The sequence below is a fragment of the Pseudophryne corroboree genome, chromosome 10 (assembly GCF_028390025.1).
Source record: "Pseudophryne corroboree isolate aPseCor3 chromosome 10, aPseCor3.hap2, whole genome shotgun sequence".
NCBI classification, from domain to species: Eukaryota; Metazoa; Chordata; class Amphibia; order Anura; family Myobatrachidae; genus Pseudophryne; species Pseudophryne corroboree.
Window position 1 is genome coordinate 30,523,383 of NC_086453.1, and position 61,127 is coordinate 30,584,509.

Below are 61,127 nucleotides of genomic sequence, written 5' to 3' on the forward strand. Positions count from 1 at the left end.
TTACATCCGGCCCTAAGTTTGAGGAATTATGTTGTAAATTATATATTGGTGTAATATAGCAGACATGCAAGGAGAGACAGTTGTTACTAGAGTGCTTTAGACTGGAGCAAGGGATCTGGATTGCACACAGGTAACAGAGTTACAGGAACTATGATTTGCACACTGGCACAAGATCCAAGGATTACTAACTGAGAGGCAAAGAGTTCTGAAAACCGGGAATTGCACACTGGAAGAATAGAAGGGGTAATTGAGACCTGATCGCTGCTATGTGTTTTCATAAAGAAGGCGATCAGGCACAAACTGCGCATGCGTATGCAGCGCAATGCACAGGCGTGTCGCACGGGTACAAAGCGGATCGCCGTTCAGCAATGGGCATGTGCGACGGATCCGTTTGCACGGGTGATCGCAAGGAGATTGACAGGAAGAGGGCGTATGTGGGTGGCAACTGACCGTTTTCAGGGAGTGTCTGGAAAAACGCAGGTGTGTCCAAGCGTTTGCAGGGCGGGTGTCTGACGTCAATTCCGGTCCTGGACAGGCTGATGTGATCTCAGCGGCTGAGTAAGTCCTGGGCTGTGCAGATACTGCACAAAATCTGTTTGTACGGCTCTGCTACACATGCGATCGCACACTTGCAAAGCAAAAATACACTCCCCCTGTAGCCGTCGACTATCTGATCGCAGCAGTGCAAAAATCGTTTGCTAGCGATCTGGTCTGAATTAGGCCCAAAGTCCCATGAGCTAAGGATTTCGTACGGATGGATGAGGGTCCCTGGAGCGGGATAGTGCACACTGGTGGGCAAAGAGTCCCAGTACATGAAGATTGCACACATGTAGCAAAATCAAGGTAGCTGAAGGATGGATAAATGTAGCAGTGTTACAAAAGCTGTGTGCACACGTAGCAAAGTGATGGTAGCTATTTAATATTGCATATACAGTAGGTACAGTACCAGTATTTATTAGCTAAAGATTGCACGCAATTAGCAAGTGAGGAGCTAAGTTATAGGTGAGGAGAATTGAAGAGTTGGCAATGAGAACTCATTTTACATATCTGAGAGCTGTTTTGTGCAATTTCATAGTCTTACTTATATGTCGCCTATCCTTTCTGTTTGCTGTGAATTTTTATTTAGGGTCTGTCAGAGTTTCTGTTTGTGTGTGTTGAAGTGTTCTTTTTTTCTCTGAGATGTAGGTGCTTCATCATAACTAAAATGGCCCATTACACATGCAGACACGCCACTTTCCACATATTTTATGTAGAGATGAGCGCCGGAAATTTTTCGGGTTTTGTGTTTTGGTTTTGGGTTCGGTTCCGCGGCCGTGTTTTGGGTTCGACCGCGTTTTGGCAAAACCTCACCGAATTTTTTTTGTCGGATTCGGGTGTGTTTTGGATTCGGGTGTTTTTTTTTAAAAACACTAAAAAACAGCTTAAATCATAGAATTTGGGGGTCATTTTGATCCCAAAGTATTATTAACCTCAAAAACCATAATTTACACTCATTTTCAGTCTATTCTGAATACCTCACACCTCACAATATTATTTTTAGTCCTAAAATTTGCACCTAGGTCGCTGGATGACTAAGCTAAGCGACCCTAGTGGCCGACACAAACACCGGGCCCATCTAGGAGTGGCACTGCAGTGTCACGCAGGATGTCCCTTCCAAAAAACCCTCCCCAAACAGCACATGACGCAAAGAAAAAAAGAGGCGCAATGAGGTAGCTGTGTGAGTAAGATAAGCGACCCTAGTGGCCGACACAAACACCGGGCCCATCTAGGAGTGTCACTGCAGTGTCACGCAGGATGTCCCTTCCAAAAAACCCTCCCCAAACAGCACATGACGCAAAGAAAAAAAGAGGCACAATGAGGTAGCTGTGTGAGTAAGATAAGCGACCCTAGTGGCCGACACAAACACCGGGCCCATCTAGGAGTGGCACTGCAGTGTCACGCAGGATGTCCCTTCCAAAAAACCCTCCCCAAACAGCACATGACGCAAAGAAAAATTAAAGAAAAAAGAGGTGCAAGATGGAATTGTCCTTGGGCCCTCCCACCCACCCTTATGTTGTATAAACAGGACATGCACACTTTAACCAACCCATCATTTCAGTGACAGGTTCTGCCACACGACTGTGACTGAAATGACGGGTTGGTTTGGACCCCCACCAAAAAAGAAGCAATTAATCTCTCCTTGCACAAACTGGCTCTACAGAGGCAAGATGTCCACCTCATCATCATCCTCCGATATATCACCGTGTACATCCCCCTCCTCACAGATTATCAATTCGTCCCCACTGGAATCCACCATCTCAGCTCCCTGTGTACTTTGTGGAGGCAATTGCTGCTGGTCAATGTCTCCACGGAGGAATTGATTATAATTCATTTTAATGAACATCATCTTCTCCACATTTTCTGGATGTAACCTCGTACGCCGATTGCTGACAAGGTGAGCGGCGGCACTAAACACTCTTTCGGAGTACACACTTGTGGGAGGGCAACTTAGGTAGAATAAAGCCAGTTTGTGCAAGGGCCTCCAAATTGCCTCTTTTTCCTGCCAGTATAAGTACGGACTGTGTGACGTGCCTACTTGGATGCGGTCACTCATATAATCCTCCACCATTCTTTCAATGGTGAGAGAATCATATGCAGTGATAGTAGACGACATGTCCGTAATCGTTGTCAGGTCCTTCAGTCCGGACCAGATGTCAGCATCAGCAGTCGCTCCAGACTGCCCTGCATCACCGCCAGCGGGTGGGCTCGGAATTCTGAGCCTTTTCCTCGCACCCCCAGTTGCGGGAGAATGTGAAGGAGGAGATGTTGACAGGTCGCGTTCCGCTTGACTTGACAATTTTCTCACCAGCAGGTCTTTCAACCCCAGCAGACTTGTGTCTGCCGGAAAGAGAGATCCAAGGTAGGGTTTAAATCTAGGATCGAGCACGGTGGCCAAAATGTAGTGCTCTGATTTCAACAGATTGACCACCCGTGAATCCTTGTTAAGCGAATTAAGGGCTCCATCCACAAGTCCCACATGCCTAGCGGAATCGCTCCGTGTTAGCTCCTCCTTCAATGTCTCCAGCTTCTTCTGCAAAAGCCTGATGAGGGGAATGACCTGATTCAGGCTGGCAGTGTCTGAACTGACTTCACGTGTGGCAAGTTCAAAGGGCATCAGAACCTTGCACAACGTTGAAATCATTCTCCACTGCACTTGAGACAGGTGCATTCCACCTCCTATATCGTGCTCAATTGTATAGGCTTGAATGGCCTTTTGCTGCTCCTCCAACCTCTGAAGCATATAGAGGGTTGAATTCCACCTCGTTACCACTTCTTGCTTCAGATGATGGCAGGGCAGGTTCAGTAGTTTTTGGTGGTGCTCCAGTCTTCTGTACGTGGTGCCTGTACGCCGAAAGTGTCCCGCAATTCTTCTGGCCACCGACAGCATCTCTTGCACGCCCCTGTCGTTTTTTAAAAAATTCTGCACCACCAAATTCAAGGTATGTGCAAAACATGGGACGTGCTGGAATTTGCCCATATTTAATGCACACACAATATTGCTGGCGTTGTCCGATGCCACAAATCCACAGGAGAGTCCAATTGGGGTAAGCCATTCCGCGATGATCTTCCTCAGTTGCCGTAAGAGGTTTTCAGCTGTGTGCGTATTCTGGAAAGCGGTGATACAAAGCGTAGCCTGCCTAGGAAAGAGTTGGCGTTTGCGAGATGCTGCTACTGGTGCCGCCGCTGCTGTTCTTGCGGCGGGAGTCCATACATCTACCCAGTGGGCTGTCACAGTCATATAGTCCTGACCCTGCCCTGCTCCACTTGTCCACATGTCCGTGGTTAAGTGGACATTGGGTACAACTTCATTTTTTAGGACACTGGTGAGTCTTTTTCTGACGTCCGTGTACATTCTCGGTATCGCCTGCCTAGAGAAGTGGAACCTAGATGGTATTTGGTAACGGGGGCACACTGCCTCAATAAATTGTCTAGTTCCCTGTGAACTAACGGCGGATACCGGACGCACGTCTAACACCAACATAGTTGTCAAGGCCTCAGTTATCCGCTTTGCAGCAGGATGACTGCTGTGATATTTCATCTTCCTCGCAAAGGACTGTTGGACAGTCAATTGCTTACTGGAAGTAGTACAAGTGGGCTTACGACTTCCCCTCTGGGATGACCATCGACTCCCAGCAGCAACAACAGCAGCGCCAGCAGCAGTAGGCGTTACACGCAAGGATGCATCGGAGGAATCCCAGGCAGGAGAGGACTCATCAGAATTGCCAGTGACATGGCCTGCAGGACTATTGGCATTCCTGGGGAAGGAGGAAATTGACACTGAGGGAGTTGGTGGGGTGGTTTGCGTGAGCTTGGTTACAAGAGGAAGGGATTTACTGGTCAGTGGACTGCTTCCGCTGTCGCCCAAAGTTTTTGAACTTGTCACTGACTTATTATGAATGCGCTGCAGGTGACGTATAAGGGAGGATGTTCCGAGGTGGTTAACGTCCTTACCCCTACTTATTACAGCTTGACAAAGGCAACACACGGCTTGACACCTGTTGTCCGCTTTTCTGTTGAAATACCTCCACACTGAAGAGCTGATTTTTTTGGTATTTTCACCAGGCATGTCAACGGCCATATTCCTCCCACGGACAACAGGTGTCTCCCCGGGTGCCTGACTTAAACAAACCACCTCACCATCAGAATCCTCCTGGTCAATTTCCTCCCCAGCGCCAGCAACACCCATATCCTCCTCATCCTGGTGTACTTCAACACTGACATCTTCAATCTGACTATCAGGAACTGGACTGCGGGTGCTCCTTCCAGCACTTGCAGGGGGCGTGCAAATGGTGGAAGGCGCATGCTCTTCACGTCCAGTGTTGGGAAGGTCAGGCATCGCAACCGACACAATTGGACTCTCCTTGTGGATTTGGGATTTCGAAGAACGCACAGTTCTTTGCGGTGCTTTTGCCAGCTTGAGTCTTTTCAGTTTTCTAGCGAGAGGCTGAGTGCTTCCATCCTCATGTGAAGCTGAACCACTAGCCATGAACATAGGCCAGGGCCTCAGCCGTTCCTTGCCACTCCGTGTGGTAAATGGCATATTGGCAAGTTTACGCTTCTCCTCCGACAATTTTATTTTAGGTTTTGGAGTCCTTTTTTTACTGATATTTGGTGTTTTGGATTTGACATGCTCTGTACTATGACATTGGGCATCGGCCTTGGCAGACGACGTTGCTGGCATTTCATCGTCTCGGCCATGACTAGTGGCAGCAGCTTCAGCACGAGGTGGAAGTGGATCTTGATCTTTCCCTAATTTTGGAACCTCAACATTTTTGTTCTCCATATTTTAATAGGCACAACTAAAAGGCACCTCAGGTAAACAATGGAGATGGATGGATACTAGTATACTTATGGATGGACTGCCGAGTGCCGACACAGAGGTAGCTACAGCCGTGGACTACCGTACTGTACTGTGTCTGCTGCTAATATAGACTGGATGATAATGAGATGTAGTATGTATAAAGAAGAAAGAAAAAAAAACCACGGGTAGGTGGTATACAATTATGGATGGACTGCCGAGTGCCGACACAGAGGTAGCTACAGCCGTGGACTACCGTACTGTACTGTGTCTGCTGCTAATATAGACTGGATGATAATGAGATGTAGTATGTATGTATAAAGAAGAAAGAAGAAAAAACCACGGGTAGGTGGTATACAATTATGGATGGACTGCCGAGTGCCGACACAGAGGTAGCTACAGCCGTGAACTACCGTACTGTGTCTGCTGCTAATATAGACTGGTTGATAATGAGATGTAGTATGTATAAAGAAGAAAGAAAAAAAAAAACACGGGTAGGTGGTATACAATTATGGATGGACTGCCGAGTGCCGACACAGAGGTAGCTACAGCCGTGGACTACCGTACTGTACTGTGTCTGCTGCTAATATAGACTGGATGATAATGAGATGTAGTATGTATAAAGAAGAAAGAAAAAAAAAACCACTGGTAGGTGGTATACAATTATGGATGGACTGCCGAGTGCCGACACAGAGGTAGCTACAGCCGTGGACTACCGTACTGTACTGTGTCTGCTGCTAATATAGACTGGATGATAATGAGATGTAGTATGTATAAAGAAGAAAGAAAAAAAAAACCACGGGTAGGTGGTATACAATTATGGATGGACTGCCGAGTGCCGACACAGAGGTAGCTACAGCCGTGGACTACCGTACTGTACTGTGTCTGCTGCTAATATAGACTGGTTGATAATGAGATGTAGTATGTATAAAGAAGAAAGAAAAAGAAAAACACGGGTAGGTGGTATACAATTATGGATGGACTGCCGAGTGCCGAGTGCCGACACAGAGGTAGCTACAGCCGTGGACTACCGTACTGTACTGTGTCTGCTGCTAATATAGACTGGATGATAATGAGATGTAGTATGTATAAAGAAGAAAGAAAAAAAAACCACGGGTAGGTGGTATACAATTATGGATGGACTGCCGAGTGCCGACACAGAGGTAGCTACAGCCGTGGACTACCGTACTGTACTGTGTCTGCTGCTAATATAGACTGGATGATAATGAGATGTAGTATGTATGTATAAAGAAGAAAGAAAAAAAAAACCACGGGTAGGTGGTATACAATTATGGATGGACTGCCGAGTGCCGACACAGAGGTAGCTACAGCCGTGAACTACCGTACTGTGTCTGCTGCTAATATAGACTGGTTGATAATGAGATGTAGTATGTATAAAGAAGAAAGAAAAAAAAAACACGGGTAGGTGGTATACAATTATGGATGGACTGCCGAGTGCCGACACAGAGGTAGCTACAGCCGTGGACTACCGTACTGTACTGTGTCTGCTGCTAATATAGACTGGATGATAATGAGATGTAGTATGTATAAAGAAGAAAGAAAAAAAAAACCACGGGTAGGTGGTATACAATTATGGATGGACTGCCGAGTGCCGACACAGAGGTAGCTACAGCCGTGAACTACCGTACTGTGTCTGCTGCTAGTAGACTGGATGATAAATAATGATATAAAAAATATATATATATCACTACTGCAGCCGGACAGGTATATATTATATAATGACGGACCTGCTGGAGTGGACACTGTCTGTCAGCAGAATGAGTTTTTTAATTTTTATAGAATAAAAAAACACCACACAAGTCACACGACGAGTGTACTTTTTCAGGCAGACATTCAATCACAATATACTATACTGGTGGTCAGTGTGGTCAAGTCACTGGTCACAGTGGTCAGTGGTCAGTCACACTGGCAGTGGCACTCTGGCAGCAAAAGTGTGCACTGTTTAATATGTACTCCTGGCTCCTGCTATAACCTATAACTGCTCCCCAGTCTCCCCCACAATTAAGCTGTGTGAGCACAGTCAGATATTATACATAGATGATGCAGCACACTGGGCTGAGCACAGATATGGTATGTGAGTGTGACTGAGTCACTGTGTATCGTTTTTTTCAGGCAGAGAACAAGAACAGAACGGATTATTAAATAATAATAAATTATAAAACTGCACTGGTGGTCAGGTCACTGGTCATCAATCACTAGTATAACTCCTCCTAAGCTCCAGTAAGTAAATGAAGTGTCTCACTCTCACTCTCCTATCTATTTTAATTTCTAAACGGAGAGGACGCCAGCCACGTCCTCTCCCTATCAATCTCAATGCACGTGTGAAAATGGCCGCGACGCGCGGCTCCTTATATAGAATCCGAGTCTCGCGATAGAATCCGAGCCTCGCGAGAATCCGACAGCGTGATGATGACGTTCGGGCGCGCTCGGGTTAACCGAGCAAGGCGGGAAGATCCGAGTCGCTCGGACCCGTGTAAAAAAACATGAAGTTCGGGCGGGTTCGGATTCAGAGAAACCGAACCCGCTCATCTCTAATTTTATGTAACAGGCCATTCATCATTAGAGGTCCAATAGGGCAACCTGATATTCAGCAAACTCGAAAAAATATATTTCCCCGGATTCCCTATGGAAAGCAGTTCCAGGAATGTGAAGTCCGCTGATTTAAAGAATTACACTACCTAGTCTAAACTGCCTAAAGAAGTTAACTAATTTAAGGGATGGGAGCTAATCACTGCTGAAACTAACCTAGTTTAACTTATAACTACTGCCTAAACTGCGTAACACCCAGGCAGGTATGTATGTATCACGCAATACCACCAGGGAGATATCTGATTGGCTCCAAACTTATTCTGCAGCAGGAGAATGACCCCAAACATACAACCAATGTCATTAAGAACTATGAGCCTAATTCAAACCGCATCGCTGCTGTGCGTTTTTGCACAGCGGGGCGATCAGGTCTGAACTGCGCATGCCCAGGCGCTGTAGTGTGCCAGCGCATGCCAGAGATGCTATGTGTATCTCTGCCCAGCGATCACCTCTGCTTGATTGACAGGCAGAGGTGTTCATGGGCGGGAGAGGCGGGCCGGCCGCGTTGGGCCGCCGTTTTGGGGGTGCGGTACGGGCAACGCAGGAGTGCCCAGACCGTGTGGGGCGTGGGCCATGGTGGCTGCATGACATCACACGCAGCTGCTGCGACCCAGAGAGCGACGAGTAGCCCTATGCCAGTGCGCAGGAGCTGCCCAGGTAGGGTGCTACTCGTCAAGTACAAAAGCATCACTGCTGTGCAATGCTTTTGTACCTGTGCGGCGGGGTGAGGGGCAGACTAGCCCTGTGCTGGGCGGTCCCCTGCATGTCAGGGTGGCTGATAGTAGCCGGGCAAAATTTGGCACGGCTACGATCAGGTCTGAATTAGGCCCAATGGACCTTATTCAGTAAGGATTGCAGTTTCTACTAAGTAGCAGTTTCTGCGTTCAAAAAGTTGCCGGCCAGAAATTGAGTAAAAAACGCCCATTGCAGAAATTGGGAATGCATCGCATTATGCAGGCTGATCGCAGAACCATACGCAATTACCGGAACATCGAAGACTTTTCCTATCAGCACCAGGTAAGGTCATGTACAATTATTATTGCACAAGAGGCTGGAAGTGGTCACCGCTGATGTCAGAGGCCCTCCTTAAAAACGCCTGGGCACGCCTTCGTTTTTTCACACACACCCAGAAAACGGCATGTTTCCACCCAGAAAAGCCCGCTTCCTGTCAGTCAAATAGTGGCTGAATTGTCTTCACAATCTGTACACAATTTCTGTCTCAATTTTTGCTCATGCATGCGCAATGGTACCAAATGATGCCAACTATATTTTGTTTGTGTACAATGGTGGTCATTCCGAGTTGTTCGCTCGGTAATTTTCTTCGCATCGCAGCGATTTTCCGCTAATTGCGCATGCGCAATGTTCGCACTGCGACAAGTAAATTTGCTATGAAGTTTGGTATTTTACTCACGGCATTACGAGGTTTATTCTTCGTTCTGGAGATCGGAGTGTGATTGACAGGAAGTGGGTGTTTCTGGGCGGAAACTGTCCGTTTTATGGGAGTGTGTGAAAAAACGCTACCGTTTCTGGGAAAAACGCGGGAGTGGCTGGAGAAACGGTGGAGTGTCTGGGCGAACGCTGGGTGTGTTTGTGACGTCAAACCAGGAACGACAAGCACTGAACTGATCGCACTGGAAGAGTAAGTCTCGAGCTACTCAGAAACTGCACAGAGAAGTATTTTCGCAATATTGCGAATCTTTTGTTCGCAATTTTGATAAGCTAAGATTCACTCCCAGTAGGCGGCGGCTTAGCGTGTGCAAAGCTGCTAAAAGCAGCTTGCGAGCGAACAACTCGGAATGAGGGCCAATGTGTATGTGATGTAGTGTGTGTGTATGCAATCATGTGCATGGTGAGCATATATGTGTATGCTGTGCTAAGTATATGTGTGTGCATTGTCTATGAGTGTGTCGTGTGCAATGTATGTATGGTGTGCAATGTATGTGGTGTCCAATGTGTATTTGTGTATGGGGTGTTATGTACTGTATGTGTGTGTTGTATGGTGTGTGTGTGTGTGTGTGTGTGTGTGTGTGTGTGTGTGTGTGTGTGTGTGTGTGTGTGTGTGTGTGTGTGTGTGTGTGTGTGTGTGTGTGGTGTACTATGTAAATGCATAGTGTGCTACGTATATGTGTGTGCAATGTGTATGTTGTATGTGTGTGTGGTGTGGTGTACTGTGTATTTGTATAGTGTGCTATGTAATTGTGTGTGTGCAGTGTGTATGGTGTACTAGGTATGTGTAAGTGTGGGGAAAGCTAGAAAGTTTGTAAGAATGCTGTGCAGTGTGTGTGTGTGTGTGTGTGTGTGTGTGTGTGTGTGTGTGTGTGTGTGTGTGTGTGTGTGTGCAATGCACAATATGTGTCTGCAATGTGCATATGAGTGCAATATGGAAACCCCTCCCAGTAAATCCTGTGTTTGCCCCTGGGCCTGTCTGGGATTACATGAAGAGACAGAAGGATTTGAGTAAGCATACATCCACAGAAAATCTGTGGTTAGTTCTCCAAGATGTTTGGAACAAACTCCCTGCCGAGTTCCTTCAAAAACTGTGTGCAAGTGTACCTAGAAGAATTGATGCTATTTTGAAGGCAAAGGTTTGTCACACCAAATACTGATTTGACTTAGATTTCTCTTCAGTTCATTCACTTTGCATTTTGTTAATTGATAAAAATAAAGTGTCAACACATCTGGATTTGAAAGCATTCTTACTGTGCAGCATTTGTTCCATTCCTGCCAAAAACTGTGGAACAAAACTGTATATGTATACAGTGGTGTCGAGAGAGGAGAGGGGGGTACAGATTACCCCGGCCTGGGCATGCCAGGGGGCCCAGGCCAGAGCACACCATCAGCCACTTTTGTTGGTGGGAAATGTTTTTTTCATTATTATAATCATTGGGCAAGCGTGCGAGCGGCGCGTTGGGCCGCCGGGAGGGGGGATGTATGTGTGTGTCACCTGGCTGTTTGTCCTTTGTCGTGGACGTCCCTCACAGCCACTTCCAGCTGCTGCACCACTGCCAGGATCTAGCGAGATGATATCATCATCTCGCGAGTCATTCTCTGCAGCCGGCTCTGGATGGCCTCTTCAGAATCAGCAAGCTCCGGGAGGTGGGAAGGGACTGGGAGGGGCAGGCCTGCACCTGGCTGGGTGTGGCCCATGGCTTTAAGAAGTGGCGCAGCTCAGCTCAGTTGTAAGACTCAGAAGCAGGGCTGTCATCTCGTCGGGAGCTAGTCTGTTCGGCTGCGACACTGTGAGCTGAGAACTGTGAGTGAAATATTCTATAATACATTGTTAGATTCAGATTAATTTCTAATAAATATCTAAAATGCCAGCGCTAATATATGTTGCGGACGCAAGTAGCATCTTATTACCATATACGATAAAAGTGCGTTGTACGTCGCAAACAATACATCCCTTAAGAGTAAACAAGTACACGCACACATTTATGAGTTCCAAAGCTCATTGATGTATATATTTGATATTAAAAGGATATGCATACAATATAACACATGTACAGTATATATATATATGGTTACAGAGTACAATTACATAGGAAGCAGTTGTTACAAAAGAATCCATACAGTTACAGCCACAGCCAGCATACGGTACCATTTCCCTGTCCCTCAATGCACACTTCGCTCCATTTCCTCCATCTCTGGATCTGCCTCAACACCAACAAACAGCAACTAACAGCAGCAGAATAACAGCAAAACAGAGCTTCTTGTGAGTCTGCAATCAGCTATACCCTGTGTATGTTGGGGGAGTACATGTCTTCTGTTATTGGTCCAGGGGAGGGAACTTTCTCATTCATAATGAGTCATTGGTCAGTTCATATGCAAGCCTTGAAGAAGACATCAAAAGGGTTGGCCTCTGGTTTCCGCCCACACATGTTTCAGATGGAATGTTCTTTGTTCCAATAAGAGTGACTTCATATTCCTACATTTAATCATAACTACTCATTGCAATGTGCTACAATCCAACCACAGGCACCAAACCAATCCACACATTCCTCCGATCATTTTGACACCAAGCACGACATGTCCATCTTGCTCCGCTCCAACAATACACATACATGATGTTATACTCCATTATATAATTTAAAACCTTATAAGGTCTGGAGTTTGACATGTTTCATTTATGTGTGGTATTATATATGTGTTGAATATATCTTTGTGGCGTGTCTGTGTGAGTGCGTATGTTACCATATATCACTGTGCATGCTGCGTATATTCGCACGCACAGCGACTCATCAGTGTGGAGTTTACATGTGCTGTGTATGTAATATTTTTGACTTCGACAACATGCATACATACATTACCATTAGTGTTATATATAGATATATAGATTTATATATATTTCTATATGGATATATATGTAGATATTTACCTATATATAGAAATAGATAAATATACATACTGTGGCCACACCCATTCCAGGGGGGTTCCGGGAAGTTGTTGTACCGGTGCCCAGGATTTCTCTTGGCAGCCCTGTATGTATCACTGAATACAAAAGCACAGAGAACGATATACAGAGCAGAATACTGCACCAAGTAATGTGACTGAATCACACAGAGAGCAGCAGCTCAGTAAGGACTGGTCCTATGACTAGGTCACACTGACCAGCGGCCCAGTCATACAGTAGAGACAAGGGGGCACCCAGGACACAGCATGTCCCAAGTACGATACCAGTTCAGTAAGTAGTGGCAACCATGTGGTTGGACAAAGGGAGGAAACGGATCCACACTGTAACTTGCGGCACCACCAGGAACCATGAGGATCACACAGTAATGGAGTCAGGAACATGAAGTGTCTGCAAGTGAAGATCAGCGGGATATATATGCGGAGCAATGCAGCAGCGTAGTCAGTTAGCAGCAGGAGTCACACACAGGTGCCAAACAGGGAATACCAGCAATGCAAACTGACAGGGTCAGTGCCAGGATCGTCTTTTGATATGGGCACAATGGGCACTTGCCCAAGGGCCCCAGGAGTATAAGGGCCCTAGGCTGATAACTGAGGGTCCCCTCTTTAAAGGGTACATCAGGACCCAAGCTTGGATATTGTTGGAAGACCGAACCACCCCCATCTCAATCCAGATTACCATCTGTTTACGGAGGATTTCAATAGCAAGTTGAACCGATGATTTCTTTTCCACCGCATCGCATGAGGAGCTCACCATCCATAACTCTGGAGCATCACAACCTCTAGCGGTAACCTACTACTAAATCGGACATTGCTTATCTCCACAAATTGCTTGAACTGGGGGACTATATAGGAACGGACTTTCCACTCTCCAATCATTTCCAATTCCTGTCAACTTGGGTAACCTAACTAATACATACAGTTTAAAATTGCATGTTTTTTATTTCTCATTGCATTTTATGTTGCATGCCTATGGTGTATTCACCACGTTATTTTAGATATTTTAATATTAAAAAGTATTATTGATACATTTATACAATTGTTGGTACATCTTTGGAATAGCGCAGCCTCTATATTTGTTTTTTGTTTACCTTTGTGGGGGTGACTTCCCCGTTTTCGAGGCCGCAGCTTGTTGGAGCATCCCATACTTAATGCCCCCGAGTATCCTGGGTAACCGAACTTTACATATTCGCAGAGAGAGTTGTGTCTAGAAGCAATGGGATGGGGCACCCTTCAAAATTTTGCAGTGGTGCCCACAAGGTTCTGTCTAAGCCTATGGCCCATGGTTCATTCATTCATTAGGTTCCCCACAAAGGCTGTCACCATCACCACAGCTGCTATTGCGCTTTCCTGATTTGCTAATTTGAAAATCTACATGTGACCAATCAAAAATGCTGACACATACTGCGCCTCATTCAGAGTCCCATATGTCACTGCATTGTGTTCCTGAATATAGCTGTGTATACTTGCCCATATCCCTGTAGCTTCACTAGACCTTTACATACACTTATGGGAGAAGTTGTCTTCATTATCAGCACGCAGTCGCACCATATCGGGATCTAAACATCCATCTGAAATAGCTGGATTTCTGCATACACTCACCTCTGAATAGCCTGAATAGCCTGCAATTGCGTATTGACCCCTACAACACGGCCACAGCAAATGTCCTACCTGTGAATGCCCAATTGCCATCCACTGACACCTGCATAGCCAGGTGTGGAGATCCAGCTTGCTTCCATATTTGCTTGTTAATGCCAGAATTAAGCAAGACTATCAGTTTGTGTTCTAGCCATTTATGTTTGGTTAAATTCATCCACTTATTCTCATTCAACAGCCTGCTCCAGAGTCAGAGCTAACATCTAATAATAATAAAAAAAATTCTAAGGTTCACAAAACTATAACCTTCATTAATGAAAGATTTAGACCTTTAAGTGGTACACATCTCAACCTAAGCTGGCTCTCGATTTAGATATATTATTGTATGTGCTATTATCATGTAGCCTTACAGTAGATGATTATATGGCCCAGAGTGGGTAGTGTTATCATGCAGTGTAGGGACCTCCAGTATCAGAGAAGCTTTGACATTGGCCTGGAGGCTTACCATATTTTTGCAAATATATGTAACTAAGATCTCTGAATTATTTACTACCATGTGGTTTTTCAAATCTTATTGCAAATGCCCTTTGGTGTGCTAGGGAAAATCTGCTTTGTGTACACATCCCAACCTATCAAAAGGAGAAGGACTCACAATCTCTACCTGTATTGTACCAGTTCTAAGCATTATTTACACCATGCTAATACCAAAAAAACCCTATGAGTACCTGTTCTGGAATAATAAAAACATTTCATCTCAACACAGTTAACTGTCCTTGGCTGACATCTGTTTCTGAAACAGTAATATCTCGAATTTTGTTAACAAAATTGTTCAGGGCTTCCAATCTGCCATCTATTCTGAGAATCCAGTCCTCATGTACTTCATTTAGATAGTACCTCCAGTTCTGAGGTCCATGCAGTGTTCTCCAATCCTGAGGTCCAATCCATGTCCTACAGTATTGAGGTCCAAGCCATGTTCACTAGTCCTGAGATCTAAGACATGGCCTCCAATCCTATTATTACATTTACATATGTTTGCCTTTACATAAGTATTCCTGTGGTGCTCAAAAGGTTTCCATGATATCCAAGATATTATACTGTACATGTTTACTCTGTTGTAGTAAGGTGACTTAGGTACATCAACAACTCAGGCAAACAATACTTGTACATGTAGCTAAAATTAAAACCTTGATGTACTGAGTCCGTCCAGGACAGTGAGTGATCATTTCCACAACTACAGATTACAGATACCATTTTCTTTCATGTTGTGGAGAATATTTTATTTTTAAAGGATTCTTCATTCTTTGCCAAATCCAGAATATTTTATAAAACGACTCTGATGTACATTTTAGGATTCATGAATTCCAACCTCAAAGTTTGTCCTTGAGTAAAAAGTTTCTACAATTTTAATTTAGTTTCGCCAAGTCCCTCAAGCAGTTATTTGCTGACCTGCTATGTCCACAATCCCACTATGTAGAGAGACATACCATAGTTTCTACCGAGTACAGTGATACAGCTTTGATTATGGAGTTAAATATATTGTTCTATATCACAACTGGCCAAACCAGTCCTCGAGATCTATCAACAGTTCACATTTTCCAGACCACCTAGCTGGTGCACAGGTGTAGTCATTACTAATTAAGATGTGCTGCATTCATTCCTAACTGACAATTCTACAGATCTCCAGGAGGCCTGGAAAACATGAACTGTTGGTAGATCTCGAGGACCATTTTGGCCAGCCCTGTTCTATATGATCTAATATATAAGTTAGTAGATCAACAACAAAATGATGACTGGGGACGGGGGTCCTACAATGATGGGAATGTGACATTGCAGGATGATGAACAAAATGTTGACTATGTAACATGTCAAGTCTACAACTAAGCAATATTAATGGGAATGTGGTCTTGGTGGGTCCTCAACAAAATGTTGGTGGGGTCATAAGATCTGGCAGGTCTACACAAAATAGTTAGGGGACCATGGGCATTACCATGCCTGTAAGCAAAAGCTTGGTGTTCTACTGATCATTTAAATGTGTTTTACAACTCTTTTTTACTAAACCAGTTTTCTGATCGGCCACCAACTGAAGTAACCGACACTCTGTCATTTCGGGCATGGTTCATAGGGTCGACCACACTTAGGTCGACAGTGTCTAGGTCAACCACTATTGGTCGACAGTAACTAGGTAGATACGAAAAATAGGTCGACACAAGTATTAGGTCAACATGAGCAAGCTCGACACGACAAAGGGTCGACATGAGGTTTTCTAACTTTTTAAGTGTTGTTTTCTTTGTGGAGTGACCGGGAACCCCAATTAGTGCACCGTGTCCACTACCGCTGCGATCATAGAGAATGAAAAAGTAAAAAAAAAATTGTGAAAAACTCATGTCGACCTTTTGTCATGTCAATCTAAAACATGTCGACCTAGAGACCATGTCGTCCTAGAAACCCTGTCAACCTAATGCATGTCAACCTAGAACATACTGACCCAGAGACCATGTCGACCTAGAAACCCTGTTGACCTAATGCATGTCGACCAATAGTGGTCCATCTAGTGACTGTCGACCTAAGTGTGGCCAACCTAGCGACCGGATACCGTCATTGCTAACATGCTGGTTTCTGGCTATGATACTCTTATAAACCTTCACATGCAGGGTTGGACTGGCCCACAGGGGTACAGGGGAAACCACTGGTGGGCCCCACTGTCTGGGGACCCACCTCCTGCTCTAGGGATCAGGTTTCAGACTGTGCACTTGAATTATACATTATAAATGTTACCTTATACTACACTTTCTAATGGTTAGCCAAGTCTCTGTGGCGGCTGGCCACACCTCCTCTGGAGACTGACCACACCCCAAAATATGGGCCCCTACCATTGCATCATACTTGCCTACCTGACCCTCTCCATGAGGGAGAAAATGCTCTGTTCCTGGACTTTCCTGGTAATGTATGATTGCCATCACCTGTGGTGAGCTAGTTAATTGATAAGAAAGGTGTTTCACCACAGGTGATGGCAACCATACATTACCAGGAAAGTCCAGGAACAGAGCATTTTCTCCCTCATGGAGAGGGTCAGGTAGGCAAGTATGCATTGCATCCCCCCACGGTGGGCCCTTCATGCCCAAGTCCGATACTGCTCACATGTCATTGCTTACAACACCAAAAACCCTCTTACAGCGATCAGTTTACAAAAGTACAAGGTAATATGATCCATAGATTATATTGGCTCATTATTAGAGATACGACAACAGTGTATTTGATCATGCAGATAAATCATTTACAGACAGATTGCATGCAGTAAGCTCTTGTGTGTTTATGTGACTCGGAGATTACTGCCATAAAGTGACATAATTCTCACCCACTCAAGAGGAAAATCAAATAAAGTGGAATTAAGAGATAAATAAATATTAAGAAATGGATATGGCCTCACCCCAACAAAGAACAGAGTGTAAGTCACAGATAAAGCAAATATTACGCTTGCATACCTCTCAACATGACCCTCTCCAGGAGGGACACAATGCTCTGCTTCTGGACTTTTCTCTTAATTTATGATTGCCGGCACCTGCTTTGAACAGGTGAATGGATAAGAAAGGTGTTTCAGCACAGGTGATGGTAATCATAAAATAAGAGGGAAGTCCAGAAGCAGAGCATTCTGTCCCTCCTGGAGAGGGTCATGTTGGGAGGTATGAGCTTGTTAATGTTTTTAAATATTGTTTAGTCTCATATACACAGTATGTACTGATAGGGTGGTCTTGTGTATCAATAGCTTAGTACAAATTTGATTTTACCCTTCTGAGGCGACGTCTTTAGTTCTACAATACAGTAAGTCATTTGCAAGAGGGCAGAACTTGCAGCTTAATAAGGTTTATTCAGATATATGTAAATGCACCTTATAGCAGCCTATTCATACTATAGGTACAAACCTACCTCTCTGTTTTGAGAACTGTCCTTAAGAAACCAACTAGTGCCCGTGGCCCAGCGTAAAGAACAAGGGGGTCTATTCATGAAGCGGTGAAAAGTGTGGAGAAGTGAGCCAGTGGAGAAGTTGCCCATGGTAACCAATCAGCATTGAAGTAACGTTTATAATTTGCATACTAAACATTTGTACGGAGCAGTTGATTAGTTGCCATGGGCAACTTCTCTTCAGGCTCTCCACTCTTTTCACTGCTTCATAAATAGATTCCATGGTTCCCTAAGACCCTTGGGAGCCAAGTATTCTATTTTATTAAGGTTTACTTTGAAATTGAGGGGGTCCACATAGTTTTCTAGATTGGAGTATCAGGGGATCGCAGCTACTCTTTTACTGAGACATCTCCTGCATGTTCCTCCCTAAAACCGGACAGAAATTCAAGGCTGCTTACAAGCAGCCTTGAATTTACGTCCATGTCTGGATCAGGCCAAAAGTACCAACCAATCAGCTCCCAATTGACTGGCCAGTACTTTATCTCTCTGCACTGTACCTCTCTCCAGAGTTTGATACGTCTCTCCCAGAGTATTGTGTGCACTAATCAGAGAGGTCGGGCACCATTCTTTAGTTGCCTCCTAAGAAGCTCCAGAGGCAACAGCCGGGTTGGAGATGCCTCCTAGCCTAGCCAGCCCTACTCAGGGTCCCCTGGTCAAGGCCTGGACAGCTGTCCAGTGGGCCTGTACATTACAATGGTCCTTCCTTTGCTGATTGGGAATAGCTAAATACAACCCTGTCAGTGTGATGTCTATGCAACCCATTATCTTATTACGATAATCTCACTCCACAATATGAAACCAAGTCATTGTAAAATAGGCCCCGTTCCAGGAATAAATCTGCAAAACGTGGGACATTAATTGGAAATACAGTAAGTTACAATTGGCAGCCAGAATTCAGTGCAAACAATTCTTCATTATTTAAATAAACAAAGAACAAACTTCATTAAAAAAAATATCTTGAATCATTGTTTGAAAAGGGCGATTCAGTAAGGAGAGGTGTCAAAAAATCAACAACATTGTATAGCTATAGACATGCTTAAATATTGTTGTAAGTGGTAAGTGTACACACAACGTCCTGGTACTTACTGGTGGAATAACGCTGTAATAGGGCTTGAGGTTTGTTTAAGCATTACTGGCTCCGCCCTTTTAGTTCAGTCCGGACTGTATAAGATGGTATCCCGTCTCAGTGCCCGCACGCTGCAGGGTATCAGAAGGCACAGAGGTAAGTCGCAATAACTGTCTTTACTAAGATGTCATGCAAAGATTGTTTTAATTACCTGGTTTCCCTGCGATTACAAGACCAAGAAGTGGAAATCTGGTCCTAATTGTGTGACTGGGTAACTTTATAGAAAAAGTTCAGTTTTGCCAGACTTTTTTTCTTTTTTAAGGGTTAAAATTTGAAAATCTGCATCGGTCCCGTAGACCATAAAATAAAAAGTTCACTTTTACGCAGTGGATTTGCCTATTAACCCCTTGGCTGCTGAGGATAAGAAGCACTGGCTCTCTTGGTCGCACACAGTCCTGATGCTTACTGAGCTGAGCGATATTTTGCTGCTGCGCGTGTGCGAAAATCCCTAAAAACTCGCACAGTGTAAGGCGCAGTTGTAGTCGCGATGCACAGTATCAGAAAGGGGGTGCAGTCAATTTGCCAGGGGGCGGGATACCGATGTTCAGGATACCTATGCCGAAATCCTGACGGCTGACAATGCCGCCAGCCGGAGTCCCGGCGCACCAGGGCTATTCCCACTCGTGGGTGTCAACAACACCCATAGAGTGGAAATAGATCCTGTGGCGATCGCAGCAAGCCACCGAGCCTGCAATGTGGAGAGCCTGCAAGGTGACTCTTAGCGCTCGCCCCGCTGCCGGCATTCTGGCGGGCGGGATGCTGTTGTCGGTTATGAACAGCCGGTATCCCGTCCGCTGGTAATACATACAGAACCCTCAGAAAGGTATTGCAAATTTGCAGGGCAGTCCAGAGAAGGGACTGGGAAGTAGGTAAAAAGAGCCACAATTATTTTATTTTTTATTTTTTTTGAACAAGACGGGTGCTAAATCTATTTGCGCTCACCCAGCTGTCGGAATGCCGGCGGTCGGGATTCTGGCGCCGGTATGCTGGTCGCCTACACCCTAAACATACAAGTGCCCAAGTGAAATCATATATTGGGCTGATTCTGAGCCGGAGCAAAGCCAGAAAGAGAAAGGAACTTTGGTGGTCATTCCGAGTTGACCGCTAGTTGCTTTCGTTCGCAGCGCAGCAATCAGGCGAAAAATGGCAGTTTTGCTCATGCGTATGCGGAGCAATGCGCATGCGCGATGTACTATTACAACGAACAATGTAGTTTCACACAAGGTCTAGCGCAGCTTTTCGGTAGCACTGCTGACCGCAGAGTGATTGACAGGAAGAGGGCATTTCTGGGTGTCAACTGACCGTTTTCAGGGAGTGAATGAAAAAACGCAGGCGTGCCAGATAAAAACGCAGGCGTGACTGGTGAAACATAGGCGTGGCTGGCCGAACGCAGGTAGTGTTCGTGACATCAAAACAAGAACTAAACAGTCTGCAGTGATCGCAAGCTAGGAGTAGGTCTGGAGCTACTCTGAAACTGCACAAAATTATTTTGTTGCCGCTCTGCGATCCTTTCGTTCGCACTTCTGCTAAGCTAAGATACACTCCCAGAGGGCGGCGGCATAGCGTTTGCACGGCTGCTAAAAGCAGCTAGCGAGCGAACAACTCGGAATGAGGGCCTTTGTACCTTGGCAAAACCATATTGGGGAAGGGGGGGGGGATGTCAATTGCAGAGAGATTTAAGTGGGATGTGTCCAAACTTAAGGGGGAGATGTATTAAGCAGTGATAAAAGTGGAGAAGTGAGCCAGTGGAGAAGTTGCCCATGGCAATCAATCAGCTGCTCTGTATACTTTCACGGTATGCAAATAATAAATGTTATGTCAATGCTGATTGGTTGCCATGGGCAACTTCTTCACTGGCTCACTTCCCCACTTTTATCACTGCTTAGTACATCTTCCCCTTAAACTCTATTTGCAGTGCATGAATAAAGCTGTCCAGAATCTGCGGGGCTACATGAAAAAGCAGCCCGTATTTACCCTGCATGCAAAAGTATACATTAATTTGTACCCCTTGCATGGTAACACGGTTTGTTCCAGGAGCAAAGTTACTTGCTTAGTTTTTCTCTGTTCCCTACTTACAGTATATCAGCCCCATAATGCTCCCATTCTACATGTGTACTGATGGTGGTCAGAGAGCATGAAATGTAGAAGATTTTGCAAAAAAAAAAAAAAAACAACTATACTGCACATGTTACATCTACCCCACCTGCAGTGCAACATGGTTTTGCCCATAAGAGAACAAATTTGCTGCTATGATCAGGTCTGAATTAGGCCCTCTGTTAGATATGAGTTTGGAGACACCTCTCTGAAATGTAAATCTATCTCTGCACATTTGATATCTGCCCCACCAGCAGTGCACCATGGTTTTGCCCAAGGGCACAGTTACTCCTTTATTTTGCAGAGACTCTCATGTTCTTATTTCATGGGGCAATAGAGAAAAGAGCGCACACACTCCCTACTTTTCACTTTGATCACTTGCTATATGCAACACCTCTGGTAAGGTTATCCAGAGGTCTGAACAAATCCACCTGCACTGTACAGCGCCTATGAGACGCGGCCGGCCGGCCTCTGGCATCGCAAATTGGAATTTATCTAACAAGCCGCACACGAGGTTATAGCCTTGCCTTGGCTCCCCCTCACTGCAGGACCAGTCTCCGAGCAAGAGCACCACGAGGGAAACACCTCAGCCAGCGCTGTCTGGCGTCAGATGACAATACGTCTGGTGGACTTCTAACCGGGATCCGGTCTGAAGATCGACAGTGTCTAGGTCGACAATGTTTAGGTCGACCACTATAGGTCGACAGGCACTAGGTCGACATGGATGGAAGGTCGACAGGGTTTCTAGGTCGACATGTGCTAGGTCGACAGGTCTAAAGGTCGACATGAGTTTTTCACATTTTTTATTTTTATTTTTTCATACTTAACGATCCACGTGGACTACGACTGGAACGGTAAAGTGTGCCGTGCGAAGCGGCAGCGGAGCGAAGGCACCATGCCCGAAGCATGGCGAGCGAAGCGAGCCATGCGAGGGGACGCGGTGCACTAATTTGGGATCCCGGTCACTTTACGAAGAAAACGACACCAAAAAAAAAAAAACTCATGTCGACCTTTAGACCTGTTGACCTAGGACATGTCGACCTAGAAACCCTGTCGACCTTCCATCCATGTCGACCTAGTGACTGTCGACCTATAGTGGTCGACCTAAACATTGTCGACCTAGATACTGTCGATAAAACAAACCACACCCTTCTAACCAGCAGTCTCAAAATTGCAAGTGATCCAGCAGCCTGTATGAGGTGAGCACAACCTGACTCTGGCTCTCCCTCATAACTGAACCAGGTAACCAGTACGGTGGGACGCCACACGTACTCGTTCTGCAAACCAGCATTCTTACAGGCACTTATATAGGAACATTTACGAACTGCTCAACAACATTAAAGTGCATTTGCTACAAGTTTGACCTAAAAAGGGATTGTCTCGAAAATTTTATACATATCCTTGCAAATTTCAGGGACTGGTTAGCTACTCAGCTATTCAAATTACTCACCATGCAACAGTAAATTAAATGGATACGTTTATATGAGTGTTATGCATAGTCAAACCGCATATGATACAGTGTTATGTTCTGAATTGGATACAATTTTATATGTTTAATTTTAACAGTGTTTTCATTGATTTTTATATATAAATAAACAGTTTATGTGTAACAATTAATCAGTGTGTTGTATTCTTGACACTCAGTGGCTTGTGTGTATATATACAATTCATTGTTTAATTAAGGGTTTATTCTATCATCTGTTAATCTCTGGGTGCAGTAGCATTTTTCTTTTTTTCCTTTATATTTATACAAACTTGCAGAGGTTTGTTTTTCAACAGCGAACAGAAGCAACAGAGATGTGAATAATTTGTATATACATATACATTCATCAATATACAGATATTCTTTATATATTCAGCGCCTAGGTTCTCTCCTCTTTTTTTGCTGCTACGATCAGGTCTGAATTAGGCCCTCTGTTAGATATGAGTTTGGAGACACCTCTCTGAAATGTAAATCTATCGGCACATTTGATATCTGCCCCACCAGCAGTGCACCATGGTTTTGCCCAAGGGCACAGTTACTCCTTTATTTTGCAGAGACTCTCATGTTCTTATTTCATGGGGCAATAGAGAAAAGAGCGCACACAGGAAAGTGATGCTGGGTGTGAGGTTATACCAGGAATACAGAAATCCCCGGGGAAGGACCTCTGTCCATTCTATTAGCTAAGGAGGAGGTATGATAAGAATAAGCAGAGATATCTCAGATAATATGTGATGTAAAGATTTCGTTTTATCATCCTTCCAGTGTCTTAGAGAACTGAGGCAACATGGCGGTGACCCGGAGAGTTACGCCGCTGCTGATACTTGGTAAGTGCGGAACATTTCCTGACAGCGCAGAGAGCATCAATATTTACAAGACACAAATAAACTCTAATGTGACCCTATCTCTTTCCAGCTTTGATATCAGTATATGACCTGGGATCAGCAGAATCAGGTAAAACTATTTGAGAGAAAAATTGTATTAATAAAGATGGTTAAATAAGGTGGTTAACAAAATGAACATTAAGCTGCTGAAGGAAAGCCAAGGCTTGAAGTAAAATGTGTAGGTACCATTTATTGTGTAATGTCTTGCAGCGGATGGCAGACAATTTGTGCAGGTCAATCAGAGCTGTTTCTAGGCAATTTGGCTCCCACTGCGAGATTTAAAAATGTGCCCCCCCTCCTCCGTTCACCATAAAAAATGCAACCACCCCCCCCCCCTCCCCCCGTGAATATAAAAAATAAAGATCTTGCATGTGCGCGCTCTCGGTAAGGGCTAGGTCTCATTAAATTGGGCGTGGCCTCGTCTGGAAAGACTACCTTACACCCCAGTTTTTGACCCTGCTCCAACGGATCACAGCCACCACAGGGGGAACAAATGCTACCATATTAAGCCCCACACAGTAATGCCCCCTGCACCATATTATGCCACACACCGCAATGCCCTTGATACATTAAATCCCCACACTACAGCAGGCAAGAGTCCTCATTTCACACATTACAGCAGTCAAGTGTCCCCATTTTACACATTACGGCAGGCAAGTGTCCCCATTATACACATTACAGCAGGCAAGTGTCCCCATTTTACACATTGCAGCAGGCAAGAGTACTCATTTTACACATTACGGCAGGCAAGTATCCCCATTTTCCACATTACGGCAGGCAAGTATGCCCATTTTCCATATTACAGCAGGCAAGTATCCCCATTTTCCACATTACGGCAGGCAAGTGTCCCCATTTTATACATTACGGCAGGCAAGTGTCCCGATTTTATACATTACGGCAGGCAAGTGTCCCGATTTTACACATTATGGCAGGCAAGAGTACCCATTTTACACATTACGGCAGGCAACTATCCCCATTTTCCACATTACGGCAGGCAAGTATCCCCATTTTCCACATTACAGTAGGCAAGTATCCTCATTTTCCACATTACGGCAGGCAAGTGTCCCCATTTTATACATTACGGCAGGCAAGTGTCCCGATTTTATACATTACGGCAGGCAAGTGTCCCTATTTTACACATTATGGCAGGCAAGAGTCCCCATTTTATATATTACGGCAGGCAAATGTCCCGATTTTATACATTACGGCAGGCAAGTGTCCCCATTTTACACATTACGGCAGGCAAGAGTCCCCATTTTACACATTAAGCCAGGCAAGAGTCCCCATTTTACATGTTATGTCAGGCAAGAGTCCCCATTTTTCACTTTATGGCAGGCAAGAGTCCCCATTTTACACATTACGGCAGGCAAGAGTCCCCATTTTACACATTACGGCAGGCAAGTGTCCCCGTTTTACACTTTAAGGCAGGCAAGTGTCCCCATTTTACACATTACGGCAGGCAAGAGTCCCCATTTTACACATTACGGCAGGCAAGAGTCCCCATTTTACACATTAAGGCAGGCAAGTGTCCCCGTTTTACACTTTAAGGCAGGCAAGTGTCCGCATTTTATACATTACAGCAGGCAAGTGTCCCCATTTTACACATTACGGCAGGCAAGAGTCCCCATTTTATACATTATGGCAGGCAAGTGTCCCCATTTTATACATTACGGCAGGCAAGTGTCCCAATTTTACACATTACGGCAGGCAAGAGTCCCCATTTTACATGTTATGTCAGGCAAGAGTCCCCATTTTACATGTTATGTCAGGCAAGAGTCCCCATTTTTCACTTTACGGCAGTCAGAGTCCCATTCTACAATGAAAGAGAGAGAGAGAAAGAGAAAGTTATACTACGTTTGCAGCGGTCCTCCCACTTCCCGCTCTTCGGCGCGTGCCGGCTCGCCTCTCCCTCCTCTCCCTCCTCCTAGCTTGCTGCCAGGCTTCCCGGGTGGCTCCCCCTCCTCCCCGTCATTACTACTCCACTCAGGGGGCAGAGTTTCATGTAATGACGAGTTTGTGTTGTGACATCACGATGCAAACGCGCCATTGCACGAAACTCCGCACCCTGAGCGGAGTAGTAGTGACGGGGAGGAGGGGGAGCAGCAAACTGAGCCACCTAGGGCTGCAGCGAACGCCCCGTGCGAATGCACGCCTCGCCCGCCGCAAGAAACAGCTCTGAGGACAATGTATGACCACGACTAATTATAGGGCAGGAGAGAGATGACACCTGTTCAAGGCACAATCCCTGAAACAAAGTTTAAATCAGAATTCTACATGGTCGAGTCACATTATGACCACCTCCCACATGTGACGTCGGCAGTGCGTAGCCCATGAAGTATGTCACGTGTCGTGCGCTGGCTTGGTGGGTATATAAGGTGTGTGATAGGCCGTCTGCACACATATCACTCATTGCTGTCAGGGGTAAAAGGGGTGATTATCCAAGTTGCAAAAAAGGATGATTATGGGCTTTCGGGCCAAGGGTGGCGGTATTTCTGGCACAGCGTAGTGTGTGACCTGTCTGCGTGCTGCTGCGGTGAAGGTGTATCATGACTGGACAAATGGCACCATTGCGAATAACCGACGTGGAAACTGCGGAGCACCATGTGCCACTGATGTGAGAGGCGAACGTCGGCTATGAAGGTGCGTGAGGGCCGACCGACACGCTACAGTGGAGCAGCTCACCGTCACAGTGAACCTTGGGGCTACCAGACGTGTGTCTAAAATGACAGTTCAACCCGTCTAGCTGCTATCCATGCCGCACACGGCAGCAGGCCCGCCATCAAGGGGGTACTGCGGGCACAGCTGTCCAGGCACAGCCTCTGTAAAAGAGAGTGGATGGCCCGGGCAGCTCATGCCAGCCACTGCCCGCCAGAGTCATCTGCCCGGTAGGCAGGCTGTATTGAAAATGTTACTCTCAAGATGGCTGCTGCCTCAGAGGAGACAATTATTAATAATACTGGAGGAAGCTCTAGTATCTTTAATAACTGTCTCCTCTGAGACGGCGGTGTGGGGGGGGGGGGGCATGCAGAACCCCTGACTATGAACAAGTACCAGGGCATTACTGTGTGTGGCATAATTTGGTGATAGGGGCATAACTGTTGGGGCATAGGATTTTTTTTTTTTTTTTTAAATATATATATATATTTTTTATTTTGAAATATATATTTATTTATTTATTTATTTATTTTTGGGGGGTGGGGGGGGTGCCTATTTTGTCAGTCCGGAACCCACAATTTCTGATGGCAGCCCTGCATGGCGGTTGCTCTGGCTATTAGCTGGTACTCATAATAATGTGACTCAACCATGAATATGTTCCTTGTAATAATTGTACATTATTATTGTTATTATTACTGCATAGTGGGGGAGTAGAGCGTAGATGTAAGTACAGAGGACCACTAGCAAAACACAAAACACAGAGCGACAAAATACAGGACAATCAAGAAGCATAAATGCAAAATAAGCCCAATATTCATACACATATGTACTACACACACACAAAGATCCATATAGAATAGATCAGGGTGATAAAAGAACATTATAGCACACACCAATAAACAGACACACTCATACACACACACACACACACACACACACACACACTCCCTCATAAACACTGATACACAGACAGATCTTCTTGAGCCATATAGACCAGATCGTGATGACAGATTGCCTCTAGCAGAAGATTATGGAGACACACAGCTCTCCCGGGGTGTGCTATAGAAGATCTATAGTAATTATACAGTCAGTCATTAGGTCAACCCTATATCGTCGACATGTATTAGGTTGACAGGGACAAAAAGGTCAACATGGAACAGGTAGACAGTAGAAAAATTTGACTGGCACAATAGATCGACAGGGTCAAAAGGTCGACATGAGTTGGGACCGGAAGGAACCGAGGCCGCCGGTGGGATCCCGATGGTCAGAATCCCAACACATTCTGGAGATAAGCATTAGGGTTAGGGTTAGGCTGGAGGAGGGGAGGTTAGTTTTATGCTGGAGGAGGGGGAGGTTAGGGTTATGCTGGAGGAGGGGGAGGTTAGGGATAGGCTGGAGGAGGGACAGGTTAGGGTTATGCTGGAGGAGGGGGAGGTTAGTTTTATGCTGGAGGAGGGGGAGGTTAGGGATAGGCTGGAGGAGGGGTGGTTAGGGATAGGCTGGAGGAGGGACAGGTTAGGGTTATGCTGGAGGAGGGAGAGGTTAGGGTTAGGCTGGAGGAGGGGGAGGTTAGGGATAGGCTGGAGGAGGGACAGGTTAGGGTTATGCTGGAGGAGGGAGAGGTTAGGGTTAGGCTGGAGGAGGGGGAGGTTAGGGTTAGGCTGGAGGAGGGAGAGGTTAGTGTTAGGCTGGAGGAGGAGAGGTTAGGGTTTTGCTGGAGGAGGGAGAGGTTAGGGTTAGGCTGGAGGAGGGTGAGGTTAGGGATAGGCTGAAGGAGGTGAGGTTAGGGTTAGGCTGGAGGAGGGGGAGGTTAGGGTTAGGCTGGATGAGGGGGAGGTTAGGGTTAGGCTACAGGAGAGTGAGGCTAGGGATAGGCTGGAGGAGGGGGAGTTTAGGGTTAGGATGGAGGAGGGGGAGGTTAGGGTTAGGCTGGAGGAGGGGAGGTTAGGGTTAGGCTGGAGGAGGGGGAGGTGAGGGTTAGACTGGAGGAGGGGGAGGTTAGGGATAGGCAGCAGGAGGGGAGGGTTAGGGTTAGACTGGAGGAGGGGGAGGTTAGGGTAAGACTGGAGGAGAGGGAGGTTAGGGTTAGGCTGCAAGAGAGGGAGGTTAGGGTGAGGCTGCAGGAGGGGAGGTTAGGGTTAGGCTGCAGGAGGGCAGGTTAGGGTTAGGCTGCAGGAGGGGAGGTTAGGGATAGGCTGCAGGGGGGAAGGTTAGGCTGCAGGAGGGGAGATTAGGGATAGGCTGAAGGAGGGGTGAGTTAGGGTTAGGCTGCAGGAGGAGTTGGTTAGGATTAGGCTGCGTAAGGGGAGAGTTAGGAGTAGGCTGCAGGGGGGTAGGGTCAGGCTGCAAGAGGGGACGGTTAAGGTTAAGTTGCGGGAGGGGTGAGTTAGGGTTAGGCTGAAGGAGGGGAGAGTTAGAGGTAGGTTGCAGGAGGGGACGGTTAATGTGAGGCTGCGGGATGGGAGAGTTAGGGTTAGGCTGCAGGAGGGGAAATTAGGTTTAGGCTGTGGAATGTGAGGGATAGGGTAAGGCTGCAGAAAGGGAGGTTAGGCTGCAGGAGGGGAGAGTAAAGGTTAGGCTGTGGGAGGGGTGAGTTAGGGTTTTATGCTACAGGAGGGGTGGGTTAGGTTTAGGCTGTGGAAGGGGAGAGTTAGGGTTAGGCTGCCAAAGGGGGAGGTTAGGGTTAGTCTGCTGGAGGGGTAATTTAGGATTAGAGTAGAGATTAGGTGTAAGGGTAGGGAAAAAATACTTACCGGGATGTGTTGGGTTCTGACTGTTGGGATCCAAACTACCGGTATTTCTTACCCAACCCTTCTCAATCATAGCTCTTCTCCTGCTGCAAAGAATGTGGTACCAAACAGACAGTTCTCCAGGTGCCCATGTGGCCAGATTTGACGTAGATCAGGTCCAGCTGGTAAGGCTCAGCGGCCATATTTGCCAGTGTACGGGTATGTTTTGTTACTCTATAGCCATAGTGCCATAAGATGTGCATATGTGCATACGCCTAATGTCATACGTGTGAATACAGGTATACATGTGTGACAACATGCTTATCTGGCCTAATAGTGTTATCCGTCTTACCCCCTGTACATTACTGCATGTCCTGCTTTATTCTGACGTTCTGATATTTAGAACAGCATTCACTAACAAACTAAACAGAACCGTTTAACTTCTCAAACAGAACCTGCCCAGCAGTACGCAAGTGACGATAGTGGTAAGTGGAAGGAAAGGACATACTGTATGACGTCTCCTCACTCATAGCTCTTCCCCTGCTGCTTACACCGATTTATTTCATGTTCCTCAGATGACCTTCTCTATCCATATGGACCAGCTCAGGGTGACAAAATTACCCCAGAAGAAGATGATGGGACATCAGGAGAAGTCCCCCTCTCTATCAGCTTTAAATTCTCTGGGAAAGAATACAAATCTCTCTATGTAAGCAGGACCCATTACATCCACCATGACGCAGTTATTTTAAGTGGGTTTTTCTTTCATCCTTTTTTTTTTCAGGTCCGATAGGTGTAACCTTTCAGGTATTCCGGCTTTGTTGATACCCCAAGAGGGGGTGGGGCAGTTGCCAGTTATCTGATTCCAAAAAAAGTACAATCTCTGGGTCCATCGTCCCAATAATGTGCACCACCGATCAGATATCATTTCCTGTCAGATAGGTGTCCCATTGAAAGTTTTGTTGGTGAATTTTCCATCACTGCCTCCTACGGTTGGGAATTCCACCAATTTTTCACCATTATAGTAAATAACCGTGTCCCATGCTGAGGGTTAAACCTTCTTACACCCGTAACTGATTGCCCTTTCTCCCCTTTTATTGTCCTTGGTATGAAAACATCAGATAAATCTTTATAGTGACGTTTAATATATTTATAAATAATAAGGATTTTTTTTTTATTTTTTTTTCAAATTAGGGGTCTATTTAATTAGCTTTTGATGGAGATAAAGTGGATGGAGATAAGGGGGATATTTACTAAGCAGTGATAAGAGCGGAGAAGTAAGCCACAGGAGAAGTTGGCCATGGCAGCCAATCAGCACTGAAGTAACATCTATAATTTGCATACTATAAAATTATACAGAGCTGCTGATTGGGTGATGGGGCAACTTCTCCACTGGCTCACTTCTCCGCTCTTATCACTGCTTAGTAAATGTCCCCCAAAGTTTCAACCAGCTTGCAACTGTCATTTATCAAACCCAGCCTATAACATGTCAGTCAGGAGTTGATTGGCTGGGACTTTGGGGGTAATTCAGAGATGATCGCAGCAGCAAATTTGTTAGCAGTTGGGCAAAGCCATGTGCACTGCAGAGGGGCAGATGTAACATGTGCAGAGTGAGTTAGATTTGGGTGGGTTATATTGTTTCTGTGCAGGGTAAATACTGGCTGCTTTATTTCTACACTGCAATTTAGATTTGATTTTGAACACACCCCACCCAAATCTAACTCTCTCTGCACATGTTACATCTGCCCCCCTGCAGTGCACATGGGTGGTCATTCCGAGTTGATTGCAGTAGCAACTTTTTGCTGCTGGTGCGATCAACTAGACGCCGCCTATATGGGAGTGTATTTTAGCATAGCAGAGCTGCGATCGCTTGTGCAGCCCTGCTATGCTAAAAAAGTTTCTTGCAAAACAAGACCAGGGTCAGACTTACTTACCCTGTGCGATGGATCCAGCGACGAAGGTCCCGGGATTGACATCAGACATCCGCCCTCCAAACGCCTGGACACGCCTGCGTTCGGATCTCCACGGCCGGAAAACGGTGCGTAGACGCCCCGGAACGCCTCCTCTCTGTCAATCTTCTTGCGATCGCGCTAGCAATCACTTTCTTCTTTGTTCTGGCCATTGCCCGGCGACGGCCGTCACCGGGCAATGACGCAAGTGCGCAGTGCAGCCGCCACGCATGCACTGTTCCAACCCGTTCGCACCGTAGCGAAGAACCGCTGTGTGCGAACGGGTCGGAATGACCCCCATGGTTTTGCCCAACTTCTAACAAATTTGCTGTTGTGATCAAAGCTTAGTAAATAGACCCCTTAGTTTTGTAACTCTTCTCTATTATAATTTTTAGCATCAATGTTAAACTTGTCACTGATCTGTATAGTACAGCAGTGCTCCGCAGCATGACTCTATAAGCGAACCCTACCATTCCCTATAGCAATGAGGTTACCCACCTTTTGATCCCTCAAATCTTCTGCTTTGTTCTTCTTACATTGAGTGATGCACAAAGCTGCGCTTCTTAGCCATGCTTTGCTGTAATCAGTGACAATGGTCCTATACCCCAGTCTAATGCATCCTAGGATTTATTCCACTTTTAGGGGGACATTTACTAAGCAGTGATAAGAGTGGAGAAGTGAGCAAGTGGAGAAGTTGCCCATGGCAACCAATCAGCACTGAAGTAACATCTATAATTTGCATACTATAAAATGATACAGAGCTGCTGATTGGTTGATGGGGCAACTTCTCCACTGGCTCACTTCTCCGCTCTTATCACTGCTTAGTAAATGTCCCCCATCGTCTCTGTCTGGCACTGTACTTCTTTCTGGTAACTAGTAGCCCTGGTTCCTCTTCCATCTAAGTTTCTCCAGTGTGCGTTCCATGTAATGCATAAGGGACACATGGGGGAAATGTATCAAATGTTTTAAAAAGGACCAAATGGTGTGGCCAGTAACAAGCGATCAGATACTAGCTATTATTTTCTAGAATGTGCTAAATAAATGATTGCTAGAATCTGATAGATTGCTTTGCACACACATGGGACTCGGCAAATGAAGAGTTAGGCAGAGCTAGAATGCCTGGGTGCCACCAGAAATATTGGGCCAGCCACAGCGATGCATCACCGGTACTGCAGAAAGGAATATGGCCTCACCATGCAGGGGACCTGTGCCCTGGAAAGTTAGGACCCTGGAATCCTATGCAGAGCATTTTTTTAGTTGCTAATTTTTTGTGCCCCGCCCTACACAGTTTAGTATACTATTACGGGCACAGTGGCAAATGCAGGATTTCCATGGGGGGGTTTCCAAAACTGGGTGGAGCCAATCACGGGGGTGGGGACTGAGGTGACCCAGTATATGCTGGGTCCATAAAACTAGTGTGTCTGTATGTGTGTGTTTATATATATATATATATATATATATATATGTGTGTATATATACATATATACATAGATATATATATATATATATGTATATATACATATAAATATATATACATATCTACACATATATATACTGTATATACACCTATATATATATATATATACTGTATATACACACATATATATATATATACATATATACACACACATACATATACACATATACAATGCATATTAAACATGGATACATACAGTACACGTATATATACACACACATGTATATATATCATATATGTGTGTGTTTATATGTATGTATGTATATATCTGTGTATATATGTATGAACATGGATATATATGTACTATAATTAAAATAAAGTAAACTTTTATTAAGCACTTACAAGTGCCACCAGGAAGACAGCAGGCTGCAGAGGATGCTAGACAGCCATTAATAATAATCATGCAGCAAAAAAAAAAAATATATATATTTTTTTTTTGGTGGAGGGGGGTTTCTGGGTGCTCGGAAACCCCCCTGGGTGCGCCACTGGGGCAAATGTTGACATTGTACATTCTAAGCCAGGAGTGGGGAACGTCTGGCCCGTAAAAGGCTCGCAACATCATTTGGTCTGGCCGTATTTAAAAAAAATATATTATTATTAAATGGAGCAGAGTGCAGACGTAATGGGCTATAGCTCAGCTGCCTCCTTATATTGACATTATACTGTGAGACGGCTGGCTGAAGATAGAGGGAGCTGCAGCAAGCAGCTCCTCTCAAGGCATTGTCGCTTCCCACGGGGACAGAGCTGGGCTGGCCGGGTGAGGCAGTGACTGGTGACAGCCTGGACCCATCTGTACACTTTGCATGTAACAAGGATGTGTGATAGGCAGGGGTTAAAGGGGGGGGACGAGGTGGAACTGAGTTCCACCACCTGTAATGGTAGGGGGAACTAGATCAACCTACTTCCTTACTTTGTACAGTAATTCCAGCAGAAAAGCCCGCCCATCACCTACATCAATCGATAATGCAGTCTGTGCTAGTGTTACTGATTAGCTGCAGCCACCGCCCCCTTTCTCAGGTCCTGGTGGCTCAAATGTCCTCCTCAAACTACAGCCCACCCCTCCTTGTACACATGTTGTCTGCTGGACAGCATTCATCTCCTCCTCAGGTCCCAGTGACTTTCTTTTCCAGCACAGCATATGTGATGAAATGCTGTCACCGCTGCTGAAGTGAAGAGCCAAGAAGAGGAGCAGGCTCTGTGCCTCTTGAAGACAATATGAGAGGGGGTTGAAGCGACAAGAGAAGGGGGCAAGCAGCTGGAGGGATACAGGGCATGGAGCTACTGGAGGGACACAGGCGGTGAGCTGCTGGAGCTACAGAGGCAGAGATGTGTATAAGGGGCACTACTGTGGGCATTATGTGTATAAGCGCTACTACTGTGGGCATTATGTGTAAGAGGCACTACTATTTTGGGCATTATGTGTAAGAGGCACTAGTACTATGGGCATTCTGTATATAAGCAGCACTACTACTGGGAGCATTTTGTGTATAAGCGGCACTTCTGTGGGCATTATGTGTATAAGTGGCACTACTGTGGGCATTATGTGTAAGGGGCACTACCACTGTTGGAATTGTGTATAAGGGGCACTACTACTGTGGGTATTGTATATAAGGGGTACTACTGTATGGCATAACATGTAGAAAGGGTGCCATTGTGTAGTGCAACATGAATAAAGGGCACTACTGAATGACGTAACCATAATAAGGGGTCATTACTATGTGGTGTAATATGAATCATGGGCACTACGTGCGGTATAATATGAATAAGACTGTACTACTGTGTGGTGTAATTTGAAGTGGGAGCACTAATGTGTGACCACACTGTTTCTTTATAAGATCAATGTCCCTTTAAAAAGTATGTGAAGTAGGCCACAAATTTATAGTTTGCAGGCGGGTGTCAAAAACACTAGCCCTGGCTCCGCTTAATGTGAGTAGGTGGCATGATAAATGAGTTCCACCACCTCTCCAGGAGACCTAGTAATAGGAGAGAATACATTGTGCTGTGTGTGTAGGCCTCCGCAGTAACAGATAACACGTGTCACCTGCTCTTTGTCTCTAGGTGAACAACAACGGAGTGATTTCGTTCAACAGCGCGGTGGCGCAGTATACACCTGATCCTTTCCCACTCACAGATGGTGAGACGTTCATCACCCCTTTTTGGGGAGACGTGGATAATAATCTGGGAGGTAAGGTGTACTATAGGGAGACGACAGACCCCGCCCTACTGCAGAGGATAACACGGGACATGGCGAAGCATCTGCCACTCAAACACTACGTAGCGACGTGGGCTTTCATCGCCACCTGGGACAAAGTAGCCTATTATGGCGCAGCATCTAAAAAGGTCAGTATTGTCCCATCTCACCTACATCATTGCTATACACTAATCTGTATGACACACCCAGGGCACAAGGGAAGGTGGTGGATAATTTGCAGATATACTGTACACCCACATCTCCCATTGCAGGATTTTTATCGGTTCGGTAGTCCGCCAATGCAGAATCTATGTAAGCAGCCGGTATGACTTCCAGAGGCTTTGTGACTGGACGTGCCTAGGGGTGTGCAAGCAGTGCGTAGTATCCCTGTGTACACTGCAGGCCTTACAGCCCCTGTAGCATCCTCAGGATATTCCAAGTAGTGCCGTTGTTCCAAACGTCATGTGTTTGTGGGGGGGAGGAGGGGACTTGTGGGGGCGCTATAACTGCCCCACGGCACCTGCGTTTGATTTGCTGGGTGCATGGCATAGAACCCAGCAACTTGTGCAGCAGATCGGACTGCTATAAGGATGCTCCGGTCAGTGCTGTACTTTCTAGTGTCAACTTCAACATCTTCTTGGTGTGACACCATGACATCAAACCTTCAGGGGACATCACAGGGTGTAAAATTGGGAAACAGGCTCATTCGTTATTAGGTAGCCACTTTGTCTTCATCAAACTTTGACTGAGGGAACCTTCACCATCTACAGAAAGTAGGTTCGATTTGCAAAGAGGTATCTGATTGGATCCCTCCGCCCCCTCCAGCTCCGCTTCACCTCCAGCAATGCTCACATGTGAACTTGGTTCACTCAGCGCCTTAACACAGTGAGGTCAGTAACACCATAAGTGGTAGGTAGATAACAATAGGTTTTTATAGCACTAATATATCACTAATAATATATAATATGATAATTAGAGAACAAATACTTGTGATTTTTTTTTTTGCGATTTCTTAAAAAACAAATTTCCTTTGGTTGCTTTTCAGGTGAACACGTTCCAGGCTGTCCTTACTACTGACGGGTACCATTACTTTGCCATTTTAAATTATGGTGATATCCAGTGGACAACTGGAACCGCCAGTGATGGAGATCCCCTGACTGGCTTGGGTGGCACCCCGGCTCAGGTATTTTCTGTCTCATGCCTTGTATATACTAATACCATCTCTCGTACCATATATCAGCTCCCATACCAAATACAGACTTTCATAGTAAGGGTGGGATGTAGCATGCATCGCATATTGCATACAATACATCCCACCACTTATCACATGCACAGCAGAGTTTATTAATGCCGTATGCAATTCATTATTTTGAATCTAAATACAAAAGACAGCTCATCCAATAAAAGCCTTCCTTTGTGTTGTGCGGAATTCTGGATTTATGAATGGGTGTCGCATTGCACATGTTCGGCCATATATAGATGGTGTTGCCTGTCCGGTACAAGCTCTGGAAAGTTTCGCTTTCTGGAGTTTGATACATATGGGGATTGCATCCCTCTGTAGTGGCTGGCCACACCCTCCCTGGTTTCTGGCCACGCCTCAACCACTGCATTCCCCGGTGGGCCTTTCATGCCCCAGTCTAACACTGTATTTATGTCACAAATATAAAAGGTAAATATTTTAATTACACAAACTGCCGCCATTTATGCAAAAAAGTGTCCACTTTCCTCCATTGGCTCTGGTGTTTTCTATGCCAGATATCCTGTTATACGCTCTCACATTTTGTATTTCAAAATTAAACTGGAAATTAAGTTGCAAATTAATGCATTTGATGTTGTCATGTTGGCAGGCTGGATTTAACAGTGGAGATGACACTCACTACTTCAATATACCTGGATCCAGAACAAATGAGGTGTTAAAAATAAAGTCTACATCCAACGTCGACTACCCTGGACGATGGGTTTTCGAAGTTGCCGATTTTAAGGTTCCTGGAGGATGCGTTTTCAAAGGTATTCATAACTTTTATGACATTTAATATAAGATAAAAAACTCCATCTCTCTGTCAAGGACTAATGTATTGTAGGGAGCAATTTCAATTGGCTGCGTGAATTTCATGGTAAAAATTACCGTGGACATCGTGGCCATTTTTTCATTACTGAGGTATGAGCGCTCCTAATACCTATGGTATCCACCCAAAAAAAATGGTCACAATAATTTTTACCGGAAGAGCCCACAGAAACTTTTTTTTTTTTTTTAATTGGGGAACAGCCTGTACCCTAAGAAATTGTATGAAAATTTTTGGGTACCAGCCCTCGATAACAAAAGTCCCCTAGTAATTATGTTTATTACTGTCCTAAAAAGAGGGGGGGGGGAATTATTTAAAATGCATTAAAAGGCTGATTTGTGCATTTATTTATTTTAAAAAAAAAAAGCAGAACAATTATAAAAAGCAAACAAACTTAGTTTAATTACAAACAAGTGAAATTAAAAATAAGAAAGTGGGGGGAAATTGTGATTTTGTGGTAATTTTAGGCAAATAAAAAAAATTTAGTTTTTGTTTTCCTTAAGTAGTTTAAATAACTGTGTGGTGCATAAGTTAACTAAAAAAAAAGTTTATTTTCGGGTAATTTAAGGCCATTCTTATTTTTTAGTGAGCAATAATGACATTTAATTAATGTACTAATTAGGATAATTAGAAACTTCCAATTGCCTAATTAGTCATTAGCGTGGGTGTCCTAAAGGTTCTGATAAAAGTCATGACATTTTTTACATAAAATGGGGATTTTCCTGTTTTTTTTTTACCTACTGGGAGAAAAAAAGAAGAAAAAAATAGCTGCGAGAAAAAAAGCTGCAGCAATTTCTATGGAAATTAATGCATATGAATTTCTCACTGGCAATTAAATAAGAAAAACTTTGCATCTGTGGGTAAAACCCACACCGCAGGGTTTTCATAAGTTAAATCCGCAATTGAATATACCCCTATATTTTAAATTGTGTTAAAGCGGCAATACAATTTATCAGCAAGTGTTTGAAAAACAGAATTGTAAAAAAAAATCTAAAATAGATAAATAAGAATAATAATAATTTACCTATTATGTTTAATGCCACATTCTTAATAAAATTGTATCCATATTTCCTTATTTTAGGTCATTTTACATGATTCTAACAATACATTCTTCTTATACATAGTTATAGAAAACATATAAACTGACACCCACATTTTACTAGCTAATTCTCTCAAGAATACAAATAAAATTTGAATTTAAAAATAGGTTTTACAGTTAAAGAGAGAAAAAAATGACTTGTTTTTATTAATTTGTTTTTATTTTTAATTTGTTAAAAAGTTTTTTCTTTAATATTCACCTTAAAAAAATCCTCAAACTCATCCCAGTGGTGATGGGGAGGCATATATAACAATATTAATTATTTTCTGAGGTACAGTAGTAGGGTCTTCATTGCCGGGTGGTCTTCAGTATGCCGGCGGTCAGGCTCCCGGCGACCAGCATACTGGCGCCGGGAGCCCGACAGCCGGCATACCGACACTTATTCTCCCTCGTGGGGGTCCACGACCGTGCCCATAGCGTGGCGAGCGCAGCGAGCCTGCAAGGGGCTAATTTGCGCTCACCACACTGTCGGTAAGCCGGCGGTCGGGCTCCCGGCGACAAGCATACCGGCCGCCGGCATATCGTAGTGAACCCTCATTGCCTAAAGGTGTTTCAATGTGATGTAGGCATAGAGTAAATTTATTAAACCTATTTTGTTATTTTTTATTTTAATTGTGAGAATCAATTAATTATACCGTAAAAAGTTTTAATAAGCCATAGTAATCTCAAAAATATACTTGAGACATATACCTGAAACATATTAGTTACTACTAATACTACTACTACTAATAATAATAATAATAATAATAAGCACTTTATTGGAATGACTAAATTAGAATAATGATAGATTATCAATTATGCAAATGTTAATTAATCAGAAAAAATCAAGCAAACAAAAAATTTAAATGGCAATGGACCTTGGAACCGATAGTCTTCATTGTTTCTGGTTCTCAAAATATATCATGCCTGGTGTACCGTTGGTACAGACTACGCCCCCCTAATCAACAAGGCACCCCCCAAAAACTACCCAGACACGCCCACTGTTTACCATAACCTAGCCAGGTTTTGTCTGTGGTGATATTGGATTTTCCTGCAGAAAATGTGAACTGTTGGAAATGCTGTATGGAATGCTTGTTGCCTGGGGAACTACAGTTCGATAAATGTTTGAATCTATCAAATTTCACATTTTTCCTACAGCAAAATTTGCCAAAGAAGGTGAGGAGTTTTGGACAGAATCCACCTGCGACACAAAGTGTACCTGCCAGAATAATGAGGTATCCTGCGAAGCAAAGGCGTGCGGGACATCCGGCGCCTGTGAAGCCTCAGGATCATTCTTCACATGCAAAATCAAGGAAAAAGTCTGCTTCTGAGATGTACAATCGCTCCTGGAATTTACTTAAATGTCCGTCTTGCCCATTTTTTATTTTTGCAATCTAAAGGAGACAATATGGGGTAAATTTACTAAAGCTTCTAAAACAGAGAAGTGGTGAAGTTGCCCATAGCAACCAATGAGATGCTGTCTATCATTTCTCTTGCCAATTCTGTTTTAGAAGCTTTAGTAAATGTACTCCTAAGTCTTATTTTATACAGCAGTGCAAGCATTATACATATATTGTGCAGTAACCAATGATAGCCAATGAAATGTCAGCTTTCATTGATATGCTTGCGCTATATTGTTAAAAGCTGACTCCTTGCTGCTGTAGGTTACAGCACATCAGTGCTTTTTGCACCATGTTGTTAAATAAACCATAAATATCTGTGACATGTTTAATCATAGTAAAATTCTTAGCTACCGTAAGATACTGTATGTAGTCATCCAGAAATGTCAGTAAGCATTAATATAGTCTGATGCGGAATATGGTCCCACCTATTACAGATAGGATCTTTTTAGTTGCAATTTACTGCAAAAAAATAAATAAATAGAACACAGATTACCGGGTATTGTTTGCAGATTTTCTTTGAATGTTGAATGTGCAGTCCTACAGATTAATGATATTGTAGAGAAATTCCCAGACAAGCTAACTTCATCAGGCTACAGTATTTTGCAGAGGCGTGATTTCCGGAGCTACAGTCATCCATTTCAGTAGGGTTTATTCAGATCCCAAAGCACCTATGACAGTGATTGACATCCTGATGCTGTTTGGGGTCTTGGAGGGGACATCGACGACCAACAGAGGCGTGTCTCCGAAATTTAGGAGGAGGGAAGAGGCCAGGGATCTCTGTGATTGTATGGAGATTTCCTGGCCCCTGCGATGTGCGGCTTTAGGCTGCCAAGGATGCTTTGACCCTGCAATGATGGGGTACTACTGCTGGTTCCTTTTTAGAGAGCCCAATGAGACACTACAAACGGAAAGCGTAACATCTTATTTCCCTAAAGCGAAGTGACTTTACTTTGTATCGTTTTGTGTTAATCACATTACAGATGATTTGGAATGTTACCAGAACGTTTCGCCATCATAGCGTGGTGGCGTTATTGTGCAATAAGTTAGGCATTGCTGGATAACGCTTTCATTCCTCCATGGAATGCCATTTCTTACATATTGAGAAGTGGAAGTAACAGCGACATACTTTATTTAGAGAATATTCAATATGTTCAACAGTAACATCTACAGTAAGTTCGACATAGAGTGGTCCTAAATAGAGAACTTAGCATCAGAAATATTTTTATTAGATCTTCTACAACAATTATACTTTAAACCACAGGAAGATAAATGTTAATTTCTGCAAGCATTTGGGGCTGACCTTAATAGGCTGGAAGTCAAGGGCATTTTTCCAGCAATGACAAGACACAAATGAATTTCTCAAGAATATTTTATGAGTCTTGAAATTAGAGTACTCCACTATCTATAATGTGGGATTCCATTCTGGTGGCTGACCCAATGTCTATGGTTAGCTCTATGAGGTTAAATAAGAAGATCACTAGGTGTGAGCAACTGGATAGGCTGCAATCTCATGTCTCAATGATGTCATTCGTTCTAATTAATTGATAGGCTACAGTCTCCTGCCTCATTGATGTCACTGGTTCATAATAAATGGATAGGATGCAGTCTCCTGCCTCATTGATGTCACTGGTTCCTAATAAATGGATAGGCTGCGGTCTTCTGCCTCAGTGATGTCACTGGCTCTTAATAAATGGATAGACTGCAGTCTTCTGCCTCAGTGATGTCATTGGTTCCTAATGAATTGATAGGCTGCAGACTTCTGCCTCAGTGATGTCATTGGTTCCTAATGAATGAATAGGCTGCAGTCTCCTGCCTCAGCGATGTCATTGGCTCCTAATGAATGGATAGGCTGCAGTCACCTGCCTCAGTGATGTCACTGGCTCTTAATAAATGGATAAACTGCAGTCTTCTGCCTCAGTGATGTCATTGGTTCCTAATAAATGGATAGGCTGCAGTCTTCTGCCTCAGTGATGTCATTGGTTCCTAATGAATGGATAGGCTGCAGTCTTCTGCCTCAGTGATGTCACTGGTTCCTAATGAATTGATAGGCTGCAGACTTCTGCCTCAGTGATGTCATTGGTTCCTAATGAATGAATAGGCTGCAGTCTCCTGCCTCAGCGATGTCATTGGCTCCTAATGAATGGATAGGCTGCAGTCACCTGCCTCAGTGATGTCACTGGCTCTTAATAAATGGATAAACTGCAGTCTTCTGCCTCAGTGATGTCATTGGTTCCTAATGAATGAATAGGCTGCAGTCTCCTGCCTCAGCGATGTCATTGGCTCCTAATGAATGGATAGGCTGCAGTCTTCTGCCTCAGTGATGTCATTGGTTCCTAATGAATGAATAGGCTGCAGTCTCCTGCCTCAGCGATGTCATTGGCTCCTAATGAATGGATAGGCTGCAGTCTTCTGCCTCAGTGATGTCATTGGCTCCTAATAAATGGATAGGCTGCAGTCTCCTGCCTCAGTGATGTCATTGGTTCCTAATAAATGGATAGGCTGCAGTCTCCTGCCTCAGTGATGTCATTGGCTCCTAATAAATGGATAGGCTGCAGTCTCCTGCCTCAGTGATGTCATTGGTTCCTAAGGAATGAATAGGCTGCAGTCTCCTGCCTCAGCGATGTCATTGGCTCCTAATGAATGGATAGGCTGCAGTCACCTGCCTCAGTGATGTCACTGGCTCTTAATAAATGGATAAACTGCAGTCTTCTGCCTCAGTGATGTCATTGGTTCCTAATGAATGAATAGGCTGCAGTCTCCTGCCTCAGCGATGTCATTGGCTCCTAATGAATGGATAGGCTGCAGTCTTCTGCCTCAGTGATGTCATTGGCTCCTAATAAATGGATAGGCTGCAGTCTCCTGCCTCAGTGATGTCATTGGTTCCTAATGAATGAATAGGCTGCAGTCTCCTGCCTCAGCGATGTCATTGGTTCCTAATGAATGAATAGGCTGCAGTCTTCTGCCTCAGTGATGTCATTGGTTCCTAATGAATGGATAGGCTGCAGTCTCCTGCCTCAGCGATGTCATTGGCTCCTAATGAATGGATAGGCTGCAGTCACCTGCCTCAGTGATGTCACTGGCTCTTAATAAATGGATAAACTGCAGTCTTCTGCCTCAGTGATGTCATTGGTTCCTAATGAATGGATAGGCTGCAGTCTTCTGTCTCAGTGATGTCACTGGCTCCTTATGAATGGATAGGCTGTAGTCACCTGCCTCAGTGATGTCATTGGCTACTAATGAATGGATAGGCTGCAGTCTTCTGCCACAATGGTGTCACTAGCTCCTAATGAATGGATAGGCTGCAGTCTTCTGTCTCAGTGATGTCACTGGCTCCTTATGAATGGATAGGCTGTAGTCACCTGCCTCAGTGATGTCATTGGCTACTAATGAATGGATAGGCTGCAGTCTTCTGCCTCAGTGATGTCATTGGTTCCTAGTGAATGGATAGGCTGCAGTCACCTGCCTCAGTGATGTCATTGGCTCCTAATGAATGGATAGGCTGCAGTCACCTGCCTCAGTGATGTCACTGGCTCTTAATAAATGGATAAACTGCAGTCTTCTGCCTCAGTGATGTCATTGGTTCCTAATGAATGGATAGGCTGCAGTCTTCTGTCTCAGTGATGTCACTGGCTCCTTATGAATGGATAGGCTGTAGTCACCTGCCTCAGTGATGTCATTGGCTACTAATGAATGGATAGGCTGCAGTCTTCTGCCACAATGGTGTCACTAGCTCCTAATGAATGGATAGGCTGCAGTCTTCTGTCTCAGTGATGTCACTGGCTCCTTATGAATGGATAGGCTGTAGTCACCTGCCTCAGTGATGTCATTGGCTACTAATGAATGGATAGGCTGCAGTCTTCTGCCTCAGTGATGTCATTGGTTCCTAGTGAATGGATAGGCTGCAGTCACCTGCCTCAGTGATGTCATTGGCTCCTAATGAATGGATAGGCTGCAGTCTCCTGCCTCAGTGATGTCACAGATTCCTAATAAATGGATAGACTGCACTCTCCTTACTTCAGTGACATCACTGGTTCCTAATGAATATTGATTCAGCGATAAAATGGTCCTGTAGACACCAGGTACACACCGTATGTCTGGTGAGATACCTTATCATGGAGTAGTATTGAAATAACATAGGATGAGAATGAGTTCCAATACAAAAACATTTCTGGGATTGTATCTTGTTATTTTCTTTTATTGACATGTAATAGGTACACGGGCCATATGAGAAGATTTGCATACGTGTCTATTCTTTGACCCATCGTTATGTGTTATACATAGGTTAAATGATGTTACTAATATCACCTCTAATACAAGCTGATCTAGTCCAAAATATGCTACAGTCCAATCCATGACATATTTTATGATAAGACTTTTTTTCTATGTAACTTTCATTTTTAGGCTCAGTATGACTTTCAGCAGTGTAAAATGAAACTGCTAAAGAAAATTTGTAGATCTTGGAATATTACAAGGAGTACCGACAATTAAAGCTTCATAAATTTTAGCATTTTTGGTCCCAGAAATGTCATCATGGAGAGAGAAGGAAACATAAGATATGTGTAGATCTACTATTATGGGGCATATACAATTAGCTGCAGGTTTGCCCAATGGCTAATTGTTGGCTTGGACCTATTCAATTAGGTCCTGTGTCCTGCACTAAGGTGCACTTTTATCCGCAGCCTCAGGAGCTGCGAGGAAAAGTCCATGTTAATTGGCACCTTGGATGCAACGTGCGGGTAGACCCATAGATTCTGATTTTTACATGACTTTCCAAGTGGATTTATCACACACACACAGTGGGTGCAGCCATCAAGTGAACTGGACCAGCATTTGTGAGAATTCAGACAGTCACTAGGAACCAGTGACATTGACATGAGTACCGGTTCAGCCCACAAAATGGATGAACCCTGTTGAGTTGACAAGTTGCATTCTGAAAATTCCCCTCCCCATTCTCCTGTTTTTAACATGTTAAGGGTAAAGCTTTAATTAGCAATTCAAATATGAAAGTAAATAATATAGACATGAATAACGGGAGAGGAAAGCAGGTGCGGGTACTATTTCTTTAATGTGTGTTAGTCTAAGAGAAAAAAGTCAGAATACTTTAATTTAAGGGGTAATACATCAATTTTTGCAACTTTTGTTAGAAGAAAAGGACTGGTGGGCAAAACGGTCTTGCCACGCATCTTTAGGACCACTGTGGGTCATTCATGAAGATGAAGACTTTCAATGAGTTGGAATGTGTTATAACCAAAAAATTGGATCTAAACTAAATACTGTTGACATTAGCACAGGAAAAATGTGGGTTTCAAGTGAAAGAATTTGGACTTATTTTGTTGATGGTTTCATCATGGAAAGTGCAAAATGGTGTAGCCTAGCATTTTGAAGATACACAGAGTATTGTATGATCTTACGGCTTTCCCAGTGTTTGGATTAGAATAAGGTAGTGGTTCTCAAACTCGATCCTCAGGACTCCACACGGTTCAGGTTTTCCATGTCACCCAGCAGGTGCACTGTGTACCACCAACTGTCAAATTTTAAAAATCTACAGGTGAACTGCAAAACATGAACCGTGTGGAGTCCTGAGGACCGAGTTTGAGAACCTGTGGAATAAGGCAATGGTAGAAAGTAGAGTCTATACTCTGGATCTAAATAATATTGTCTAAAATAGCTGATTGGCTGGAGAAAGAATGCAAGCAGGTTAACAGGTCTGCGGCTCTGGGACCCATCAGCAGATCAATAGGCGGAGATCTAACAGTCCTCTTCGTTGATCTGGCACAAGAAGTTGCGGCCCGCAGGCAGGCAGACTTGGCCTTCGTCGCAGGGCTTCTCTTCACAGTGCACTTTACCATCAAACCTGCAGGCACATTTTTGGTTGCATGTGTCTTCAGTCCACATGGTTTCCCCATGTTGCATGAAGCTGTCTAAAGATGGAACAGTGACAAAGAACAAGTGTAAGGATTAAATCAGCAACAGTTGCTATGTACAGTCTAGATTTTATCAGAGTGGATAAGAATCACATATAGACAGACTAACTGTCCATGGGTAACCGGGCTAATGCCCCTTTTTTTCCTGACTCAGTTACTGTAGATCGTTCAATGGATATTCCTTAATGGCCAGCCAATTTTAATAACCCGCCTTCTAAACTTAAAGTTTGGATGGAGTTCAGGAAATTATAATGATATGTTCTTATTTTAGGAAAGCTTCCCTAAACTATTAGAGGGTGCAGTGTGCCAGACATAAACTGGAGTTCAGGTAGGTATTGCAATAAACTGGAGCTACACTCCAATTAACTGGCTAATATTTTTACCGCTCAGAAATTGCCTTTTTTATGATTGAATTAGGTTAAGAAGATCAATTGAAAACGTAATCAACAAAATTTTATTAAAAATAAATAAACATTGATTAAAAAACTGATGGCCATTATAATGGAACATTGATGATCGGAACATAAAAACACTACAAACGTGGCTACGTGTCTCTGCAAGCACCGAGTTTACACAAGGAACCTGGGGGCTGCTTCTTTTACATTTCCCCACGTGACCGGCTGCACGGCAGGCCCTGAGGGAGGGAACCAGAAAGCAGAGGGGCTGGGAGGTCCCTCTTAGATATCTTTCTGCAGCTGCCGAATGGGTGTTTCTGACTGGTCGCATCATATGCGACCATATCAGGGACAGCCCCGCCTAGTGTGGTCACATCTGATGCAACAATGCCAGGCAGGTGGATAAAGTAGTCAAATTTAAGGAATTACTTGAATCCCATTTGTCACATAATACAACCTACAATATATTCGGCAGGTTGATTATAACTGAATGTACCTAACAGTAGTCAACCGGAGCAAAACAGTAGGACAGACTTTGGTGCATGAATGCTGCAAGATTTGTCCGCATTTCTTCTTGTATTCAACTCAGAATCAGGCCTCAGTGGCACACACGGGGGGGGGGGGGGCTGGGAGGGTTCTGATTAACTAGCGACAACACCTGACTTACCATAATTGAAGTCCCACCCCTCATAGCAAAATTCAGTAATTCATGGGTGTCATTTTGGCTCCGCAAGGCCTAATGACGCCTACCTGACCCCGACAAAACAAGAGCTGCTTCGTTATGGGTCAATAGTGCACCTGATGGTTGTGACTAAAGATGTGCAAAGTAAAGGAATTGTGAAGGAAGCCTCCTCTTTCTCTGACAGACGTCAGAGAAAGAGGAGACAGCTTGCTAAAAACATGTAAGAAAGGTTACCTTTATACAAGCAGCCATTTGGCACCTGAAAGTGATCCACTCGGAAGACCCAACGGCCGGGACAATTAACGTTGCTGGTAGATTTAATGTTTATAATGTGATCTGTTCTGGACATGGGCATATTGAAGTACTCATGCTCTGTGTTGAATCCAGCCTGTATGAGAGAATGCATTGAGCTTTTTAGTAGTACTGTATAGTCAACCAACCTCCCAGCAATCCCGAATGAATGGTTCAAACACTCGTATAATGTGGAGGAGATTTATCAAAGCTTGGAGACAAAAAAAATAATAAATTATCTTTTTAACAGAATCTGCAATCCGTGCTGAATAGGATCCTAGAATGTTACTTCACGCCAGGCTGATATTTGCATTCCCAATGGTGCTTCTTCAGTTCTTTTGCATTACTTATATGGCGCTCCCACCACCATTCAGTAAAATGACCACCAGCATCAAGCAAACATACCTGGGCAGGGGTGCCTCCAAGACCTGTCATAGGATCTCCGCCACTAGCTGTGCCCGTTATCCACTGAATTTCATGATAGTTGAATACAACCAAACATCTTTGGAGACTGTCGGACATAAGCACACACTGGAAGGTGTTCGTCTGGCAGGGAGGAAAACAGAATAGTGATTTGTTACATCCTCAGTCTGCAGCAGTGTGGTCAACCTGTGGCTCTTTGAACGTGTAACTAAAACTCCCAGCTGTAGCTGCTTCTGATGTCGTCAGTGGTGGGTCATTTAGAGGACATCTGTTTTTACGGGCATGAAAAAACATGGATAATGTCTTATGGGATTGTGAAGGAGGGTCTGGAGGGCATGTGGGCAGTTCTGGCAGCATGCCAGAAGGTCTGCTGGGCATAGGAAAATATCTTAGGGCATACTGGAAGGTCTGATGGATTATTGGGAAGTCTCAAAGCATGTGGAGGTCTTGGAGCATGTTGGGAGGTCTGATGGATTATTGAGAAGAATCATAGCATGTGGAGGTCTTGGAGCATGTTGGGAGGTCTGATGGATTATTGAGAAGAATTATAGCATGTAGAGGTCTTGGGGCATGTTGGGAGGTCTGATGACCCGTGGAGAGTTCTAATGTTCATATATGGAGCTCCAATGTCAAGTGGAGATATTCACTGGCATGGGGAGGTTTAATGGGTATAAGTTGTGTACTGACAAGATTTGAGGAAGTCTGAAGGGTATGTTGGATGATTTGATCGACATGTAAGGTATTCATGTACTGTATGTAGTAGGGTTGCCAGATCATTCCTTGAATAAGGGACACATACAGTATAAATTGCACATGTTCACCCAATTGATTAATGATTTTTGGTTTATTTGATAATTTTTTTTAACTAATCTTATCGTGATCACATCTTTTAATTTCTTAGTGATTTTTGCACATTTGCGGCCGTAGCTGATACATCGCCCCATATGTATGTTTGTTTTTATCTTTTATGTTTTTTGGATTTCCAATAAATCTCTGAAAAACTTTTTTGTTGGTGACTACATGTGGACCATTACAGGATTTGAGATAAGCCTAATTATTTTATTAATATGGGGGGTAATTCCAAGTTGATCGCAGCAGGAATTTTGTTAGCAGTTAGGCAAAACCATGTGCACTGCAGGGGAGGCAGATATAACATGTGCAGAAAGAGTTAGATTTGGGTGGGTTATTTTGTTTTTGTGCAGGGCAAATACTGGCTTAGACTGCAGATTGAACACACCACACCCAAATCTAACTCTCTCTGCACATGTTATATCTGCCTACCCTGCAGTGCACATGGTTTGTCCCAACTGCTAAAAAAAATTCCTGCTGCTATCAACTTGGAATTACCCCCATGGTACGGGTTCACCTACTGTGTTAGCTTGATTCAACATATACTGGTGACATTAGCACAATATTGCACTAGGAGGCGCCCAAGTACTTTATTCTATTTCAGACTGTGTGAGTTAGTGTGGATCCAGGCAAGGAGCTTGGCGGTCCTCTACGTGGAATTTCCTATGCACTTTGTTTAATCGAGTTTTATTACATTTTATTGCCGTGGTATACACCTTTATAGCGTTAATTGTTTTTCAGTTGGTTATTTTTTTATATATATTTATATTTATTTATTTAACATTTTTGTACAGGGGGCAAGTAGATCTGGATTTGAACAGGGCCCCAACTGATTGCTGATGTATGGGCCACTTATCACATCAACTACAAGAATCCAACTAGTTATAGTAAGCCACTATGCCCCAATTATATGTATGCAGATCAAAATTTGGCGTAAGTTTCTGTTGTGCTAAAGGTGAAAGCCGTTATACCAGAGCTCAGTGCAGAATATGCCAAGCACAATTCCGGTTTGGACATTTACCTTGTTTGATTCAGTTCCATGATACGCCACCTCATGCCATGTTACTACCATGGCCCAGCTAGCAACGTAATTTAATTCTACAAAATACTTGTTCATGTCGTCAGACATCTGTTTCAGCAGTACTGTGTCTGTTGTCTCTCTGTACATTATATCTCCAAACTGTTCGTTATCAACGTCTGCCCAAAAGGGACAGATCATATTGGCATCCTTAATAGGGAACGCATCAGGAGTATACTCTGTCATTGGTGCTCCAAATGAGATGGCACCATTGTTGTTTATCTAAGAGAAAAAGAAAATGTTCCATCAGTGGACTGCAAAAGACAACACCAGAGAATATGCAATGAGAGAACGAGATTATGGTCGGTTCTAGACCAACGGTACACGGTGCAAAACATGACGCGGGTCACTCATAATGAACCTTGGAACTTTGCGTTTTTTTACCCAGATTGCAGACTTTTGCCCATATTGTGGTTTAATTCAAAAGCAGTGTACTAAGGGCCAGATTCAGAGACAGATGGAAATGCAGAGTCGCTTGCAAGCAGCTTTGAATTTCCATAAGATTTGAAGGAGGAACATGCAGGAGACGTCTTAGTAGAAGACATGCTAGCACTGTGACCGATGTTGCAAGCTGGAATCCAACATCGCGACCAATGGAACTGTTGTATGCAAGGCCAGGAAGTTTGAGTGGTGACATGCAGACCCTTGGCTCCCCCCATCCAGAAAATGAGGAGACACACCCCCATTTTAAGAAATGCAGGCTTCCTATCCCTCTATACCGTATACAACATCAATGACCCCTCTATACCAAACACTACATCATTAACCTCTATATACTCTACAATACATCACTGACCATTCGATGCCCTACACTACATCACTGACCACTCTATACCCTACAGTACATCACTGACCCCTCTAAACCCTACACTACATCACTGACCCCTTTATACCCTACACTTCATCACGGACCCCTCTATACCCTACACTACATCACTGACTCCTCTATACCCTACACTACATCACTGACCCCTCTATACCCTACACTACATCACTGACCCCTTTATACCCTACACTTAATCACTGACCCCTCTATACCTTACACTACATCACTGACCTCTCTATACCCTACACTTCATCACTGACCCCTCTATACCCTACACTTCATCACTGACCCCTCTATACCCTACACTACATCACTGACCCCTCTATACCCTACACTACATCACTGACCCCTTTATACCCTACACTTCATCACTGACCCCTCTATACCTTACACTACATCACTGACCCCTCTATACCCTACACTACATCACTGACCCCTCTATACCCTACACTTCATCACTGACCCCTCTATACCCTACACTTCATCACTGACCCCTCTATACCCTACACTACATCACTCAGCCCTCTATACCCTACATTACATTACTGACTCCTCTATACCCTACACTACATCACGGACCCCTCTATATCCTACGCTACATCACTGACCCCTCTATAGCCCACACTACATCACTGACCCTTCTATACCCTACACTACATCACTGACCGCTCTACACCCTACACTGCATCCATGACCCCTCTATACCCTACACTACATCACTGACCCCTCTATACCCTACGCTACATCACTGACCCCTCTATAGCCCACACTACATCACTGACCGCTCTACACGCTACACTACATCCATGACCCCTCTATACCCTACACTACATGACTGTGCAGCATAAACACTTACATACACCTCTCTGTAGATTTCACCAAAGAATTTGAATGAATGTGACATAGAAAATTTTTCTCCACCGTCATCTTCGACCTCAGATAATAAGTCGTTATAAGCAGGCCCATAGGGATACATGAGAGATCCTAAGGAGGGAGATTTCAAAAACATCAAAGGATATCGGTACCAAAACTATTTCATTTTCACATGTATGAAGAATGTAGTTTAAATGAATTGATCATTCTTCCATTTTATGAGTGTTAAAAAATAAAGTGTCAGGGAATATACCCACCCCGGCCCATTGCAAATGCGTAAGACGCACCCCATAGCGCTTGGTTGCTGACAAAATAGTGATACAGTACAAAGTTTAGAATAACAGTACATCATCCTTTCAACCCTGCTTTGCAAATTCTGGCCCTGTGTTACTACGTTCCAGTCCACAACCCATTCAGACTGTAATCCAGAGTTCTAAAAGATTTTTAGGGGCTGGACGAATAAGCATTGAGCACAGTATACATGTTATTTTTAGTTATAATTTTCTGCAATGCCCAAGACAGGATAGAATAGAGCCGTCCCCCCTGGGCCACCATCAGGGGTGCAACAGCACTGAGTTCCTGCATTGCAAACTTGGTTGCTGCAGGTCCCCTCTCTAAAGTATGTTCATTCTTAGAGGATGAGAGACATTGGGGCTAATTCAAACCTGATCGTAGATGTGCTAGCATGTGCTAGAACAGGGCTAGTCCACCCCGCATGTCAGTCCCTGCCCCGTTGCACCAGTACAAAAGCATCGCACAGCGGAAATGCTTGTGTACTGAAAGAGTAGTTCCCTACCAGCGCACTACAAATAGCCTATGAGAGATGGCTGCCAGTGGTTTTTCCTAAAGCAGTATAAGAGGGTCTTACAAGGGGGCAGAAAAAGAACATTTAGAATATTATGAGGTGACAGTTTGTGTTATATTATACAAATGTGGTTTCACTCTACACTAGCTGCCACATTAGGAGATATGCTCTACACTAGCCACCAGATTGGTGGGTCCTTATTATACTACCCACAAGATTGGAGGGTCTACTCTACACTAATCACCAGACAGAAAGGTCTTTCCTACACTAGCCACCAAATTGGATGATCTTCTCTACACTAGCCAACAGATTGGAGGGTCTGCGCTACATTACACACCATATTTGAGAGTCTGCTATACACACCATATTGGAGGGTCTGCTCTATATTAGCACCAGATTGGAGGGTCTGCTCTACCCTATACACCATATTGGATGGTCTGCTCTACACTTCACACCATAGAGGAAGGTCTGACCTGCACTAGCCAACAGATTGGAGAGTCTGAGCTACACTACCCAACAGATTCGAGGGTCTGTACTACATTAGCCACCTGATAAAGGGGACTAATCTACACTACCCACCAGATGGAGAGATCTGAACTATACTAGTCACCAGATTGGGGATGGGAGGACCTATTCTATACTAGCCACCTGATTGAGGGAACTGCTTTATAGTACCCACCATACTGGAGGATCTGCTCTACCCTTGCCACAACATTGGAGGGTCTACTCTACACTAGCCACCAGACAGGGTAGACTGCTCTACATTAGCCACCAGATTGATGAGCATGCTTAACACTAGCCACAATATTGGAGTATCTGCTCTACCCTAGCCACCAAATTGGAGAGTCTGCTCTACACTACCCATCCGATTGAGGAGACTGCACAACCCTAACTAACAGACTGGGGTGGGACAGTCTGTTTTACACTACCCGCCAGATTGAGGGGACTGCTCTACACTAGCAAAATTGACAGTTTTGTACTACTCTAGTTATTAAATTGGGGATTGGGCATCTACTCTACACTAGACATCAGATTGAGGTATCTGCTTACACTACCCACCATAAGGAAGCATCTTCTCTAGCTCTGTGCCACACTGCCACCAGATTGGGATATCTGTACATTAGCCACCAAAATGGGGAGGCTACTCTACACTAGTTACCAGATTGAGAAATCCGCTTCACATTAACCACAAGACATAGATATCTGCTCTACAGTAGCCCATATAGTGGGAGATCTGCAGTGCACTAGCCACTAGATTGTGAGATCTGTTCTACACTAGCCACCAGTTTGGGGGATCTGCTCTATCCTATTCACCAGATTGGGAAATCTGCTTTACACTAACTTGGAGGCTCTGCTGTATACTAGTGACAAAGATGGAAACCATCTTTGTTCATAGACTCCATATTGCTAAGCTGTTTATAATTGTTTATCAGATCAGAGTTGATATTGGAAAGAACTGCAAGGCGTTGCACTTTGAGTGAACTATATTGAAACCTTATGATCTATTTTTATTACTTTTTTGAGTAAAATATAAATGTCAGCAGCTAGACATATAGGCTTCACAGGTGTCCAGTAGTTTGCGGTATGGAAAGTGTGAAAACATAACTAGACAAAGCATGTCTCACTTTTAGCAAAATTCCCCTAACTAACCCACTCGTTTTCTTCGTAAAGTGACCGGGATCCCAAATTAGCGCACCGCGTCCCCTCGCATGGTGCCTTCGCTCCGCTACCGCTTCGCTCGGCACACTTTACCGTTCCAATCGTAGTCCACATGGATCGTTAAGTATGAAAAAATAAAAAAAAATAAAAAACTCATGTCAACCTTTAGACCTGTCGACCTAGCACATGTCGACCTAGAAACCCTGTCGACCTTCCATCCATGTCGACCTAGTGACTGTCGACCTATAGTGGTCGACCTAAACATTGTCGACCTAGGCACTGTCGATCTTCAGACCGGATCCCAAAAAATATAGACGTTGGCAAATATATTACGTATAAGATAGGAGTTTATTAACCAATAGGATTAGAAAGTATGTTAACCAATAGAATTAAAGAGGTCATTAACCAATAGGATTAAGCTGTGTGTAAGGAAATTACGACACTGTATGCAAATATGTATTCCTTTATAATATGCTGTTTCCAGGAAATAAAATCTGCTTCTGCTTCTGCTATTTCCTACTTCACTCTCTTTTTTTAACTGGTAACTGGCTGCAGCCATGAATGAACCTGATGCTGACCGATTAAGTGTGTGCTTGAGCTTGGATCAGCGAGGGGTGCCCTGTCCTGGGGTTACCTTTATCACTAGACACCACATTGGGAGATCTGCTCTACACTAGCCACCCATTTTAACTAGCACTATGCTAGTTATCACACTGTGAAGACTGCCATGCACCAATCTCTGAATCGATGGTCTGTTTTACATATTAGCCACCAGACTAGGTTCTGCCCATCAGGGTATATTTAGACTGAATGTTTTTTTATCCATGACATCAATCACTTGATTTCTTCCCTGTCCCACAATGACTTTTTTTTTAACTTAGGGGAGTATGGAGGATAACATAAAGCAATAACATTGAGTTTCAATAACTTATATAGTTGTCACGCTTTCTTGCTGTCAGAAACATTAATACAGAGCGCTCTTCTCTCAGAGCTGTAATCCTGTCTACTCGAATGGGGCTTTTACAATGCAGTATGGGGGTAATTCAGACCTGATCATTGCTGTGCGTTTTTTCGCATAGCGGCCGATCAGGTCTGAACTGCACAGGCGCCACAGTGCCCATGTGCATGCCAGAGATGTGATCGGCATCTCAGCCCAGCGATCGCCTCTGCCTGACTGACAGGCAGAGACGTTAGCTGGGTGGGAGGGGATGGGCCAGCGGCATTTGGCTGCCATTTTGGGGGCGCAGTCCGGGCAATGCAGGCGTGCCCGGACTGTGCGGGGGGCGGACCGCGTTGGCAGCGTGACGTCACCCGGGTCGCGGCGAAAAGTCGCCAACCTGCGCAGGTAGGGACTTACTCGCCGGGTGCAATAGCATCGCCACCGCGTGATGCTATCGCACCTGTGTGGCGTGGGGAGGAACAGACATGCGGGGTGGACTAGCCCTGTGCTGGGTGTCCGCCCCCCGCCCCCCCCCACCACCACCACCTCCGCGCACGCGCATGTCTACTTTCAGGTTTGAATTAGCCACAATTAGTGGATAATTCAGTCTGAGCATGCCTATTGAAATTGCATGCAATGCCAATCTGCGCCCCCTAGTGGCCGATGTTTAAATTCAATACACCTATGATTAAGGCCCAGAGAGTTGAGCCCAGCACACCAGGCATTATTTAGTTTAGCGCTTGTAGATCTGATTCTCTGTGTCATGTGATATACATGGTGGCAGGCTTTCAGCCAGGAGGTGGCAGCCAGGTCAGCACAGCAACGTGTGGTGCGGGTGAAGTGGCAGGAAAGGCTATGGGTGGGGATGTGGCTGCGATATTGTCTCGTAGTAGCCACACCCCCTGCTATGCAGAGTTTATCGGCATTGTACAGCGGAGGCGTGTCTAGGATGACGCGATTCACCGCAAATTGAGTCATCGGCCACCCGGTGCATCCACTCTACTCGGTAAGCCGGCGGCTAGGTGGCGGGGTCTGGGCAGATCCAGGAGGCTTGCCCACTTTTTCTGGGTGTCAGGGAGCTTCACCCGATAGTCACCCGAATATTTGGAATTAAAACAATTTGGCTTTTTTTTTCTATGATAACTTTCACGATAAATGACTTTACCCACAACTACAGTACACAGAAATGAGAACAAAAATTCAGAGCTCCAAAATGTTTTTTCATTTTTTTTTTTACTATACCTGGGTGTGTATACGCATACGACAGGGCAGACGGCAGCGCTGTAACACAAAAGCAGAGAATTGTAGAAAGTTCTATGTAAAACACTTGAGGTATTCAGTCCGACCGCTCAGCATTGTAAGTGACAATGAACTGGATTAGAAATTGCCCAACCACATACCTGCCCGCCCGCCAACCTACACGCTCTCCTCCGTTACTGGTATTGCGTTAACACAGGTGGTTGAGCAAAATCAATTGGGAAATTAGACAATAAAAAAAGAAATAAAATAACCAATACGGCTTCAACGCGGCTTTATACATTTGCGTAGTTGAGCAATATCAATAGCTAATACTGGTGTTGTTATTACATTTTTTTATTATGATTATTATCATCTATATAATAATTCTCCAAAGCCTGTTCTGAGTCAGACATATGCAGTGGGAGGAATGGCAAAATAGTCACCCAGAGTCGAGACTGTCGCACCTACATCAGGACAGTTGGGGGCAGTGGCAGATCCAGAGGTGGGGCTTCCGCACAGTCCAAAATTCAAATAGGGGAACCGCACCAACTGCCAGTGAGTTCTGGCCGGTGATGATTGGCAGTGTTTAGAGTGGCAGTTGGTGGCAGTTTGTGAGGATTCCTTATTTGAATTTTGGACTGTGCTGTAGCCCCACATCTAAAACCGCCACTGGTTGGGGTTATCTACGGCTCTAGTGGGTCCTGTTAAGCTTCATTTAAAGTTAACTTTTGGAAGTGATATGAAGTTTTGGACCTTTGGTCACCCCCTTTTATTTTAGTAATGCTCCGTCAGTGTTCAGTAAATAAATATGGGACCGTTTCATTCGGGTGGGTTTTGTTTCGAGCTTTGTTTAAATTTGCATTCAATTTCTTACCCAGGAGAAGGAGCGTTAAACAGTTCCAGGTCTTCATATTGGCTTATTTCCTTCCTGAAAACACAACACCTCATTAGACATTGATTATTATTGGTTATTTAAAAACAGTGACTGCCCCCACCACAGGACACTGTGGCATGCCGGTGGGACAGCGGGTCAATGCCTAAAAAATTAGGACTGTCCCGTGAAAATCGGGACAGTTGGGAAGTATGCAGTTGGAAGGTGTGTGAGATGTCACAGAAGTACTGTCCTTCAGGACATTCAGAGGATATAATGTCTGGAGATCTACATGAGCTCTTGATAAAGTAAGAGGACACAGTACTGCAGCTCATGTACCTCTAAGACTAGTACACAAATCAGACAACTGTCTGCAAAAAATAAACCTATATCTTACATTTCCTAGGAACTGATCAGTTGCCGTCTTCCTTTCATATATCTAATATCGGGATGTAGTTTTGTGACCGATGTTCAAAATAACTACTTCTACATCCCGAGCCCTCAAAATACCGGGTATCAGTTCAGATGGTCGACAATGTTAAAGTCGACACTCATTAGGTCGACCACTATTGGTCAACACTGACATGGTCGACATGTACAAATAGTTGACACATGAATATGGTTGACCCATGAAAGGTCAACACATGAAAAGATTTTTCACTTTTTCATACTTTACCATCCACGTGGACTACGATTGGGAATAGTAACCAAGTGAAGCAAGCCATGCAAGGGGACGCGGTACACTAATTGGGGTTCCTGGTCATGTTACGGAAAAAATGACACCAAAAACAGTTAAAAAATCAATGTCGACCTTTTCATGTGTCGACCATTTTCATGTGTCAACCATTTGACCATGGCAATGTCGACCAATAGTGGTCGACCAAATGTTTGTCAGCCTTACCACTGTTGACCATTTATACTGGAACCACGACTACAAGGGACTATTCCCACTCGGTAATAGAACCTGTGGCAAGTGCATTTTGATACTGGATACAATAGTGCCCATGTGAAGTATTTTATTCACCAAACCATGCACTGCTCAAATCATTTTTTCATGAACGGCTTCTAAAAAACATAATTACAAACTATCTATAATTATTCACCACAATCATAATAATAATAATAATAATAATAATAAATAATAATAATAATGAAAACAAATTTATTGTCAGCCTATATGTGGTCAGAGACCTGTCTAAGATGGCGGCAGTGTCACCGAAAGGGGTTAACATTACCCCCGTGCTGCTGCACCATTTTCAAATAAACTAATGGCGCTAGATGCCAGTGTACAAAGAAACTATTTTTTCTTTTATTTGAAAGTAAGCACTGTGTATACGAGACCCAACTCTCCTCTTGCTGATCTACATAGCCTCACAAAACAAAGATGCCTTAATGCACTATAGCCTCATTAACTGAGCCTCGTTAACACCTTCCCAGCCATGTTACAGCACCGGTTACCTTCATATCTAACATGGAATCCTGCTCAATAGTTTGAACGTCCAGTCCAAGCTTAATATTTATTTATTTTTAGGCGCAAAACCGATATATGGCTTGAAATCACTTTGGGGGAATTCAATTGTCGGCAAAGGGAGCAAATTCCCATTGCCGCGGCATTTAAGCACCAGCAAAGGCAGCCTGTTTCACACTATTCGCCTGCCCGATTTGTACCCCTTTCATTTAAAAGTTCTGGCTACCCTACGGGGTAATGAACACTTTTGAACAAGATCATGTCACGTAAAGTGCGACGAGTGTCGTGGGAAATCAGCCGGGAGAACAAGTTGCCGGAAACTGAATCCCCCTGGAAGAGCTTTGCATCAAAAAGACTCTAATCAAAAAAGCTGTAATTGTAATACAACATAACTATCAGTCAGGGGCGTATATTCATGCCGGATGCCCGCAGATGAAATAGTTGTTGGTGCCCCCCAGTGGTCCGGCTTGCACATGTGCTGACGTCCCAGCCACTTACCAAAGGTACATCTGGTTGCAGCTAATTGTGTGGTTAAGAAAACTTTATGTTCAGGTGCTGGATGCAAATGATAATAAATAGAGCCCTGAGGAGGAGTTTTATCAAAGCTCAGAGAGAGATAAAATTGTGAGCGATAAAGAACCAGGTGTTTGAAAAATGACAGGAGTGGACTAGTTGATACTTTATCTCTCACAGTTTTATTTCTCCCCAAGCTCTGAGAAATACCCCCCTTAAAAGTTTTACTATAATAATTAGTGCATTTTCTTAAAACCAACTTATACTTTCCTTTCTTTCCTCATATAAGACACAGCAGCAGAGCTGTAGATCATTCTACACATTTTGATCTGCTATCAGACACATTCCAGACTTTTCAGCTAAAGAGGTCTTTGAAGGAGGTTTCTTAGCTAGGACAGCAGTCAGCAGTGACTGCAGCAAGTCACTATGAAATGAGTGGAGAGAGATCTTTTCTAGTTCAGAAGCCCCCTCTGTCTTTTTTCCTTAGGGACCCTCTGACAGCTGGAACCCGGCGGCAAATGTCTCCGTTGTCTCTGGGAGTTATGCCACTGCTATCAGCATTGTAACATCCAGCATTACTCATAATCTAAGTCTTGGCTAAAAATAAGTATAATTCTCTGTTCAATTCAATATAAATGTCTTATAGTAATAAGAATTATTTATATATATATATATATATATATATATATATATATTTGTTTTATTTATTATTTTTCAAATATTTGTCATCAAACATTCGTGAATTCTTTTTCCAGTAATGATTGCAAATCAGACCTGAACTGGAGGAAATGTTGTAGTTACATGTATGTTATGTAATAATCTGATATACTGTATTACAATGAACAACTGCAAACACACAATCACCAATTCATCAGAGGGATGTAATCGTATGAAGTTTGGTTAATGAATATTATAACAGCAAATCTATCTTTTTTCCTCTGGTTCACTAGCAGAGTGGATAGCATTGCTGTTTGACAGCTTTGGGGTCACAAGTTCATTCCCAGCAGAGATGTATCCACTTGTGTCTTGTAAATTCCCTTGTGTATGTTGGTATACAGGTTGGGTTGGCGTTGCCGGCTGCCTGGAGACCGACCCCGGGATGCTGGTGGGGAATTGGGGCCGGGGGGGGATGGCATGCGCAGCAAAGCCACTTGCGGGATCGCTGCGCTTGCCACAAGTTCCCTTCCCACTCTATGGGTGTCATTAACACCCACTAGTGTTATTAGACCCTATGGGTCGGCATTTTGAGAGCTCGGGATTCCGGCGTCGGCGTGGTGACCGCCGGGATCCCGAGCACTGGTCACATGACCGCATCCCGTATATTGTAATTATATTTTAAAAAACAGATAATTGAAGTGTTTTTAATAATGCCATAATTATATAGCCTGCCCCTTGCACACAGTCCCAGGTATTAAACATTAGTCCTTTCAAAAAAAAAAAGAAAAGAAAGATTTAGTTCATAAAAAGATGACCATAGTTATAAATATTGATCAGCTACGGTATGTGTAGCAGCTATCACTGCGCATTCTTATTCCACCAGCGGTATTTAACATATACTAATAATGAGTATTAAAAAAACAAAAAAGGAATAAGCAAAAATTGTGTAAAGAATAGATGTCATAACAGCGACTGGTGGTGCATCAAGGTCATTCAAGAGAGCGCGGCACAATTTACCCCTGCTGCAGGCAATGTGAGTGCGTATACCCTATACAGCCACAATGTGAGTGCGTATACCCTATACAGCCACAATGGGAGTATTTTTGAAGCAAACCCTGATTTCTTTTTCCGCACCTGTTACGTTTTACTAATAAATATTCTAAAATGTTTCTCTTTAAAAATAAATATTCCACAGTGAAGTGAAAACCCTTCTCATATGACAGGACCTGCGCAGAAAATACAAGAAGCAAAAGTCACTGCAAACAGTGTGAAATATATACTGCACCAACTGTATTGTATGGTGCTAAACTCTCTATAGCACAGGTTCTCAAACTCGGTCCTCAGGACCCCACACAGTGCATGTTTTGCAGGTCTCCTCACAGAATCGCAAGTGAAATAATTAGCTCCACCTGCGGACCTTTTAAAATGTTTCAGTGAGTAATTAATACACCTGTGCACTTGCTGGGTTACCTGCAAAACATGCACTGTGTGGGGTCCTGAGGACAGAGTTTGAGAACCACTGCTCTATAGCAACATTAAACTGTGGCCCTATGAAGCAGCTTGTCCCTGCGGGCGACTTCATTTAATTTACATTAAGCTTATTTCCTACAGATGTAAGTCAGCAGGTGGAATGACTCTATCACTTACAGTATATGGGGCACGAGTGCTGCCCTCAGCAGCAGCAAAGTGTCCTGTGCCTACCTGCCTCCTGTGCTGCTCCTCTGTCTCACTGAAGGGCAGTGACTCTAGATGGCACACAACTTATAACTGTGTACCTGCGGGGGAGTTGCTTACATGTCACCACACACCTGTCTGCATTACAGGGCTTTATGCTGGGAAGCAAAACCCAAATGGACAACCCATTATGATAAAGTATGCAAATTAATCTCCCTAGATTTTCTTCACATCTTGGGATATGTAATGCGAGACTGATGGGGGCAGACTTTTATTTATTTATTTTCTTTCTGCCCCCTCTTCTCCCAAATAGTAGAAGCGTGGGTGAAATACTCAGACCCCAAATGGGCTCCTTTTACAGTTTTTTTTTTTTTAAGGATGACTATCTGCGGAACTTGGAAGTGCTGGGTCCAAGTGCAAAAATACAATTTGGGCCCCCCTCCTCCACCCCAGCCCAAGTTCACAATATGCTACACAGCAGTGGGTGACAGGGAGAGGCAGAGGGTGACAGGAAGAGGTAGGGGGAGGCAGAGGGTGACAGGAAGAGGCAGGGGGAGGTAGAGGTTGCTATACAGATGAGAGCGTAATAACAGAAGGTAAGTGTAGGCAGAGGGTGACAGCAGAAGGCAGAGGGTGGCAGGGGGTGACGGAGATACGGTGGGTGACAAGGGTCACAACACAATGTTATGTGCAGTAAGGAGAACAGGGGGCATGCACCTTGGTGGGGTCAGGAACACTGTTAGTTACAGAGGCCCCGCCCCATGTTTGGCACTGGGGGGGGGGGGGTACAGGGAATAACTCAGTGCTGGTCTGGTCAGCAGTTGGTCCCTTAGGACTCAGGGCCTCGGTGCACCTGCTGCACCAGTGGTAGTTCTGCTTCTGTGCAGAACGATTAACATAAACTTCCCCCACTGGATAAGCCTAAG

The 61,127-nt window shown here is 44.2% G+C and overlaps 2 protein-coding genes across 3 annotated transcripts; one reads left to right on the forward strand and one right to left on the reverse strand.

Annotated features, from left to right (window-relative positions):
* The first annotated feature begins 19,075 nt into the window (after nt 1-19,075).
* Nucleotides 19,076-39,531, forward strand: LOC134965876 (alpha-tectorin-like). Its single transcript, XM_063942265.1, has 9 exons — nt 19,076-19,130; nt 23,374-23,435; nt 23,524-23,562; nt 29,329-29,361; nt 29,452-29,582; nt 34,358-34,639; nt 35,536-35,673; nt 36,338-36,497; nt 38,790-39,531. The coding sequence occupies exons 2-9, from the start codon at nt 23,396-23,398 to the stop codon at nt 38,960-38,962; spliced, it is 996 nt and encodes a 331-aa protein (XP_063798335.1). The 5' UTR covers nt 19,076-19,130; nt 23,374-23,395; the 3' UTR covers nt 38,963-39,531.
* Nucleotides 39,532-44,080: 4,549 nt separating this feature from the next.
* LOC134965877 (alpha-tectorin-like) lies at nt 44,081-60,331 on the reverse strand. Of its 2 annotated transcripts, none has more exons than XM_063942266.1 (8): nt 60,229-60,331; nt 55,893-55,946; nt 55,022-55,060; nt 50,359-50,486; nt 48,620-48,898; nt 46,732-46,872; nt 46,270-46,423; nt 44,081-44,955 (listed from the first exon to the last, which is right to left on the reverse strand). In XM_063942266.1, the coding sequence occupies exons 2-8, from the start codon at nt 55,927-55,929 to the stop codon at nt 44,783-44,785; spliced, it is 951 nt and encodes a 316-aa protein (XP_063798336.1). In that variant the 5' UTR covers nt 55,930-55,946; nt 60,229-60,331; the 3' UTR covers nt 44,081-44,782. The 2 variants fall into 2 exon arrangements, with proteins under 2 accessions (XP_063798336.1, XP_063798337.1); XM_063942267.1 differs by having other exon boundaries at nt 60,175-60,321.
* Between the last annotated feature and the right edge of the window lie 796 nt (nt 60,332-61,127).

Bases quoted from the DNA above. Each gene is read 5' to 3' on its own strand.
- LOC134965876 (XM_063942265.1), top strand. From the start codon at position 23,396: ATGGCGGTGACCCGGAGAGTTACGCCGCTGCTGATACTTG. The intron at 23,563-29,328 runs GTAAAACTATTT...CTTCTCAAACAG, and splicing joins CCTGGGATCAGCAGAATCAG to AACCTGCCCAGCAGTACGCA. The intron at 35,674-36,337 runs GTATTTTCTGTC...TCATGTTGGCAG, and splicing joins TGGGTGGCACCCCGGCTCAG to GCTGGATTTAACAGTGGAGA.
- LOC134965877 (XM_063942266.1), bottom strand. From the start codon at position 55,929: ATGAAGACCTGGAACTGTTTAACGCTCCTTCTCCTGG. The intron at 55,061-55,892 runs GTAAGAAATTGA...TTTGTGTTACAG, and splicing joins TTTAACGCTCCTTCTCCTGG to CGCTGCCGTCTGCCCTGTCG. The intron at 46,424-46,731 runs GTATGTTTGCTT...TCTCTCATACAG, and splicing joins TTGGAGGCACCCCTGCCCAG to GCTGGATTCAACACAGAGCA.